At 30.9% G+C, this 71,898-nt stretch overlaps 7 protein-coding genes and 1 long non-coding RNA gene across 16 annotated transcripts; 6 read left to right on the forward strand and 2 right to left on the reverse strand.

Annotated features, from left to right (window-relative positions):
• The first annotated feature begins 3,290 nt into the window (after window positions 1–3,290).
• Window positions 3,291–15,641, forward strand: LOC117242652. Its single transcript, XM_033509499.1, has 5 exons — window positions 3,291–3,730; window positions 4,145–4,212; window positions 4,311–5,318; window positions 5,555–5,884; window positions 6,907–15,641. Exons 1-5 carry the CDS (start codon window positions 3,319–3,321, stop codon window positions 9,349–9,351), a joined length of 4,263 nt encoding a protein of 1,420 aa, XP_033365390.1. The 5' UTR covers window positions 3,291–3,318; the 3' UTR covers window positions 9,352–15,641.
• Window positions 15,642–17,678: 2,037 nt separating this feature from the next.
• Window positions 17,679–23,052, forward strand: LOC117242665 (protein tumorous imaginal discs, mitochondrial-like). Of its 4 annotated transcripts, none has more exons than XM_033509530.1 (6): window positions 17,679–17,746; window positions 18,199–18,436; window positions 19,577–20,055; window positions 21,039–21,302; window positions 21,402–21,846; window positions 22,533–23,052. In XM_033509530.1, exons 2-6 carry the CDS (start codon window positions 18,241–18,243, stop codon window positions 22,730–22,732), a joined length of 1,584 nt encoding a protein of 527 aa, XP_033365421.1. In that variant the 5' UTR covers window positions 17,679–17,746; window positions 18,199–18,240; the 3' UTR covers window positions 22,733–23,052. The 4 variants fall into 4 exon arrangements, with proteins under 4 accessions (XP_033365421.1, XP_033365424.1, XP_033365422.1 ...); XM_033509533.1 differs by lacking the exon at window positions 22,533–23,052 and adding an exon at window positions 22,280–22,388; XM_033509531.1 differs by having other exon boundaries at window positions 17,688–17,742.
• Window positions 23,053–23,529: 477 nt separating this feature from the next.
• Window positions 23,530–34,829, reverse strand: LOC117242667 (open rectifier potassium channel protein 1-like). 3 transcript variants are annotated; one of them, XM_033509537.1, is made up of 6 exons: window positions 33,895–34,829; window positions 31,129–31,419; window positions 28,400–28,639; window positions 26,338–26,670; window positions 25,600–25,830; window positions 23,530–24,502 (listed from the first exon to the last, which is right to left on the reverse strand). In XM_033509537.1, exons 1-6 carry the CDS (start codon window positions 33,911–33,913, stop codon window positions 24,246–24,248), a joined length of 1,371 nt encoding a protein of 456 aa, XP_033365428.1. In that variant the 5' UTR covers window positions 33,914–34,829; the 3' UTR covers window positions 23,530–24,245. The 3 variants fall into 3 exon arrangements, with proteins under 3 accessions (XP_033365428.1, XP_033365427.1, XP_033365429.1); XM_033509538.1 differs by having other exon boundaries at window positions 23,531–24,502; window positions 31,129–31,253; window positions 33,895–34,824; XM_033509536.1 differs by lacking the exon at window positions 33,895–34,829 and having other exon boundaries at window positions 31,129–31,928.
• Window positions 26,522–39,309, forward strand: LOC117242668 (beta-1,4-glucuronyltransferase 1-like). Of its 2 annotated transcripts, none has more exons than XM_033509539.1 (5): window positions 26,522–26,651; window positions 35,739–36,447; window positions 37,196–37,584; window positions 37,957–38,158; window positions 38,816–39,309. In XM_033509539.1, the coding sequence occupies exons 2-5, from the start codon at window positions 35,902–35,904 to the stop codon at window positions 39,026–39,028; spliced, it is 1,350 nt and encodes a 449-aa protein (XP_033365430.1). In that variant the 5' UTR covers window positions 26,522–26,651; window positions 35,739–35,901; the 3' UTR covers window positions 39,029–39,309. The 2 variants fall into 2 exon arrangements, with proteins under 2 accessions (XP_033365430.1, XP_033365431.1); XM_033509540.1 differs by having other exon boundaries at window positions 37,981–38,158.
• Window positions 39,310–39,860: 551 nt separating this feature from the next.
• Window positions 39,861–43,699, forward strand: LOC117242673 (ceramide synthase 6). 2 transcript variants are annotated; one of them, XM_033509553.1, is made up of 9 exons: window positions 39,861–40,013; window positions 40,328–40,458; window positions 40,526–40,729; window positions 41,030–41,147; window positions 42,337–42,449; window positions 42,612–42,942; window positions 43,030–43,148; window positions 43,211–43,355; window positions 43,442–43,699. In XM_033509553.1, the coding sequence occupies exons 3-9, from the start codon at window positions 40,551–40,553 to the stop codon at window positions 43,562–43,564; spliced, it is 1,128 nt and encodes a 375-aa protein (XP_033365444.1). In that variant the 5' UTR covers window positions 39,861–40,013; window positions 40,328–40,458; window positions 40,526–40,550; the 3' UTR covers window positions 43,565–43,699. The 2 variants fall into 2 exon arrangements, with proteins under 2 accessions (XP_033365444.1, XP_033365445.1); XM_033509554.1 differs by lacking the exon at window positions 39,861–40,013 and having other exon boundaries at window positions 40,220–40,458; window positions 40,540–40,729.
• A 1,375-nt stretch (window positions 43,700–45,074) lies between these two features.
• LOC117242662 (1,4-alpha-glucan-branching enzyme) lies at window positions 45,075–49,306 on the forward strand. Of its 2 annotated transcripts, none has more exons than XM_033509526.1 (10): window positions 45,075–45,351; window positions 45,492–45,661; window positions 46,449–46,690; window positions 46,807–47,016; window positions 47,116–47,423; window positions 47,511–47,711; window positions 47,815–48,167; window positions 48,248–48,432; window positions 48,499–48,787; window positions 48,851–49,306. In XM_033509526.1, exons 1-10 carry the CDS (start codon window positions 45,239–45,241, stop codon window positions 48,856–48,858), a joined length of 2,079 nt encoding a protein of 692 aa, XP_033365417.1. In that variant the 5' UTR covers window positions 45,075–45,238; the 3' UTR covers window positions 48,859–49,306. The 2 variants fall into 2 exon arrangements, with proteins under 2 accessions (XP_033365417.1, XP_033365418.1); XM_033509527.1 differs by having other exon boundaries at window positions 45,293–45,420.
• Window positions 49,307–49,469: 163 nt separating this feature from the next.
• On the reverse strand, window positions 49,470–51,104 carry LOC117242684 (mitochondrial import inner membrane translocase subunit Tim29). Its single transcript, XM_033509578.1, has 3 exons — window positions 50,950–51,104; window positions 50,070–50,171; window positions 49,470–49,892 (listed from the first exon to the last, which is right to left on the reverse strand). Exons 1-3 carry the CDS (start codon window positions 51,008–51,010, stop codon window positions 49,501–49,503), a joined length of 555 nt encoding a protein of 184 aa, XP_033365469.1. The 5' UTR covers window positions 51,011–51,104; the 3' UTR covers window positions 49,470–49,500.
• Window positions 51,105–54,467: 3,363 nt separating this feature from the next.
• LOC117242696 lies at window positions 54,468–57,192 on the forward strand. The gene is made up of 4 exons (XR_004495320.1): window positions 54,468–54,488; window positions 54,647–54,786; window positions 55,072–55,197; window positions 55,816–57,192. It is a non-coding gene; the product is annotated as an uncharacterized LOC117242696 (long non-coding RNA).
• Window positions 57,193–71,898: the final 14,706 nt, after the last annotated feature.

Genomic DNA, 71,898 nt, shown 5'->3' on the forward strand with positions numbered 1-71,898 from the left:
GTTCAGATTTTTTTTGATCTTTTTATTTTAGGAAAAGATACAAAATTTAGATATTATTACAAATATTTATTATAATTCATTTATATCTATATTAATTTAATTAATTATTAAAAAAAACAACTGAACTTAATAAATGTCTAAGCAAAATATGTTAGACGGATTTCATTTTACATTTTCTTTTTCTTCATATATTCATTCATAATTTTTAGCAAAAATATTCTTAAAGATATCTTTGATCTTATATAGTTTGATATTGATTGTGGTTTTCATAGTAGTCCATCTGTTATTTAGATAATTAGATAAATGACGTTTCCACTTTTTGAATTTCGTATATTTTTATGTACAATATATAAAATCGTTATGTGCAGAATGAGTTAATTAAATCATATATCAATAAGATGCTTAATTATAGCTCTTTACAAGAATTATTTATATATTTATATCATGTTTACAAATTTCCTGAAAATTTAGAAAAAAGAATATGTTTCTTCTCAAGCACTAAAATTATAAACTTAATAGCATGAAAAATTAATATGAAAACAGTAAAAATACAAATAACATATTACAAAAATACAAATAATAGATAATATATTTTATGTATAGCAATCAACGTGTTAAAACTGATAATGTAACATTTAAAAATCAGTCACGAAGATTCTATTCTCTTTTATTAAAGCAGAAAAGTCTGCATAATATATTGTGTACATTTTTTCATCTATACATATTTACTGAATTCAGATCATCCCATAACTATGAACCACAATAACTGTAATTGTAAAAGAATTTGCTAATTGTTTTGCACTTATAATATTAACCCTTACAACTCTGACTATTTTTACAACTTGTCTTTTGCTTTGTAAATAAGAAATTTTATGTGTTTATTGTTTCTAAATAATTGTACAACTTATGATGCATGATGTACAATATAAAATATATTTTTTATAGAAATAAATGGCATTGCTTACCACATTGATACCTACATGGATAGATTTACTCATTTTATAGACTGATAAAAATCATTAAAGTGAGTAAATCTATCTGTTCAGTTGACAATAAAAATATTGATAAATATATATGTATCATACAATTTAATTTCTATCACCTATAACGATTATTTGCATTAGAATTTAATTATACATAAAGATGGTATTACAAAATATAATTGCATGGTTGGGTCTCAATGTGATAAGAACAAAAACTTAGTCAAATAAAATATTACGATTTAAGTATTATATTCATTATTTATTGTTCCAAATGTATATGACTAAGTTAAATTCTATCTCATTGCTATCTAATTCTCTTTTTATTCAAATATTAAATGATAAATTCAGAAGTTTTTATAGGTGAGTAACAGAAAACTTTAGAAGTTGTTAGGGTTAATTTTAATATCATATGAAAAAAAATATAAAGAATAATATATTGAACATTGTTATTCATAATTCAAATATATTTTTTCTTTTGTTATTAGATTGAACATTATAGATATGATAGAAATGGACTTTGAAGTCAAGATTAGGATCAATTACAAAAGTAATTACATAATATATTGTACTTTATAGTTTTATATTAATATTTAATTAAGAAACGAGTAATGATGTAATAATAATAATAATGTATTTGTAATACAATGAACAGATTTCCAAGTAAATGAACTGTAATTGAGAAAAACATAAAATTATACTGTATTAAAACATTTTTTAAAGTTACAAAAAATTAAAATTCATCTTGCAAAAAATCAATGTATATAAATTTTTGTACATGATAATTATATAATTCATGCAAATCATTTTTACTGTATTATAGAAGCAATGCTTATCAAAAATTGAATAAAGTATGTTATATACTTAAAAGTCTATAGAATGAATATTAACCAAGATTTAAATTTGACAGTCCTCTATATTAATCTTGTTACTGTAAACAAGTAGGTAAGAACATTAAATACAAAGTTGAAAAATTACAAAATTAGTTTTGATTTACTCATAATTAGTTTACTTGTATTAAAATCCTCTGTGTTATACATACATATATAATTTTTGCAATCTTACAAATATTCTATATATTTATATATATATATGTTTTACTATTAAGTTGTTTGTTATCTTTTACATACATTATAAAATAAAATTATGTTTACATTTAAAATTATGTTTCTTAACGTTACGGATTGAATGTTTTTTTGTTAAAATAATTAAATCTAAATAGAGTAACTTATATAAATTTTAGTTTAATTAAAAACAATTAGTAATTGCTATATCCTTAATTACATTAAGCATACAACCATATACAAAGATAAAGAGAATATCATTAGATATTGATAATTAATTATATTTTTAGCAGCTATATTGCTATTTATGATTATATTAAATCAATATTCACTAACTTATAAAACTAGAGAGGATATATAAAACATATCAGCATCGCCATCGAACATGTAATTCTAAGGATAGCTGTCGATTAACAGGAAAATGGTGACTTACCTAAATATATACTTACCAGATGTACTTATTACTAGTGGCAACTAGTTTAATTTTAAATTTTAGTCTGAAGTAGAAATGGCAAGATATGTACACATCTTTTTCTTTATTCACATTTAGAGGAGTGAAATGTTTAATAGTAATTAATTAATTATTTTGATGAACGTTTATTTTACTGAAATATAAATGTATATAATATTTATAATCTTTTGCGACAAAAAAGTTTAGAAGAAAATATTTCTTATTCCAAGTTATTTCTTCCCAATATTTTTTATTTCAAAAGAAAATATTGTACAATTCGTTGTGTAATTATATTTTATTATAGTTTTTCTTCTTTTTTTTTATTTAAACTTCTATATCATATAATACAACATATTATCGACATTCCTACGTCTTATTTCAAAATTTATACCAATCTTTAGTGGAAATAATTATCGGTTTAGATTAAAAACAACAAAATTATAACTTGATAAAATTCAAATTATTTAAATATAAAAATGATTTTTAATTTGCCGGTAAGACCATATATTCATAACAAACGTGAATTATTTCAAAATGCAGGCAGTATTTTATATTCAGATGCTGATTATTATACAATGTAAGTGAGAATTATGGGCAATATATAGTTCTTTATAATCAAAAAATTACAGAGAAAATAAGATTGGGGATCGAAGATTCCAATGAATAAAAATGTTCATAGTACCTCTATATCTACTGGTCTTACCCCTACTCTTTATCCGATTTCAGACGAATAGAATAAGGTCTATTCAAAAGGCGGCTAAGAAGTATCCAATCAAATGTTGCGTAGTATCGTTATGTTCAGGACGTCGCTCACAGAACCAAGATGGCATCCGAAACTGGTGCAAGTATCGTGTCAAACGAACGATGTGATGTAAATAATACGATTCAGCAAGTATTTGACCCATTACAAGCGGAAACAAACAGTGTGAAAGTGTCAAGAACAACGTGGAATAGTGTTATCAAAGAGACAAACGAATTTTCGGACGATTTCGCTCTACATTCAATTAGGACGCCCACGATTTTCTCTACAGCGTCATCGTTTAATACAAACACGGAAGGGAACGAATTACGAAGAAACGTGAATTTCATGAGCTCTTCTGGTGATGTGGAGGAACGTATTAGTTTTAAAATTCCCATTAATACTGAATTACGTACGCCTTCCTTGGAATCGCACAGCATGTCCAATCAAAGGAATGATCTGGATACTGTTACCTGTATTTCTGAACAACCAGACGGTAATATCATATTTAACTTTATTTGATGTTATACAAATACATGAACTGATATATTGATTTTATTTAAAAAATTGATATACTAAAAAGGGTCGTGTGATGTAAAAATCGTGTTGATATTTATATCAGTGAAACTATTGTTTATAGTTATTTTAATAGGTTATTACGACAGTATAAAAAAAAGAGTAAATATTTATATATAACTGTAATTGATTTAATAATATTTATTAATAAGTATTAGATACTAAAGATACATTTTTGTTGTATGACATAAAATATATTTTTATTATACTTTATGAAAACAAAACGTTTATTTTTCTACATGAAAGATAAACATAAATGTGTTAAATTATTAATCAAATTAGAAGACTAAGTTTATATTATAAAATAAATATTATGCGTATGTGTGTATTATAGGGAATCCAGATCATTGCAACAATGAATTAGTGAAAACTTTAATTGAACCAGTTCAGCATGCTATTCATGTATGTGTATTTGTTTATATTTATGAAATTTGTACGGAAGTAATAAATAACAAAGCTTTTTGAGTTGTTATTAATCAGAATTTATAATTATTTATTAGGTTGACTTAGCATGTAGTAAAGATACAACAGTATCTGGTGGACTACACACATTGTCAACAAAATTAGAAGGATGCGTAAATTTTGAACATGGTAATACACCTCAGTTAGGGGAAAGCCCTCAAAGTAATGGTGAAGTGATCAGTAGCCCAAGAAGTCCAGACTATCCTCCAAGAGTTTCTGATAGCCCAAATAGTCCAAATACAACACTTCCTAGTAGTATGACATCGCCAGTTATGACCTCAACTGTTGTAATGGATACAGCAAAGTATGACTCGGAGAACAGAAGTAATTTAACTGCTAAAGTTTGTAAAAATCTTTCTTACTCATTTTGTGGACAATTGGAGAAAGTTGAAGAAGTTCCTGTTACGCAAATAAAATCAATCAAAAAAGAGAAAACAGATAATGAGATGGATACAATTCACAGGGATGTAAAATTAGAGCTTATTGAAGTAAAAACAGAATTGACAGATTCTCAAGAGCAATTAGGCATAATTAAATCAGATTGGACTGATGATAGCATAGCTACAACAATAGTTGGTCGAACAGATGTTGCATTGTCTCATGATAAATCAGTAAATTGTATTGGCACTACTTCTTCGAGTTCCCATTCTAAATCATACTCATCTTCAAGAGAGAAACGAAGTAAAGAACATAGTGAACGACGTTATTGCTCACGATGTTATAAACGTAGTAAAATAAAACGAGCAAATATTGGGGTACAATGTAAACGAGATCGTAGTATAGTTTCATTAAGCAGTAAACCAATGTCTCATCCATTTTCAAAATCTACAAATGAAAATCTCAGGTTAAATTTGCAAACAAAAAATTATAAAATGCTTCACAATACACCAGTTAAAAGTGAGTTATTAGAAGGCCTAAAGTACAAGAAATTCATTCACATAGAGACTTATCCTAATGGTGGTGCAACTGTTGTGCATATGTATCAAGATGAAATTGATACATTATCTCATGAACAACTAGAGGAATTAGCTCAAGAATATTTTAAAGTACGTAATATAAATATAAGTTAAAAAGTTATATTAATAATAATTGAAAGTTGCTAATATAAATTAATATAATTGTCTAAAATAATTGCATTTTAATATTACTTCAATAAAATAACATATGATTGGTTAATATGGTCTATTAAAATTGATTTTAAATGATGCAGAAAATATGAACTAATATAAGTTGTACGTTATATAATGTAACAAAATGTAAATAAAAGAATTCAATATTATAGGTAGTTTTTGGAGAGGATGAAAATGGTAATGCGTATCATGTTATGGGAATAGTGCACAATGCTGCAGCATATCTTCCTGATCTTTTGGATTACATGGCAGATAATTATCCTACATTGACTGTTAAAAATGGTGTATTAGGGAGAAGCAGTGATATAGAAACTACAACTATGGTACAGTACAAAGAACAAGTGTGTAAAGCTTATAGTAATGGTACTGTTAGATATGGACCTCTCCACCAAATAAGTCTTGTAGGAACTGTTCATGAAGAAGTTGGCGGATATTTCCCAGATCTTCTACAGAAATTAGAAGAGAATACATTTTTAAAATTGGTAAGTATTGGTTCCATATTTTAAACGAAATAAATAATTAGATTTATTAAAGAAATAGAATATATATTTTTTTATTGTTTACATATGTAGTTTTTGGAAAACATGGTTTCAAATATAAAATTACTAACTTTATTCTTATGTTATTCCATATAAAGTTATGTTGTATAACATTGATATTATAATTATTTTACAATAATCTGTACAGCAATTACGAGTATACTGATATATTTTTGATATATGATTATATTGGTAATCTGTGATCTGTATGAAGCTGTGATCTGTTATAGATAGTTATAGATAGTTATAAATAAGTCAATGATACAAAGATGAAAACATTTATTGATTATTTTAATTTTTCTTTAAAAGCATTGGTCATTATCCGTGAATTTATAAACTAGTAGAAAAAGCAATTTTTGATTCTTTACTAGATGTATGTAAAAATGTAAATGTATAAAATTTTAAATGTGTCTAATATCCCCAATATACATTAGTACATGCTCACAAATTTTTATTGATTTAATGATACATATTTTTATTAAATGTAGGCTATAGATACATAGCATGGGATATTTGATTCTGAAATATTAGTTTGTTTCTTTCTATATTGTACATTATAATATAAATTTAAAAATATCCTCAAAATTTTGACGTATCAACATAATGGAGTACCAATATACTTTATTTGTAGGGACACATTAAAATAATTATTTATTTCAGCTTATATTGGAGAAAGAATAAATCATATAAATATACATACAATTAAGCCAAGAGATAAAATTTTCATTTAAAAAAAGCTAGAAATCTGAAAAATTATAATATATAATAACTTACATTATAGATTAAATGTAGTAGGAACTATTTACAACAATTCTCAATGAAGCATTGATAGATATTACTCAATTATAGAATAGCCAAAAAAGAATATTTTGTTAGAAAAGAAAAGACAAGAAATGCATATTTCCACAAAAAATGAATTTATGTTTACATACATAACTTATTAAGTCTTTACCTTTTTATTTTAGACTATGCCTTGGGGTCCATTATCTATTGTAAAGATGGATACTCCTGAAGAATCAAATGATGGTCCAATTTTATGGATCAGACCAGGTGAACAGTTGGTTCCAACAGCCGATATAAATAAAAGTCCTTATAAACGGCGCAGAACGGGCATTAATGAGTTACGAAATCTACAGTATTTGCCACGCCTTAGTGAAGCTCGTGAATATATGTTTGAAGACCGCACCAAGGCACATGCTGATCATGTTGGTCATGGATTAGATAGGATGACAACAGCAGCAGTTGGTATATTGAAAGCTGTTCATGGTGGACAACCATCGGAATATAATAGAATTACGAAAGATGTTGTAGCTTTCTACGCTGGCGATTTTCCTGAACTAGTCGAAAAATTGCAATTAGATCTTCATGAACCACCAATATCACAATGTGTACAATGGGTTGAAGACGCCAAATTAAATCAATTACGTAGACAGGGTATTCGTTATGCTAGAATAAATTTGTATGATAATGATATTTACTTTTTACCGCGTAATATAATTCATCAGTTTAGAACGGTTTCCGCAGTTTCAAGTATAGCATGGCACGTTAGATTAAAACAGTATTATCAAGAATCACAACACAATTCAAGTGTTAGGCATGGACGTGTTGGACACGAGCACCGTATAAAGGAGAAGAAGCCACTGGAAACTGTGAATATAGGAGACGAACAAAAAGAAAATACAAATCGTCAACGTGTAGAACAAAAACATTCTGTTGATTCGCTGGAAGAGAAAAAAGCAAAGGAAAGAGCTGCTGAATATCAAGGGAATTTAAAGAAATCAGATCATCATGGAAAACGTAAAGAAGATCGTAAGAGCAGAGACCATACAAGACATTCTTCCATTTCAAGTAAGAGGAAAGATTCTATAGAGAATAATGATAATTGTTCCAATCTTTTTAATAATAAGCCTGCAAAAACTAGTACAATAGAACAAAAACAAAACAATGGAAAGAGAGATGATAAGAGATCTGAAAGGAGACACGAAGATCGTCGTCGATCTAATGAAAAATCCAGTCATCATTCACACAGTAGTGGCAGTAGCAGCAGTAGCAGCAGCAGTAGCAGTAGTCATTGTGGGGAGAAGAAAAAATATGATTGTAGTAGTCATAAGTTAGATCATAATCGAAGTCATCACAGTCGATCCAGCACTAATACTACATCGAATAAGGAAAGCATTTCAAATATCACAGAATCTAAATCGGCGAATAAATTCAATATTTCGGGATCTTCGTCGAAAGAAGGTAAGAGACGATTGTGCCCGCCAGATGTTTGTTTGGAACATGAAAATTCTGATTGTAACACCGTTATTCTCGAGCCAACTGTGTTAACGCAACGACAGTTAATAGCGACAACTTACGCAACAGAAGTTGTTGACAAAGCTTTAGAAATTGCGATATATAAATCAAAGACTGACGTAGAGGAAGTCTGTCAATCTTTACGGACTGGTGTTGCAGAAGCTTCCAAAGAAATTCTGGAAAAAATTCATAAGGAAAGTTTTGAAATCGCTGAACAGAAGTACAAAGATGATAAGACAAAAATAGAACTATATTGTCAGTTGTTGGAGATGGAAACTACATTGGCATTCACATCGAAAATGGAATGTGCAACTGAAAATGCAATAAAAGCGCTAATCGAAACGGCTGAAGATGAAGCAAAGGAAAGATCAAAAAATGAAAAAGTTTGTATATTAACTAGTGGTAACACGTGTGAAGAAAATTCATTACCAACGGCGAAAATAACAAATTCTTCCTCAATAATCTCTACGTCTCCATTAACAGAAACCGAAAGGCACAATAATAGGAACGTTAGCAGCGATGAAAATCCATCTAAATTAGCACCCGAGGCGCATGCAGCATACCCAGAATCTAGAAGAAAGCATAGAGATGATAAAAGTTCTAGAAATCAGCGGCATAAAGACAGAAGAGATCGAGATAGGCGTGACAGAGATCACAAGAGACATCATCATCGAAGTCCTTCGTGCAATAAATCGGAGAATAAAGCAGCAGAAACTACTAGCAAAGAAGATTCATTGAAAATTATCTCACTGCCCAAAGATTGTAACATTTCTAGTAAAAGTACCGACCGAACGGATAGTAAAGACGACGATAGGAAATTGGAAAAAAGGAGGGACGGGCACCACAGTCATGGAAGGGATGGACAGAAAAGATCATCCAGCAGTCGTTCATCGAAGGATGATGCAGCATCGAGTCGTTCTCATTCATCGAGTTCAAATCACAAAAGAAAGTCGAGTTCGTCCGAAGAACATAAGGAGCTAAAAAAAGCGTGTATAGAAAAAGACGTTGTCACAACAGCAACGACAGAGGAGAGTACTCTAGGCACAACATTAAGTCTGATAACAGTGACAACAGTGGCTCAGACAACAACGACAAATACCGTCGTATCGACGTGAAAAGGTGAAAATTATCTTAAGCTATAGTACAATCTGCTTACTAGACATAACAGTCCGCACGGTCGAGCTCATATGCCGATAATATTATGTGTGTGGATTCTAACTGATTTGGGTATAGTATATTTGTATTGTACGACCGGATTTACAGAAATATGAGACGCTTACCAAAATAAGAAGTATCATAAAAATATGTCAGACGTCATCAAAGTAGAAATAATTGCTACATTTTACGCGAAGACCAGTTAGAACTATTACTAATTGAAAATTTGCTACGTCATCATTTCCATGCAATTCTACACGCCTTAGCCCTAGCAAGAAAATTGAAACTGTAAAAGTAGTATTATCGTCTAAAAGCACTTTCCAAAATTGAATCGCAAAAATTATTTTACTATAAAATCCTTGAGCGTCTCATATACTGTTGAGAGTGAAAAGAAGATTAAATAAATATTTATAGAATAGGTGACCAATATGATATATGTACAAAAGAAATTTGTACAAATTTGTGATCAGAAATTCGATCGGTACGTTAGTGCCGTACATTGTACATAGATTAATACATTGCTCTATTCGAAGATTTGTGCAACAAATCTTATCTGAACTGTAAACATATGTACATATAAATGTATGTACGTATGCGCGTGTGAGGACTACGCGCATGTTTGTGTGTGGGTGTGTGTATGTGTATGATTTTGTGCATGTTATATGCACATACTGCATGTACAGTTGCTTGCGCTTATATGCGTGCATACATGTATATGTGTATGTGCGGGCGCGTACGTGCGTGTGTATATGTATATATGAATAGTTGGAAAAGAAGATAGAAATGTAAATTATTTATAGTTACATTGAACATTCTCCACAAGTTGAAGATATTGATTTACTTTAAAATTTTACTTTCCTTGTTTAAACAGATATACTAAAGAGTGAAACTTGATAACCGGTCTAAGGAAAGGATTGTTCTAACTTGTAAATTACTTAAAATTCATTTTAATGATAAAAAGAGAAACTATATCTTATGTAGTGGTTATTAAATGAAAAAAATATAACGTTCTACCAAAAGCTGTACATTAACAAAATTACACGCGTATTTTTATGTCTCTGTCACGATAAGTCTAATTATCGTAATATATTGCCGGCGAAACTATGTTAAGTGCTACTAGTTTGTGAAACTAGTTTTTTATATTTAAAGAATTTTTATTTATGCGACAAACTCGACGAAGATGAGCTTGGATAACATGCTCGATGTGTATGTATAAAGTAGTCTTACTGTGTCATATACATACAAATAATATTTAGTTTAATGATTAACAATTGATACAGGGAACTGTTGCAACAACAAATCATAATATACTTTCCGCACTCGGTTAAATGTATACAAAAAAGAACTTGCCTTTCTGGGTAAAGTGCCGGTAAATGACCGTGTAGATTTGTGCATACAGAACATTATTTAACAGTAGAAACTGTTGTAAGAAATCAATATTCGTATAAGTTAATATATTCTGTTCTACAAAAATTATAATTGGCCTATTTAACTTTATTTATGTCTAAAATTAAAAATTATTTATATAGATATTAACTTTTGGAAAATTTCAGTTTACACTTAGTACTGATAAAGCAGTAGAAAACAAAAGAACGTTCGTATGATATGTATATTGTTCTCGGATAAAGAAATTCTTTTCATTAAAATAATAAATTTTCTACAAAATAGCATTCTACTTTAACAAATTTTACAATCATTATTGCTACAAGTATAACGTATAAGTATAAATTCAATGATCATGTTTGCACATCCTTTTGTTTTATTTAATTTTGAATTTTCTCTAAGTTTCAAAGAAGTATTCTATTTAATCGTTGAATACTCGCAGAATTTTCGATCGCTACTTTCATTTGCAAACTTTATTTTCCAGTAAAACATAAAAAAAGAACAATATTATGCAATATATTTTACCAGTGTTTCTTTAAATAATTTTAAATGCATTGTCTGGAATTGGGTTGTAATACTTATGAAACAAAATCTATCGAATAAAAACTTAAAATTTCAAATACATCATATTTTATGAAATATCTAGAGTAGTTTGTGTATATGTTATCTTTAAGATACTTTACACTATAAAGAGTCTGCCGTTTATGATAAACATATTATTTTGTAATATTCCTTTATATTCTTTCTCGTTCTTTTATTTTTCACATATCAGTGTGTACAGTACTGATTATGTTATTATTTCAAAGCTACATATTGCGAATATTTTCTTTAATTTTAAGTTATTTGATATCATCTTACATGTATTGCAGTATGAATAATAATATTAGTAACATTTACACATCGGTTATTATTAAGAATATCACATTAAGTTATATATATATATATATTTATATAATATGCTAAATTCATACACGTAATATTAATGTACTAGTTTGTTTTCAAAAAATCTCAGATTTTAAGATCCTCAGACTCTAACATTAAAAATATTTTTTACATGCTTGTGTCATGTGGTGATTTCTTTGTTGTATTCTTATTTAAGTTTAATATCGAACGATTTCTATTGTTTTGCAAAGCACCTATGTCGAGTCACAATTATAATATATAACAATAAATTTTGATGTTACAAAACATCTAATAGTTCTCTAGTGTTGAATTACAGCAGCATTTAGTCATGTTTTTTATATTACGTTTTACAAACAGTATTTATTAATGCTTTAGAGATACATCAATAATGTTTTTCAAACCCTACTTACTGATGACTTCTTTAAATAATTTTATTAGAATAATATTATAGATAAGAAAGACGTAACAAACATAAAAGACACAAGTCAGAAGAAGTAAATAGTTCCATCGACTTTATAATATTTTGTTCTTTCCCAATTAGTCGTAAATGAAATTATTTTATTTACAGATATATAGAATAACTTGTGATTAACATTATATTTCTTCTCATTTCTTTTCATGCTTTAATTTATGTAAATGTATCTAAGTATCTATACCACTGACAGGCATATAAAAAGTAATTTATAGTAATTATTATCAAAAGAATGACTACAAAACATTCTATTGATTCCACACTAATTAAATTTCCATAAATAAAATTTATGGAAGAATTTTGAGAATCTGTATTCTATACAAGGTATTACAGAACATGTGGGGGCCACTTTGGGAGCTGATCGTACACCTAAAAGAAAAAGAAACCCGTGCGGACATACGAACTATCTGTCTTTCTTTATCAGTTAGAACGAACTTTATTTTGATTTTGTGTTATCTAATTACCTTTATAGAAGATGCTGAAAATCAGCACCTTGCATTTCAAGGCAAGCCAGTAGACGTCTTGTCATGGATTTGGATGCACTCTGAATGGTTCCTGATGCTTTTTCCAATTTGTTGAGAAGCTTAGTGCTGAACTCTAGTATTTCAACATTTTTAATAGAGTTTACTCTGGTTACAAAATTCGTTCCATCTTATAAACAAAGACAGACGGAGCATACATATATATGAATGTTTTTCATTGTTTTCACATGTATAATCGGTTCTTGAAGTGGGTCCTGCACGTTCTGTACCACTCTGTATATTATCAACATAATAATTGGACCGAAAAGAAACTGAAAACAAATTATTGTTCGTTTGCTATGCTTTATGTTATTACACGTACTAAAGGAAAACTTGTTAAAGGCGTACTTAATCTATAGTCGTCTTTCAAATTGGACCAAATTGAAATAACAACAAAATATTTACTTCACTCTGTCATAAATTATTAGATATTTGTAAATAATCGCAAAAGTCTTCTCACTTGTATGTATTATAGCGATTTCGTTGCACTGAAAGTACTTTATTGTATCGACGACTACATTTTTGCATTTATAAGAACGAAATATTTACAAATATAGAAAGTGCACATTATCGAGATAATTATAATTTAGATTAATTTAAACTTTGGTGCAGAGTAACTACAAAAGGATGAGGATGCGATGTTTGTTTAAGAGGTACGTTACATTTCATTATTGAATTATTTTTAAAATACAGGTTCTTGTATTAACATGATTTATCAATAACAGTTAAATTTAAATACTTTCATATATAGTTTTAGATAATGTATAATCATGTATATACTACTATATGATATACATATATATAAATAATAATTATTTTCACAAAAAGCACTTTAAAGTTTATATCTATTAGTTTATATTTTATAAACACTCGTTAATAATCAAGTCTTATTTCGTTTCGGGCAAAGATTTTCATGTTTCGTGAAATATATAACAAGATTTATACGTATAGCGTCGAATTGATGCATGTACTTACAATAACGATATACATGTATGTATTTGGTTTTGCAAAAGCGAGAAGACTTTTACGATTGTGTCCAAATGAAGAAGCTTCGTATAAAATGAAACGACACAGGTGCTAAACATAAAATATTGTCGACTTTGAGGTGCCTTTAGTCTATTCGTCATAAATCACTATGATTAACCAATTTATAGACGTTACGATTATTTTCACTAGGTACAGGATAAATATAGGATACACAGCTCTGATCCCATTTAATTGCACTTAATTTTGTTTCTGAATTGACTTTATTTTGAGAACGAGTGGATGGAGAAGGTAACCGGAAATACATACGTATAAATGATTCTCTTTATGTCGATATATGTACAGCAATCATCATCGATGTAAATACACGTAAGAGAGAAACACGATATCCAAGTTTGTTTTATACGGAAGGAGTTGCTTGTAAGATCAAGCTATCCATAGTATATTTATCGATAAATTTGTATTACATTACAATAATACAGATACAATGTTGAAAAAGTACGAAGTAAAATAAATGTTGATACTTAACAGAGAGAAATATAGTTTATTTTAATATTTAAATATTATTAAAAATTAGTTCGATAAAACACTGAATTGAGATGCGATAGGATGTTAGTTATTTCTTTTAAGAAGAAAATAATAGAAATCGAATACACTGAGGTATTATAGCCTACATTGTTCAATCTCTTATTTTATCTAAGATGTAATGTACTGATTGTGAGATTATTAGGGTGTCGTCAGACAATCGATAATATCGTCAACATTAGAAGGTTCTCAAGGAAAATGCGGTTTGTTAATAAATATTGACAATATTGTATTGGCAATATAATATATATATATATATATATATATATATATATATATATATACTGATCCTTTTAGTCGAGAACCTTGAAATATTGACAGTATGCATACATATACGTATACATATTGATAGACTAACGGCACCCTTATGGGATTATCAAGTATAGTCAAAAAGTTTAATCGAGTGTTATTTCAATTATAATTCAATATTTATAAGTTTCTAATCATTCTTCTTTCAAATATTTCTTCCTTAACGTTATTACTTCTCTTCTGAATACAATATTGAATAAGTTGATACTCTATTATCTATATTCGCTATTTATCTGGAACAAAAGATTTCATGATGTACACGTAATTATACAGCGTATAGTGTATGTATATGTAGGTAAATATGTAGGTTCTATTTCATTGCCCTCTTAATACATACGTGTACGATATACATTGTATAAACATAATTATCTAGGATGGTATCATTATTTTTGATCAATTTCATTTACCTATAATTTCCAAAATGTACATTTGAAATTGAAATTTGCTATTTTCATTTGTCTGATCTACCTATCTGTTACAAAGGCATTATTAATTCCCTTTTAACCGTAAGTTATTACGGGAAACCAATTGGTCGTTAAAATCAATGAATATTAAAATCTGTAGTCATTTCTTTTCATAAACGTGTTTCAGTTTCTTGGATGCATGATTTCTACTACATTATATACTAGGAAATTCTTTAATTGTTAAAAGATATACTAAGACACGATGGCTCGTTCTCGCGAAACGAACACACATACATACATATATCTCTTATTATACAAATTATAAAGATGCACATAATGGCAGCTAAAAGGATTGATCGAAAGGTCTGAGAATATACGGAATTGAATTAATCTGTATATGTGTAAATATCTAATGACTTTTACGTGACATAAATACATGTATGGTTAAAGAACGATATAAGAGTTAAAGATACACACTTGCAAAGAAATCGGTACAGGGGATATACACAATAGTTAACTAAACACGCTATTATACACAATATAATTATATTATGTTAATCATGTAAAAACTGTACAAAATTATGAATATAGTAGTATGTAGTTTTACATATTATACTTATCATATATGTAGAATTCATTTCACATCGAGTTTTTAAGGAAGAAAAATAAATTACTTTTGGTCAACCATACTGCGATTTATTATTTGAAAAATACGGTATGCCTTGTTCAGCTGGAAACGCTCAAATATCTCGAAAAATATGAATGATACGAAACAATGTTTCAGACAGAAGCCCCGCAGCTTAGGTTGACCTCCTCTTGCTCGTGTAAGGAGGTTTGCTCGTGTGCAGGGTCATTTTGGACGATTTTTAATTGTTAATAACTAAAAAATAAAGCTGAAAACGCAATTTTTAATTCTTGATTTTCGTCTCATAAATATCCTGACACCTGTAGCCGACCACCCTGTATAGTAATAATATAATAATAATTTCTGTCTTTCAATTAATGAACTAATGAAAAAAAGTTAACCTTTTTTTTCTTAGTTTCTACGATTTTATGTTAGGAAAACATGATATCATAGGAGATGGCACAATTTCAGTGTGAAATTCTTGGCCCGTCCAAAATATTTTTCGACCGACTTTGCGAGTTTGTATCAGGAGAACATAACAGCACGAAAGGTGGCACAATTTCGGTTCTTGAAAATGATCTCATATTCCAGGTATCACCAAAATTTCAAGAAAGGACGTCATATTGCTATACCTGCCAAAATTTCAAGAAATGTCCTCAAATTCTCAGAATTTTTGAGTGTTTACATACATTGGCTTTTTTATTTACATTTTCGAAATTTTTTAATTTTTTGACGTTTCCCTTATTTTAACTTGTGAAAATAATAAGAGAGCAAAATGAAGCGGGATGAACGAAGTTAAGGATCAATGATAAGACATTCGAATTCGCTTTAAAAAATCTGTTTATTCATTGAATTTAAAAAATTATACAATAATCTTGACAATTACTATTAATTCAATAGTGACTAACGTACCTAACTATCTGCATTACGTAGAACATATTAAGAAATACAGCTTAATTCTGGTTTTAATCACGTATAATTTATACTTATTTTTACAATATAATTATTGTGCAAGCATGTCTTTATACTTATAAATTAATAGTTGCGTTTCATGTCATATTTCAGGAATTAATAATTTATAGCACTTGTTATAATATAAATACAATTGTAAATCCAAAACATAGTTACAAAACACGGAATGTAACGAAGTATAACTAATTACAATTATTTAGAATTAACTACAACTACTTTTATCGACGTGATAAAAGTTCTGTGCTTTCTGTTGTAGTTTCCTGATGTTACAGCAAAAGTAAACCTGCAACACACAAAAGAAATATTAATTTCATTTATCTTACAGTATAAAAAATTAAATGTAAGAATACGATAATCATTTTTGGATAATATTAATTAAAAATAAATTCATTTGACGCTATAAAGACTGCTGAAAGTATTTAACAGATTCACCTATACCAGTTAATCAAGGTACTCCTCGATCGCATGCAATTTAATGAAAAATAAAAGATATCGACTGGTAGCTATAGGTTTCAATTTGGTTTAAATGTCGCGTACTTTAGTTTATCCAAGATATTAAGGATCGTAGTTGACGAAAAGATTCGAATAAAATCTCGAATAAAATAAAAATTCGAATAATCTAAATTATTGCAAGACAATTTTCAATTTGAAACGCGTGGAAACGTATGTAAACGAGAGAATGCGGGCGGGAAGCGAGCGAACACTTGTCTGAATTAATTTTTACAGTAAACTTTAATTTAACGTTAATTGGTAAAAGCATTCTATGTAAAAATGTTACGTATAAGCAATTAAATTTAAAAAAATATGATATATGTTTTAGATCTTTAAAAATGTTTTATGTACATACACAATTGCGAAGAGTTCTACCAGACAGCCACGCTGCAACCCGCTTACCGACTAAGCATATATGTATACATAGATTTATCGACATAATACAGTAGTATTGCAAGTTGTAGACACAAGATTGCGCTGCGTTACAAATCCTAACAAGTGGATCAAGGCGCTTACTATGAACAAATTGATCAATATCGTTCGGTTATTAAGCCTCCCCGCAGGAGAAGTTATCAGACCTGTGAATAATACATATATACGACTGTGCTTCATAGGTCTGTACGAAATGACATTCGTGTAGTCGCAACGTTCGTGTGTGGATTGGTGCATGCGCTGGTGTACGAACCGGTGTTCGTTTGGTTGTGGGTAATAACAGACGTCGTACCAACACTCGTGTGATCCCAGCTTTAAAAATGTGTTATTCTAGCTCAATATTTACACTGGAGCCTCGACTTCGTACCGAACCTTTTAATATTACAATTAATGCTGCTATTATTTGATATTAAACGTATAGTTCGGATACTTTTGCGACCTATGATTTGCCATTAGATCTAATAAAATCTTTCTAACTCGAATTTGTGTTAGATTTTTTAGATGTTGATTTTAATAGAATTATCCTTACTTGTTGTTCATTTATAATAAATACAGCAATTTTAAAAATGCAAACTTAATTTAAGATAAAAGATATAAATAAGGATTAATTTACAACAAATATTTCGTTAATATATAATATTTTAATAACAAATAATAAGGAACCAAAAATAATTTATCTCTCATGTTGTTAAATTTCTTAAATTTGGTATTAATATAACTTCCAGAAAACATGCTATAGTCTCAATGTGTCACGTGATAATGCAGCCATGCGTCTTTTATGCAACATGGCGGCCGGCAAAGGACTTGCAATCGTTCTCCGACCAAAAACTATTAATTTATTCAGCAACAGTAAATTAAATAAATTTCCATGCGGTATTGTGCAAAGATGTAGCACGTGTCACCGATCTGTTACAACAATAGCATTGAGTGTCGGTAGTTGGAGCTCAAAAAAATCAGGAAAATGTAATTATACGTCTGATCACGAATATTACGCAGATTACATCACACTTTATTCATAATACGTATTTTATTTCGAATTTGTTGACATATTAGATATATCTTGGTATTTTGAAAAAATTTTCTATTTTTAATTATATATAATATCATGAATGCCTTGTCTTCTTACTTACAATTTTAATGAGTAAACTTTCAAAGTAAAATATAACCTGAAACTTCACAACACATGCTTTTCGTTTTAACTCCTAACAATTGTTTATAGTAGTATCTCAGATAGACTTTTATTCTTTAAATTTTGTTCTAACATATTAATATAAATATCTGTTAATTTTATGCTAACGTGTCAAAGTTATTAACTATGTTAACAAAATTTTAAAGTAAATAAATTATCTTATATAGGGTGTATAGAAAAGCTGGAGTAAATCTTTAAAAGCATATAGTACTCGTCAAAACAAACAAAAATATCTTAATAATTATTGGTCCAAAAACCATTAATTTTGGAGTTATAAAATGTTTTTGTCAATAAGACATTAACTCAACAGCATATATTCAATATATCTTCCATTTATTTCAACACACACTATGGCATGTTTTATCATATCATGCACAGTTTGATATTTGACATTTCACGATTCATTGTATCAACTCATTTAATACAGGACCTGATTTACTATATATTGTACTTCTATACATTAAATATCTTATAACTCCAACACTAATGGATTTTGAACCAATCTTTATTAAGATCTTTTTAATTAATTTGAGTACATTACACGTTCCTAAACTTTTTGCCCAACTTTTTTATATACCCTGTTTATTATAAATCATATTCTACTTGTAATCCTTTGCATTCTTTAACCTTTCTACCTTTGATTCTAAGACTGATAGAATTCTAAGACAATTCTATTACTTGCTTATTATATGATTTATTTTATTAATTATATAAATTTACTAAAAATATATTTTATAATTTTTAATTAGTTCATTAATATTTTATTTAGAGAAATAATTTCAATGAAAAATAGGTATACATGCATTAACAATATGTTTGTGTGTGTATCTTTTTCACTATTATTATTATTATTGTTATTATATTTAGAAAAATTTTTTCTAACATAAAATATTATTTATTAAATATAATTGCAGATATGATAGAAAATTTGTCCAAAGTTCAAAGAGGAATACATACAACAAGCAAACTATTAAAACGTAATTATTATGAAATATTGGGTGTATCTAAGAACGCTGCTGCAAAGGATATTAAAAAGGCTTACTATCAGCTTGCTAAAAAGTATCACCCTGATACAAATAAAGGAGATCCAGATGCAAGTAGAAAGTTTCAGGAAGTTTCAGAAGCATATGAAGTACTAAGCGATGATCAGAAAAGAAAAGAGTATGACACGTGGGGAGCCACATCAGAACAAATGGGGATGGGACAGGGCCATGGTGGTGGTGGTGGTGGTGGCCATGCTGGAGATTTTACTGAAGGTTGGCAATTCAGATCATCCATCAACCCGGAGGAATTATTTAGAAAGATATTTGGAGAAGGTGGATTTCAAAGTAATATCTTTAATGATTTTGAAGATTATCAAGAATCAAAGTATGGTTTTGGAGCAGCTCAAGAGGTACTTTTATATGTAGAGTAAAGCTACCGTATTTGGACTAATAGAGACACAAAACCGTTTAGATAATGGAATTTTTGGATAATAGATCAATCACTTTCCTAATATGAAATTTTATTTATTCAAATACAGACTGAGATTAATTTCTTAGTTTCTTTAACTATTTGTAGATCCTATATCTTTCTGACTGCTAAATCACATAATTTTTTCAACATAAATAACTGCATAGAGTTACATTCTTCCTATATGTCAAGTCGTTAAAGCCCCTTTTCAAACATTACAAATGTTTCAGCATGAGAAGGCATCTCTTCATCACCACTTTTGTTTCTATGATCATTTGTGTAAAATCATCATTATTATCGTGTTTATTGCGATGAAATCATTTCATTACATTAGTATATTTAAGATTTTTCTTTGAATAATTTTTAATATCATGTTTTTGATTTTTAATGTTTGTGACTGTGGCTTTTTCAACAACATGTATTTTTGCTAGATCTGTTGCACTTACACCACTTTCGAGTTATTTAATTATGTCGTATTTTGTTTCGATAGTTAGAATGTTATTAGCTGCATACTAAATTCTTGTAATCAGAATTCACTCGACTGAATAAAAAAAAGAATTCATTATATATGAACTAGTGACTAATAAAATATGTACATATTTGAAACAAAAAGAGGTATCCGTTACTGGAAAATATTACATTTGGATATTAGGGTATTCGGATTATGGGTGTTCTACTGTATATATGTATATATATACAGAGTGTCTCAGAATTATAAGTTTAATTTTTTAATGTTGCTGAAGTAAAATAAGCAATGAATATCTCACAACAAATGAACCGGATTCATTGCATATATCACCTTTTTTGATTCAGAATGACCAGAGTGGTCAAATATCCTGATAAAGTTGTTTCTTTGTGGGATACTATTATGTTATACATTTTGGTATATTAATTATTTGCAAGTTTTATTTCTCTGATTTTTAGGTTGTTATGAATTTAACATTTTCTCAAGCTGCCAGAGGAGTGAATAAAGAGGTTCAGTTAAATGTAGTAGATAAGTGTCCAAAATGTTCAGGGTCGCGATGTGAACCAGGAACGAAAGCAGTTAAGTGCCACTATTGTAACGGAACTGGAATGGAAACGATTAGTACTGGCCCGTTTGTAATGAGATCTACTTGTCGTTATTGTCATGGTAGCAGAATGTTCATTAAATATCCATGCACGGAATGTCAAGCAAAAGGACAAACGGTACAAATACATTTTTGTGTTAATTAAAATTAAATAAATTTTTTTTTAAATAAATATTTCTGTATGTCATAATTGTTTTACAATAAAATATTTTAATAGGTGCAACGCAAGAAAATAACAGTCCCTGTACCAGCTGGTGTTGAAGATGGTCAAACTATTCGGATGGCTATTGGTGATAAAGAAATATTTATAACATTCCGTGTGGAAAAATCGAAATACTTTCGAAGAGATGGTGCAGACATACATACGGATGCTGAAATTTCATTATCACAAGCAGTACTGGGTGGTACAATAAGAATAGAAGGCGTTTATGAAGATCATACTATACAAATTCGGCCTGGCACTTCGTCCCATACTAAAATTCGACTTAATAGTAAAGGAATGAAAAAAGTAAATGGCACAGGACATGGAGACCATTATGTACACATTAAAATTGTTGTACCTACAAAATTAACTGATAAACAATTGGCATTACTCCAAGCTTATGCTGAACTTGAAGATGATACACCTGGAACTATATATAGCATAACATATAAAACAGATGGTAAGGATAAACATGATGAATCATGATACTGAGAACAGTACATTACAAAAGTAGAGAAAAGTTAACAAAATTTTTGTCTTCTTTTTTCTTCTTTATATAATAAATTAAACTTAGTAACAATTTTGAAGTTATGAATATTCCGAATAGAATTTTTTCAATAATTTTTGTTCCTCGTAAAATCAAGTATAAGATTAGATTTGTGTGTCGCTTGAGTTTCCTCATGTGTACCTGGCCTTGCTAATTCAATAAATGATGTAAAAATTTATATATGCGTTTCATTAGCGTTTCATATTAATAAAATATGTTTTTGAAGAAAGAATGTTAACAGACTGCATAACAAATAACGTAATAGTCAAACAAGTTTTATATATATCCGTAATTTCTTTACTGTACAAGATCTTTTATCTTGAGAGTTTACATACTTTTTTGGCAGGTCCAAAGGTAAAAACTCAAGCGAGACAGAATACACAAAGTGAACCAAATGATGAAAATGATGGTCTCCTTAATAAAATCAAGAAAGCAATATTTGGGTAAAACTTGGGTGAGTGAATCTTTAGTAGGAAACGCAAAAATTATTTTTTTCTGTATAATTTATCTGTATGATTAATAAGTTCATGATAAAGCGTGATCTTTTAATATAGATTATGCTGAAAAATTCTACTTTATTACATTTGTTTTATCCACAGGAACTAAACAAAGTTATGCTGGTCCTTTGGATTTGTTGGAATCCATACGAATAGCATTAGGTGACAAGGATATTTCTCATAGAAAATCTGGGTCTTCTAACTGCGAAGGTCGAGAAGATAAATCTGAAGATAATGGAATGAAAAGCAGTAGCTCGGTAAATGAAGATGTTGACACAATGAGAAGACGAAAAGTATCTTAAATTCAATGACTAAAAAATTATTTGCAGTATCACTAGAAGCAATTAAACAAGAGATATAAAAGTAAAAGTTATTATCATGTAAAAGATTCTGATGCATCGATGTTATAAATATTACTTAAATTACAAACAAATTGACTGTAATCCACTTTTTCAAACGCAATTATATATTGGGGACATTGTTTATTTGATTAACATAGTTTGTTAATGTACTTGTGCAAATGTATTCATACAAAGATTAATAGTTACCGAAGTATCAGAATTAATAGATAATTATAGTTATATTACTTGTGTAATAAACTATACAAACTGTCATATTTCTACTTATGTTTTATCGCTATATCCTTCATTCCATACCATACTATCCAAAACAAATTTATATGTTTAACATTTTATTATTAATTTTAATATCTTGAATTTCATTTCACTACGTTTGGTATAAATTAATCTAGCGCAAATGAAACAAAACTATAAAGTATAAATTTAATTTATTAGTTTAACTACATTGATTACAAATGCAGAAGTATGTGTAAAATATAAACAATATATAATAATAGATCATAGATAGTGTCCATATTATGACTTTAAATCAGTATTTTACTTTAAATAATTTCTTCAGTAATCAAATGTTTAAGGTTCAAGTAATACAGATATATATACATATACATGATTTTTTAATTTGACAAATGTAGTATAGTCACATTAGAAAGTTACACGATAAATATGATTTTGTAAATATCAATATTGAATTTTTTGAATGTAAGTACAACAGAATGGAAGAAAATTTATTGATTGAAAAAGATAGATAGATATTCTTGTTAATCATTTTTAATGAAATGGTTTCTAACACATTTTATGTTTTCATATCAAAATTTTCATTATTCTTGTCATAGATTAATATTTACTGTATGTACAATGATATCTTTATGCATGTGAAAATAGAGTGTGTTAATACTCGTAGTAATTAAAGATTCTTACTAATTGATGCAGAATGTGTTTTATTACACCTGCTGCCTACGAAGAACGTTAATTTATTGAATATTCCTAACTAGGGATATTAAATATTTACATAATTTAAAAGTATTTATATAAATATTATATAAAATATTCATGAAATAATTTTATCGATTCTGGAGTTTATGACGTATGTAGTATTGTATATATGTATGTATATATTCAATTATTTTATTCATTTTATGCCGATATCGTGTTTCGTATTATCTTACGAATGCTAATAAATTATGATGTCATAGCTGAAGAATATTGTTATTTATAATATATACTTTATAATTAAAACATATGGTGTAAATGTGGAACATAGAATTCTATTGTGTTTTATATATTTATAATTTCTTATAAAATTTTATTCTGAAAATTATCGATCTTGAAATTACATTTTACTGATATGTATAGTTTAATGCAATTCAGTGAAATATGCATTACAACGAAACAGCTTTATGACAAATTATCTTTAAGATAGTTATATATTCGAAATATAAAACGTTTCTTGAAAATACTAAGCTTCGATTAATAAACCATATTTGAGACCAATATTGGTCAAGTTCTGAGTAGTTGATACACCCAAAACCGCAACCGCAATAGCAGCAATAGTGACTGCACCTTCCAAGTAAAGACCGTATAATACTCGCACATAGCCAACTATTGTTGAAAGACCACCGGCAGCAGTAAAATCTAAAGGAAATAGAACACTTGCTGCAATTGGCCTGGATCTAGCTACTCCAAAACACAAGACTCCCAGCAGATAGTAAGTGGCTGTAATTGAAAATAATGTATAGTTTTTAATTTAACATTAAATAAAATTAATAATTAAATTAACATTAATATTCGAACACAGTACTATCTCTGCGATAATAACGAGTTATTCTGAGTGGTAATTTTTATCGACCTTAATTTTATTTCACCCTGTACATGACATTATTTACTTAAAGTCATATTCTAAATCAATTGGCAAAGTTTTGCTTTTTTAACACGAAACATGCCTTTTATAAGGGCATATTTTTATCCTAATAAAAAAATAATACTTGAATCAGATTTTATGACTCCAAAGACCCCTAAAACAAGTCTCATTGAAATTATCGATGACATATTTACTGACACTAAATTTTATCAGCATTAGACTTGCCCAACATCGCAGTTGACCGACACCAGACTATATCAGCAACAGCTTCAACTTAATTATTATGTTTGGCAGTATGACTGTCAGTATCAGCACAGATAAATAAGAGCGGATTTTTATTTATCCATATCAGTTTATTGCTGCAGATAAAATCGGTGACCGATCGCCTTACAGCGGCCGGGTTAAAAATGCTAACCCAAACTTAACACAAACCACTTGATATTGATTTGTATTGAAATTACATTCAAACTTATCGTAAATTAATTGAAATTTACAAACGAAAACTTATTTAATTGCTAAGCAGATTGTGTTCGATATTTGGTTTGGATTAGTTCCTTAATCCGTACACCGTAAGGTGGCAGGCTATCAATCATCTATAGCATAAAATCTATCTAAGTAAAAGTCCTCTCTTATTCCCTTTTACTTTTGTGCTAATATTGCCAGTCAATCGAAGCTGTCGTCAGCAAAAGCTGTGGTCTATGAAATCTGGAGTCGGTCAAATTTGGTGTCAGTGAATAGTCATCGACGAAATCTGTGTCAATGCTTTCAATGGGATCCCCTAAAACTGTCCTGTTTGTAATTAATCGCGTAAAGTTAGCAGACATATAAATTTACTCCAGGTTTTTACTTTTTCAGATCACTAATCGCGATAACGTTATATTAACCAATCTCATAGAAAAATTATATGAATATTATAAGTGTATATACACGGGTATTATGATTTTATAATTACCTACACAAACGAAGGGCACTACCTTAACCCATTTTGGTACTGGCGGTGTATAACTTAGCTCTGTTTGCTCGTATCCTTCAAGTATCCTCGATATAGCATATCTTTGTAATCGTACTGCTAACAGAAGACCAAGATTCATAACTAAAAGAAAATGTGCAGGTATACCAATTGCTGCAAAAATAACAGTTACTGTTCGACCAGCTGTCGTTCGTGGAACCGGGGCACCAAAACCTAAGGGAAATAAAAGCATATTATAAACTGGCAAAAGTAAAAAAATATATGTGCCTATACGTAACTATGTTGCTTAAGCATCTAAAAACAGTATAGAATAAATAAAAGTAAGCGCCCAATCATATTTTTCGAAAGATTCGTTATCAGACTGCGTATTTTTATGAACTGTGCAAAATTATACAAAATATACATAGCACGAAAGACATGTAAACTATTCAATGTATAATGCTTTCCATAATATTTGTCAGGTAAAACAATTTTGTACCGAGGTTTAATTTCATCAATTATATTCTCAAAAATATAAATTTTCATAAAAATTCGCAGTCTATTCATTATGTTTCCTAAGTTTGCTAATGTTACATTTTACACTAATTATTTAAAGAAACGATACAATGTGCATATTAAAATCTTGCACTTGAAGCTAATACCGTTTGTATTTCTTCTTTTTTACATTTATCGCAATAATTAAGAAGCATTTATTTGCTACAGAAACAACATTTTAATTACCAAGAGTGGTGAGAAGTGAAAGCGCAAATAAGATACAACCCGGAAACGTCCAAAGTTGTCCACTATTTCCACTTTCGCCATATCCAGAACTAACTGCCATCAATAGCAACTTCTCGTGTTTTTCTACATATTGGTGCACTTTGTTACTCCAAAGCGGTTCTACGTCTTCTTCTTTTTCTGTACGCAACTGTCTCAATTCCGTCGCTAAGCCAACCGCTAAATCTTTCTGCATATCCTTCAATTTTACAACTTGCTCACGTTCCCGAGGGCCCTCAATGACGCAAAAAGCCACTGCACCAGCAATTGCCCAAATGGTAAGTAACCACGTCAATCCTATAATACGTAAACCACGTTTGTTAACTAAAAATAGTAAAAGCGAATTACACATTAAAATTGTTTGTCGATATGAGAATCATTTTTTTCAATAAATCACTGTACGTCCCGCTGCTTAGGTTCACCTCCTTTCGTTCGTATCAGGAGGTTTACTCGCGTGCAGGGATATTTTGGTCTATTTTTAATTATCAATAAAGACAAAGCCGAAAACGCAATTTTTTATTTCGGCGTCAAGAATCACCCCTTAAACTATGAAACATCTGTTGTTGGACACTCTGGACGGTGGCATATGAAAATATTCAAACACTCCTAAAAGCTTTGATTTGAAAAGCTTCGCTTCGAGAGCTCATTGTACATCTAAGGACAATGGAAAAAATCCATATATATATATATCTTCTATCTGTATTAGTTTATGCGATATAACGAATTTTCTGTTTTTATTTTGTGTTATCTAGTTATTAGAGGTGCACGGACACTCGATATTTCGAGTTCGGATGGAGTCGAGAATTCTACTCGAGATTGTGTCGTGATCCCTAAAGTTTGTAACGTTTGCGTACTCCCGATATTTCGTATTATTTCTTATGGTCAAATGTGGAAATCATTCTAAATCTAAAGATAGAAAATCCGATTGTAAAATTAAAAAAAAGCAGACCAGATCCAAGCCTCGGGTACCTGTATACTCCTACTAATTACCTTCACAGAAAAGGACCACGTTGTATTTAGAGGCAATCCTGTAAACGTCTTGTCATGCATCCGATTGCATTCTGAATGATTCCTGAATTTGCCGAAAAGCTTGTTCCATTCTGAACCTTAATATATTAACATCATCAATAGAGTTTTCACTGTTTGCAAAATTCCTTATATCTCATAGACAAAGATAGAGCATACGTTTATATGAACTTCTTTCATTGTTTTTAGATTTACAACCAACTCCTCAAGCGAGTCTCACACGTTCTGGTACACCCTGTATACTATGTGAAATATTTGAAAATCTCATTAGCACTGTAGCGAGACTCGACCTCGATTATTACTCCTACCTCGAGTCTGAAAATTGGATCTGAAAATGTAATAGAGGTTACAAGATATTTATTGGAAGCATACGTTTCGCAAAGATCAACAAAGTATTTCAACAGTCAATTGTGCGTTATATTCATAGAATACGGTATGTAGCGAGAACATCTTTAGCATTTGTACGAGTAGAACTTCGACTTTTAGTTTCTGCAATTGCTCTTGTTTGAAAACTCCTCTATAATTGCTCTTTCTATAATAGAAGTTCACCACTTTTCCCCAGTACTTATTATTCTTTGTTCACATAATAGAAGCTCTTCAAACAAGTGAATTCAACCAGTAAGAGTTCAGTTAATCGACTAAATTACTAACTTAACTGAAGTTTCGTTCCAATAGTTGGATTTCAGGTAAGTAGAGTTCTACTGTAACTGAATGTTTAAGACTACTAGTCGTGCTGTATACTAATTTCGCTCTAAATGTATGTTTGGTGATAAATGTCTTGTAACTTCTATATCCATTTTCGGATTGATTTCAAATTTTAGTATTATAAGCTTAGTTTTGTGGGGACAAAAACAATATTCATAAAAATATTGTGTGGTAAGTGTTCGAATACTTTCATGAGCCACTATATGTATACTTTATGGAAAGTATCTTCGATACACTATTTTTTATTAGCAATCATAAATTATGAGCGAAAGAAGAGATATCAATGTATTTTTACCAAACAACGAGAGTGATAATCTTCCTAGAAATCTAATATGTTTCCATATTTTCGAAAATCCTTTTACATTTGACGAAGCTACATCTTCTTCTTCGACGATATCTTTAACGGATGGTAAAACCCTGAGTCGCAATGGTAGTCCAACTGTTGTTTGAATAGCAATTGATTTCGTCGGTTTTTCGGAATTTGCGGTCGTTTTGTATCGCGGAGAGATGTCTTCCGAAACTGTTGTAGGTGTATCTAAGAATAATAGACTAAATTATTACTATACTTCCAAAGTATATAATTTTAATGCAACCTTTAAAAGTGATTTTCTTGCTTTATAATGTATCACGTAGATGATCAAAAATGATGATAAGAAGGAAATATATTTTCATTATTCAAGATCATTATAGTTAAATATAACATTGTCTCTAATAACGACGAGCCTCGCAAATCTTTAAGAATACAAGGTCTGGCACAATAACATGTACAGGTGGGCGTGAGGTGATTTCTTATGAAAAAATAAGAAGAAAATTTGACTAGCGTATAGTTGAACTTGGCTGATCACCGAGTGTGAGGAAATAATCAACAGGAAATTATCCTATACACGAAAATAAGTCGATAAGTGGAAACAATTTTTCACAAGATTCTTTGTTTCCGAGAAAAATAAATTTGAAAATATATCATGCGCGTGTACCAGGCCTGTTCTTAACTAAGCATATCGTTGCTTGGCATTGATAGTGGCATAACTCAACAAATTTTAAACTACATTATGTTTCTATTTTTATCGTGTAAAACAGTAAATATTTTCCATCGGTTTTGCGTCATAAGGAAAAATTATTACTTATGCTGTTATCAACCTGGCCTTAGTTTTACAACACTGGCTCATCTTCAGTCGTTTTGCGACAAGTAGAAGTTATACTGCTTTCGCGAATAGTCGCATAGCTTGTATCAAGTCAGCCTTATAATATCGTTGAAACGACTCGCGAAGATTTCTTTGTAAATTTGAAAAAAACTCTTCTCTAAAATATATATTTTTCGGGTTGTGCCACTATCAATGTTGTGCTAAGCAGCGACACTCAAACTTTAATTTCTTGGAAATGAAACCTTAAATGGAAAGTATTTTTACTTATTTTTGCACGTATAATAATCTCCTGTTGACTATTTACTCTTACCCAGTCGCTAATTAGTCACGATCAAGCGTCTTAGATAAATTTTCAAACTCGATTTTCTCAGAAATTAAGCTTCGAACGAAAAAATGTTATTCGATATTTTCTCTTTATTTTTTATAAGGAATTATCATATGCCCGCTTGTCTATAGCCTATACATACATGTTATTCGATTCGATCCTATATATGTACATAGATATGTTCCTGTAATGCATGAAATGTTATTACTTCGTTGAATTTATTGTGTATATTGTCAATATATTTCTTTAATTTGAATTACAATTATATAGTACAGTACAGTATATACGCATCTTGAGACTCATCTAAATTTTCTTAGGCTTAATTTCCAATTCTAAACTCTATAGTGCGTTCCGCTGTCCTACATTCGGTTTTTCCTTACGTATTGATTTAGTTCTTCTTAACGCGTTATTATTAATGAAACCAGAAATAGCATATACATCCAACCGGTGATACAGTCATCAAACTTATACTCCTGTACAATTCTGCAAATTATATAGTATTATTTAAAAGTATTGTATAGTATATATGAATATGTATACATATAAACGAGCTTGAAGGCAGAGAGATAAAGATAAAGATTTTGTCACAAAATAATTAAAGAAGCTTAGAAATATTTTAAAACTATCGCCAAAATAGATTGTTTTATTTTAATTTTACTTTCTCTTGCATTTATTATTTTATTCAGTATCGTTGCAAATTTATGGTTTGTGTGTTTTATATATTCATATAAACATTTGTATATGTCTTATGTAAAAAAATGTAAAATTTTAAGCTATCATAAAGAATGATTATACCTTAGGAATTATTATTATTATTATCTATCGTCGTTTAAATTCGGTTTGTCTCTAATAAATGACACTATTAAATATAAGTATAATTAGCTTCCATCTATTATTAAATAATCAATTAACGAGTAACTAAGTGTAGAGGTAGTAATAGTAGTAAACCTAAACGTACACATATCAAAAGAGCAAATGAATATTTCACAACATAATATAAAACTACGTGATTAGAACTAGATTTACTATTTCTCGTTTCATATACGCACATATATTGTAACTGGTTCGTAATTTAAATATCTTTTTGTGTTTTAACATACTTACATTGACATATCTTTGTCAAATTAAGTTAATATATCGACTTTTATAAGTTATTATATGAGGTGTATTTAAAACTGAAACTAAGAAGAAAACATAAAAAAATGTGAAGATCACAGGACCGTGAAGAGTTAAATTGTTATATAATTTATACAAGATACACGTCTCTACGTCTAAACATTCTGAAGAATTCATTTTGAAAATAGTATAGTTCCAATAACGTTTACTTGAATATGCAGGAATTGGAGAAAATAAAATATATGTATATATGCATGCATAATATCAATATGACGTGTAAGAGGTGTTTCCATTATTTTGTCCAACCCCTGTACACGATATGCTCGTATGATCAAATAATCTTGACAAACACTGTTAAAATTTAATCGATGATACAGAAATGTAAATATCTTTAATACGTTATCATACGATGTCAAAACACTTGACAAAAATTAGCCATACCTATTGCAAACACTACATCGTTGTCGTCTTCATTCTGGTTGTGCCTCTGCTGTTCGGTCATCGTTATGTGAAACTCGGTAACGCGACGTCCGATCTCGTCCTTCGATTTCGGATGTATTACGTTCCTATGGGCAGAATGTCGTATTTTGTGGATCTTGATCGCCCTGTGCATTTTCTTCCCGGCATGTTGTTTACGAGCGCATGTAACAGCAGACAGCGAAACAGGTGTCAACTTCGCAACGTCTATAACATCACTAACGGGCGTCGCAACACCCCCAAGGATTGGCGGTGCTGGGAAAAGGGGCACGTCCATTGACAAAGGTCAAGGTTCCTTTGCTTATGAAGTGCAATGCTATCATCGATAGCGATTTCTTTCTTTAACCTAGTCCTTTGTTGGTTCTACATCAATGTATCAAGGTAACGGAGGCATGTGTAACTTTTTTCTTTACACATATAACTAGTGCACTGGTGATGCAATCGTTTCCATTTCATAACTATTTATCCATGACCTTTCAGTATGCACAAATTTAATTTATAAAGAATATTTACCGAGGAACAAAGAAGTTTTGGGTTGAAACTGGTTCGTAAGAAATGTTTGTACAAGAGGAAACTGTTTGGTAGTAGCATTTTATATTTAATGGATTTAAATTCGAGCATCTTTTGATACTTTTGATATTTTCAAGTTTTATTTTTTATTTATTTCTAGTTGTATTTAAAAGAGATAATGATAGGAATGTTTGTTCCATTTCATGGCCATCGTTATATGTATTGCCTTTGTAAAATTTACGTATGAGTTACAGCTTATTTTATGTTTTTATTTCATATAATGTTATTATTATTTGTTTTTAACATCTTATTAATGCATGTAATATTAGAAAATTTTTTAATTCATTTATGATTTACAATTGCAACAACATCTGAAATAATGAAAACAAATTTCTGCGTTAGTTCAAAATATGAATAGTAACCATTTTGATTCTACTTATTTTCTTTATATATTTTATCTATATATTCTATTTATCTCCTCTAGTCGATCACTTACGAAAATTTAATTATTTAATCATGCTAGATAAAGTTACTTGAGGCGGTGCTAGGTCTAGATTACTGCACACCTAAGTATATAATACCAGGCAAAGCTCAGAGAGAAAGAGAAGGTTGGGGTTAGAGCAGGGGCAACAGCTTTGAGGTATGAAGAGAGTATAAGAAGAGGTGTAGGTGGATTATTAGGTAAAGAATGCGTAAAAGAAAAAGAAAGGGAAGTTAGAAGAACAAAAAGTATCAGAGCAAGAGAAGAATGGTTTTAGAGAAGTGATTGCAGCCAGCTAGGTGTAGAAAATCTAAGACAGCAGAAGATTGATATAATTAAGGTTCTGACAGAAAGGGACGAAGAGTTGCAAGGTCAAGATGCAATATAATAGAATTTGGAATGCCAAATATAATAGTAGGTACAAATATGTACATAAGAGTAGTGGGCAAAGCGAAATATCTGGAGAATGAAGGAAAAGGAGGCAGCCAGAGGCCTGTAGACTGGCAAATCGTTACTGGTCAGGAGAGAAAAAGAGAAAATGTATTTTATGTAGGTTAAAGATAGGCACTATAGATAGTGCTATAACAATTGCTAAAATATTGCTAAGTTTCCAGCGTACTAAGAGAGGAAGAGATAGGAGAATAGGGTTGTCATTTATAAAATTACCGGATTTTCAGAGGTCAATTTCACCCCCTTAAAGTGAATTTGAACAGGAGAACAAATTTGCTTAATACATTTCTGTGTTTTCTCCTCATATCCCCAAAGTTTCTTAATTTTTAGAATTTGCAGGTTGCGAATCTTCCGTTGTCGAATGAAAAAATCTCTCCACTACTTCGATAGCCTACTTCTTTACTACCCTATACTACCACTAGCCTCCCTCTTTCATCTTCAATTCAGTGGTTGGAATATTTGTTACTCTTTCCATTCCTGATATGTCACTATGACATACTTTTGTGCATAGTACGGAAACTAGAACCAACCACCCTATATATGTATAATCTTGACAATATATTTCAAGGGCATCAAAATCAGCAAGAAGGTAATCATTCGGCAACTTGGCCAAGTTTATTGATATTTATACTATAATCTTTTTCGGAAGAGCAAGATAACAAAACCTAATTTCTGTGTCACCCTGTATGATCGTAATAAAAGCTTATATAAGGTATTAATAGTAAGTATAATATAATGAAAAGTTTAGGATTTATTAAATTAATTTTCGATATTTAACTATCCGTTACAAACGATTTATTTCAGCATATTTTCTATCTGTAATTGTTGATATTATTTTTTCACATACATATTTCGTTGAGTAATCATGCGAAACAAATTTACAAAAATAAGAGTTATATTATTTATATGTTCTTTTACTTTTTAACTCTCACATAATGTATAGAATTGTTAACAAATGTATAGAATTATTTGTTCAATCTCTGTTTAAAGAATACTAAGTTCAAACCACTCGAATCTACTATAGGTCAGTCGTAGTATATCTACGATGCTCGATGCTTAAAAATTATAAACAATACTTATGTTTCTATTTTCCTAGATATCGAATGCATGCTCCTTTTCCTTCGCGTTTGTGATGTAAATGTAATCTCAAAGTAAACGTTTAAAAAGAGGAGCCGTGTGATAACAGGAAAACAAAGCTGATAAAGCTGCACTTAAAGGTCATATAATATTTGTGTGCGTATGTATCATACCGGTGATTATGTCTTCTTTAAATTTACTCATGTACTTACTATATACACGTACGACCATTGAATGAAAGTCCACGCATCAATATGTAGGCACGACCACACATAACAAACGCGGTTGGTACATCATAAATGAAAGGGAATGGAAGGAATATAAAGTTGAACTTGAAAATTACGATGTTTAGGAATCAAGACGAGGCGATCCGTATACTCCTCCGAACAATTTACAGACTACTGGCTTCGAATAGCATTTCGTAGATTTGGCGCATTGCATGCTACGGTGAAGGATGTAGTAACGTAAATGGTTCCCTATCGATACACTAAAATTAGAACACAACCTTGGAATAAATCACGAAGATATTAGCCAAATTTCATCGCACTTCTCGTTTTCTCCAGTAAGATACATCACGGTAGGTCATTATCGGATGTTGACCTAATGATATATGAATAATTTACAGTAGATACAGCGATTCATAACGCTTGTACAAAATTTTGATGTGTACGTTATACAAAACATTTTAATATTTCATTAGCACTCCCATAAAACACAACTATCGTGATTATATTGATAAAATTTGGAGCGGTATTTGAAACGATAAAATTTAGCGGAGACATTTAGACAGATTTAGGCCACGAGTCACTAGCGACAGAACTGTCGCTTTAATAGTTCTACAGGGTGAGTCACATGAATACCTGTTTTAATTTTTGAGATAAAGAGAAATGTCTGAAACAAAAATTGTTTGGTTCCAAAAGGGCCATCATATGGCTGTCAAAACGTTTTATCCGGTGAATGCGCTTAGAATATTTGAAGTTCGCCGTCATATGTTTAAGTGCAACTACATATTTTTGAACACCTGCCATTGTAACCACTCTCAAGGCGATTTCAACGACTACAGTCATTCAAGAACACAAAAGTACCTGTGTGAAAAATGAAAATTCATAAAGTATGCTTCTGAAACAGAACATTTTGTAATATGAAGGCAAACAGTTGTGGATTACTAAAATGGCTACTAACTTTGACACAAGGTCAGATAGGACACATATTGATACGAATTTTTTCCATTGTTTTTTCCTATTCACTTTTGAAGTATGTCCCATATATTACCCCGTATATTAATGATACACCCCGTATATTAAAATCGGTTTCCCACGTCTTATTGGCGATCAACGGCATGCAGCGAGTGAATATTTTTGTTTAGGTACGAGGCTGGTAAAACTGTGTTTTATTTTCTCATTGGATCGTTAGTGGCAACGTAAAGTAAACTACATTCCTAATACGATAATTCCAAAGGTAAACGTGAACGATTATCACCTAGCCAACCATCTATATCATACTTTAAAAGGAATTTCCACCTAGATAAGGTTTCAATTTGTGCACAATGAAATATCAGATATTTAATTCAGGATAAATTGTTAAATCTGTATTTGTGGGTAGGTCTACAGCCAACGGCATGGTCGTCTACATAGAGTTTTACTGGAAAGTTGCTCATTTTTAATGAGCCGCAAAAAGATGTTTCATCGCGATAATACCATAGCACAAACGCAATAATAACTTTAAATAGCTTACATATAATCCTATTAGCTATATTCTACGATATTACGAAGTACAATATAAATACATAGGTAGATACATCTCATAATATACGTATGTACACGTGCATGTACACAAACGTTTTTTCTATTGTACAACATCACACGTGTGTATATAAATTAATATAATAATTTTATTGCAATACCTATACCCATACAAATACATATAATGCAATACCCATAAAGAATGAAATGGTACAGTCCAGTCGTCGTTTTAGCTGCCATTTATTTTATAGTGGTTACTAAAAATTTGAGCCGAGTTTTTCTATGAATTTAAGCTGAAGTTTTTGTTTTCGTAGGTTTAAATTCTGGCGAATTGTATCGAAGGTAGGCACGCCTGCGCTGTATCGATCCAAAATTGACGGCCTCGTCTTGCCTGAACGGCAACAGCAGTGCCCAAGTACATCTCAGTTCAATGAATTTACCGCGTTTAGAACATGGAAAATCGTCTCTTTAACAACAATGCGTTGCTCTGGTCGAAAGTTCCTAATTTGGTTGAGTTTAATGTTCTTCTTTCTCCTGATTGGTCGTCTCTTGATCGATCGTGGATTCGATTTACCGATACTGGTGATCGGTACTAGCGATATCTTAATACCAAAGACTTATTCAAGTTTTCAGCAAGATGTACAGACTGGAGCACTTGCTTTCGTAGCCGGCATGTACATGGCAGGTCTGCAACCTAGGAACAGAAGTTTCTGCAGATGGTATCATGGCCTGCCGAATATGCTCTCGTATCCGGCATCCAAAGTCACCTGGAGTCCCGAAATCGGTGAGAAGAGCCCCTACAGAATTCTACCGTTTGTATTGCGCGGAACCGAGGAGAGGAACAAGCTGCCTCAGGTGACCCTCTGCACGCACGCCACTGCAGATCAAGTCTATGGAATCGTGGAATTAGCTCGGAGATGGGAGGGTCCATTAAGCCTGGCCGTTTTCACGCCTGGCCTCGACGCTGGTATCGCCGTTGCTCTCCTCGATCGGGCCTGTCGATGCGAACCTGAAATGTACAAGGTTTCCCTATGCACTCGCTCTCAAAACGGGTCGCTAGTAGTATGATTAAACTTCAGGCATTATATGCATACCGCATGTCTAAATCTATTCTCCATCGCGACTATCTCAATTTTCGTTCAATTTTAATTTAGTCATCGCCAACTACTTTTCTTGCGATACGAAAGCAACCGTATCTTAAAAAATGCAATCTGGGACAAAGATACGTGAATAGATAAAGAAAGTAGGTATCATCGAACTAGTGCCAGTATTACTTAGATTTTATTTGTTATATATCCTTATGGTATATAGATTATTTAGTTAGTTTAGTTAATTTGAAATTAACATTTACACTTTTGTGTAAACAAACTGTCTTTAAGGAAAATTCATTGATACCTATCTACACTGCCTGTCCATTTATTTCTGTCCCCTACTCTACGTAATTAACAGCACGCTATAATTTTCTACTGTCACGGTCTCAGAAATACTGCTAATCATGTTTTATAAAAATTATACTCTTTAAAGTGAAATGCAAGATTTTAAATTTCCTCTACCTTAAAAATTGTATGAAAAGAATAAAGTAAATTACATTGTTTCTAAATAATCTCTATAAAACACGTGAGTAAACATAAGTACATATAAGTGGTTTTTTTAATTACTAAAATACATCGCATCGTATCTATATAAGATTATATGGGTTAAATATAGAGATGAATACACACGTAAGTACACGGAAGTACTAACTACAGTTTTAACGTATGCCCTTTCACAGGTTTCTGTTCATTTGGTATTTCCGGCGAGTCGCCCACCAGCTTTAGGACATATTACTCGAATTCATGGTGACTGTGCGGCATCCGATCTTCAAAGAGGAGATAGAGGGACAGAAAGGAAACGAAGAAGCATGATTTATCCTATTAACGTAGCCAGAAATGTAGCCAGAATTCAAGCAAACACGACTCGTGTTCTAGTAACTGATATCGAATTATTACCTAGCCAAAGATTAGCATCCGGTTTTATGGAAATTGTCCGGGAAAAAACACCAAAAGGCAGAATCGTGTTCGTGGTACCAGTATTTGAGATAGAATCAAATGAAGTGCCACCATTGACAAAAAAGGAATTGCTTTCAGCAACGAAGGCTGGTCTAGCCGTTTATTTTCACAGGTTTGTAAAAATAATTCCAACTGTGCGAAAATGATTTTACAAAATTCATATCGGAGGGTTGTTTTAACTTTATATGTATTAACATGTGTTACGTTATATACACTGGCAACAAGAAAAAAAGAAAAAAGTATTTGTACACTACTGCGTTTGTTATAGTTAACTAGGTCCAATTATAATAAATTTTGTATCACTTAATGATATATATTTTCATATGATTGTCATCAAAGTTTGATATTATGTAAATGAAACGTAGAATTTAATAAAAGAACGTTTCATTAGGATATAAAAGTGTGTACAAATATTTCTTTCAGCCAGCGTATAACCATAAATGAGAAAATACAAAAGATTTTACAGAGAATTCCTGGTTTATAGATTTCTCTGTTCACACTGTCAAAGGTTCCCTGGACTTAGTAGATGGTTAATTAGACCTGATCCGGGTAAAGTGAAACCTCTTATTATTACGAAAAGGGAATATCCACATCATAGATGGGAGCCTGTATTCATAGGAACGCAAAATGATCCCTTTTATGCTGAAGAAATGTCTTGGGAAGGCAGACAAGATAAAATGAGTCAGGTATTGCGCGTATTCGACAGATTTACAGAAATAAAATACTAATAGAATTATACTTGTCCTATAAAATTTTATGCACATATGTATTAATAAAAATTAGTATAACATTCTATTTTAGAAGATCTACCATAATGAAAGGATATATTAAAATTAAATTTATTAAATTTAATTAATTAAATTTATAATGAATTTATAATTAATTTATATAAATTTATAACAATTTTACATGCATATAAATTTTAGTATTTACAGGTTATTTATAATAAAAATATACATAGTAACTACAGATTAACGATTAATCATAAAAAAATCGTTTTAAATTTCAATTAATCTCGTTAACTGTACTGTACATACTAGGATAGATACTAATTATTAAGAAAAAGATGAGCAATATAACACAATGTAAGGATACAATATAGTGTAAGAAACTAGGAATAAGAATGCAACAACCTGCTTGTAATAGGCTGTTGGCCTTAAGTGCAAATAAATTGTTATTGTTGTTATTGTTGTTGTTGTTATTATTACTACTATTATTGTTATTATGAGTAATTTCATAATGGTAGATTTTTAAAACAGAATATCATATGAATAATAAATTTTGTAAATAATAATAAATTGTGTAAGAAACGTGTTATATTAATTTTTAACATTTTCTTATAGATGTTCGAGATGTGTCTTTTACACTATCGACTAATTATACTTGATGGTGCCTTTTTAGTCCATACACCAGGTATTAAACGAAAAACAATAAAGATTGACAAAGCAAAACGAGAATTTTTAAAGCCTCACGAAAGAAAGAACGCTCGTATCTATCAACGTATAATTAGACGTTTATTGAAACAATATCCTGTTAATCGCAAATGCGCACAATAATATTTTTCGATAAAGGAAATCAGTATTCAGAGTAATCGCTTTTACTGTAGGAATAAAATAAACTTTGAAAGATACACGGAGTAGCTATATAAATGCTGTTTGTTTTCTAATAGTGTTATCTATATAAATGATACGTTGTATCTATACTACCATCCATTATAAAAGAGTGTTTTTATATTTATAAACCAGTAGAAATTAACTGAAAATATGTGCCTATTTAAAATACAAAACATAAAAAGTCTCGTAGCAGTAACTCCCTGAATAATGAATATATCACAATAGTTTATTATTACTTAGTAATAGTATAATATATTATTATTTTCATTTTTTTGTTCAACTGGACATTGAGGAACTTTGTTATTATACATAAAAAATATAAAGATACGTGTAAAGAATATAAATATATTCTCCCAGCTAAAGCGTTACTGCATTTGTTTGATAAAACAAATATAAAAGTTAAGGTTTTGTATAAAAAAATGTATTTACCTACGCATGTTTCGTACGTTTCAAAATTTTAAATTATCGAACGGAATTTTTTCTTAAATGTAAGTATTTACTTTAAATATTATACTTATCTACGAAATTAAGTAACCATGTTAGTTTATTTAATATTTTATATTTTATTATAGTTAGTTTATTTAATATTTAATATTTTTCAATTTTTTGCAATTATAAATAATTTATGCATAATTTTATTGAAACGACAATTAATATATAATAATGTATATTTAATACAAGAACTTGTAATTGTATTGTGTATGAACTTGTAATGTATCTAATTGTAAGTTTAAGTTTAAGGTATTAGTTTTCCTCAATACGGCACTGTGATAATGCGAAACTAACAATGAGTACAGATTAATTTTTAATGTTTGTTTTAAGTATTAAAATACATAATTTGATACAAATAGATTATAAAATTTCGTAAACAATACTTCGTATGCCAATCGTGATATGTACATATGTATATATGTAAGACCATAACAAGGTAAGGCATAAACAATTCATAAAAATATATATTATAATCTTAGTAATTTTTTTATTTTTTGTGACAAACTTTGATATTTCTTAAGAAAAATTAAAATCTTATATTCATTACTACTACTTTTCTGCTGGGATTAAAAACGAGGTTATCCATAAAATGTTTGTTATCAGAATGATTACACACACGTTTAATGTACATTTAGTATTCATAAATGATATTTGTGCAATGAAAATAGATATTAATTCGAATAATCGATTTTGAGTAAGAATTTTGTGGAAAAAAGATAATGATAAGTTATCTGTTTATTTGAAAATAAGAACAGAAATATGAGTCAAAAGGAAAACTAAGTTACGCGTGTATTGGAGATTGAAGCTACAGGCTCAATCTTCGAGCGGTGGCGTACAAGCACAGGAAGGTAGTTGAAGTTTGCTTTATTAAAGCAGATTAAGTATGTATTCCTTTAATTATTTCGGTTTTATAACATTTAGTGAATATTTATTGGAATTAAAATATAGATCATCAATTGCAGGAATTCTAATAATGGATATATTAAGGAATGTATCGTCGGCTTTTTGGTCAACTGATGTTTGGTTACCGCCTAATATAACGTGGGAAGATATCAAACCAAATTCAGATAATAAATATGCAGACTATCAACATTTAATTTATCCTCTGCCTATGGCATTTGTTCTTTTGATAATTAGATACGCCCTAGAAAGGTAATCACTTTATTCTTTTGTAATAATATATCAAATTTGTAATTGAACTGAGGTTATAGCGTATTTAAGTAAATATTTATATTTTATATCTTTTGAAATTCTTTATTATTGGAATTTCATTTTTTAAGTATTTCATTAAACTTTCAATGTAAGCTAAATTATAGTACACACATAATCTTTGACATGTTATAATAATGTGTATTACATAGAAAAAGATCACATGATACTATGCAAGGACATTCTAAACTCTTACATCAACTCAATTAATTGAAATTACATGCTTTATTAATCTTTTTGTAGGTACTGTTTTGCACCCATTGGTAAGTCCCTTGGTATAAAAAATACAAGAACAAAAAAAGCTACACCAAATGAAATACTAGAAAAAGCCTATCGTAGCAGAAAAATTAAACATAAACAGGTAAGCATGCATTAAATTAACTGGTTTCTTGATGTCATTAATAAAATTTCAATAAATAAAAATGAATCGTATTGTATTTGTTTATTGTATTGAGGCTTATGCCTATTATAATCTTTCTATATATGTGCATGCTTGATACAGTTTGTTTCTACCTTGGTTTTTTTCCTTAAAGCGAAATCTTAATTCACTATCTGTTTAAATATATTTATATCTTAATTTAATGTACAGATTACTACAAAACTTCTATGTGTCAGTCTTTGATATTTTGTTCTTGTTTTGATTGTTCTTCTTTGGTCTTTCTATTCATCTAAGCAGAAACCTTCTAACTTCGTGCTTCTCTTTATGAAGTTTGCTAATTCCCATATTTGCTTTTTTTGTTCCCATTGTTATTATTTATTATTCTTACTTCTCAACGTGATTTGTCTGATTTCTGTATACATTGTCATCTTCCTATAGTGTTTTGGATGTATTTTCTATTATTGTTTGTTGTATGTTGCTTTCCTCTGTTTCCTATAATGTGTCGTTATTTCCATGTCCAAATTGCTATAGTTTATGCCATAACTGGGTGATCTGCTTCCCCTTTTTGTCTGATACCTCTTTCTCCATTATCTTCAGTTTCTCACAGCATTTTCTCTGAAATCTATGTTCATCTGTGCTACCATGTCCCAGCAACTTTTCATTACCCCTAATTCAAAGTGTAATCTTTCTGTTTCTATTCTTGTCATGTAGTATGCATTATGTAATAATGTTGCTTTTATTACTGTGTCAAATATCTTTTGTGCTGGTTCTTATCCAAATAAAAATTTAATTGTAAACATGTTATTTCAATCTATTTTATTTGCATATTTTATTATAGAAATATTGATAACTATTTGAATAGTAAAATATAATTAATGAATATTTTGTTATTATCCATTTTACTCAGTTAATATATAAAGAGAAAAATAGTTTAGAAATATTTAATAAAAAGTTATGGTAAATAGCAATTATAGTAAATCAATGTTGATCTTCAATACTACAATACACCATGATATTAAACAACAATTATATTGGGAGCATAAAAAATTTGTTCAGTTCTAAATTGTGTGTTCAATATTAATTTCTTCAAACAGATTCATGTAATCTAAATCAAAGCAACTGAGAAATTAAATGTTATGGAGTTTTTTGTAATATGTGGATATATTTTAAGATCCTGGCACTGGCTAAACAATTAGATTGGTCTGAACGACAAGTAGAAAGATGGTTGCGATTAAGACGTACTCAGGATAAGCCATCAACACTTACAAAATTTTGTGAGAACAGGTTAGATTTTTAGAGTGAAATATAAAAAACGAAATATACTTCTCCATTTTTCGTTTATATAAAAGTTAATAATATGATAAAGTAAATTTTGCATTGAAATTCATACTATGTCTATATATATTTATCTTTAAATATTTAGTATAATCTATTCTTTTGTTACAGCTGGCGCTGCTTATATTACATATACTCATTTCTCTACGGACTAATTATTTTATGGGACAAGCCATGGTTGTGGGACATAAATCACTGTTATTATAATTATCCATATCATCCAGTTTCAAATGATATATGGTGGTACTATATGATATCAATGGCGTTTTACTGGTCTCTAAGTTTTTCTCAATTTTTTGATGTAAAAAGAAAAGATTTTTGGCAAATGTTCATTCATCATATAGCTACTATTGTATTAATGTGCTTTTCATGGGTTGGAAACCTAACCAGAATTGGTTCATTGGTGTTATTAGTGCATGATTGTGCAGATATTTTTCTAGAAGTAAGTATGCCTTATTTGAACTGCTGGTATGTAATATTGATATGACAAATTTGATATGTACATGGAAAATACATATATTTTTTTTAGGCTGCAAAAATGGCTAAATATGCTAACTACCAGAAATTATGTGATTGTATATTCGTCATTTTTACAGTCCTATGGATTGTCACACGTATTGGTGTTTATCCATTTTGGATAATTTATAGGTATGTTCTGATAATTTTAATTTCTAATATATTTCATTAATATATTACATTAAATGTTGCAGCACATCGATAAAGGCACCTAAAATAGTACCTATGTTCCCAGCATATTATATTTTCAATTCTTTGCTAATTTTATTGTTATTCCTTCACATGATCTGGACATATTTAATTCTTAAAATCGCATACAACGCTTTCTATGCCGGCCAAGTAAGTTTTACGCTTTTTGATACTATATAAATTAAATGTAATTGTGAAATGTTTCAGAATTTTAATTTATACTTGTAATTTTTCAGATGGAAGGTGATATTCGTAGTAGCAGCAGTGAAGATATTTCAGATAACTCCATTGATAGTACACCACTAAATAATTCCACAAATTATGTTACCAAGCAAAATTCCAGACAGAAGGTTCACTAACAAATAACTTTTTAGAAAAAAGGTTATTGCAACAGTAATAAGGCAAGAATTCAAATATTTAGCCGGGCGCCAATTAATTTCAGCGAATTTAATAAACCCTTGCATTTATCGTAGTATGATAATTAAAAACCTTAACTTCGATAAAGTTATTAAAAAGGTTATTGACCTTTAAAACATTCGCCTTCTTTAGTTATTATTTTTTTAAATAATTTAGCACTACAAAGAAGTCATTTAATTGTTTCATGAAACAATCACTCATTATTTTAATGTTTTTACGTGTGAAAGAGTGAATATTAAGAACTACGAATTATTCTTTTTATTATTACTCATACCATTTATTTATATACATTTTATTTAATAATTTAAGAAATCGTGTTTTTCTTCCTTTTTAAGTAAATTCTGATTACTTAGTCAAACAAATGATGGACCAAAGTTTAAAAACGTTCAATATTTGTAATTTCTAAATCTTCTTAAAGTTTAGTACTTCATTATGTTTAATAACGCTTATTTATTCTTATATGTTTTACAAATGATGTCCTAAATTTTTTAATTAAGGAAATTAATAATAATGTATTAAATAAGTTTAATCCACTTTTTCTTTAATTAACCTCCTTTATTATAGTTCTCTGAGGATATTTAATTAATTTAATTATTGTAATATTAGTGTTTCTTATATAAAAATAAATGTATTGTTCATTTTACTCTCCAAAATGTACATTGATATCTAGACTATAAAAGTTATCAAAGCACTATGAATAAAAATCTAGAAAGTATATAATATGCACTAATTTATTTACATATATGACAAGCAAGAGGAGAAATTTGTAAATAAATATTGATTGTAATATTCATCTTTAATGTATAATCTGTTTTGTTCTACATGTTTTAATTACTTTATCAGTATTGTGATTTGTATAATATAATTTACAAATATAGATGTAAATGTTAATAGTATACAATAATAATGATTACAATAATGATGAAAATTATCATATATATAAATTATGTATTATTATTTGTTGTTATTCTTCATAAATATTATAATTACATAGACTGCGGATAGACTGCACACAATATGAAAAATATATAGGTATAAAGTATCCAAAGTATATAGTACTTACATATAGTCCCTTCGGAAAGTAAGTTAACAATTTTAGATTTAAATTTTTGGCGGGAGCGTTAATTTACTTTGCGGGGTGTATATTAACCTATAACACTTGGCAAATAAGACAATTTTCCACTGCGATTTTACTGTTTTAATTATGTTCTCAAAAATATGAATTTACATACAAATTTGCAGTCGAATTATATTAAATACTTAGAAAATTTAAAGTAAGAAGAAATGATTTGGATCATTTCTAATATCATACATTATGCACTGTATAAAGAATGATAAAAATTTGAAATTAGCGCCAATTATAGTAAATTATTCGCCATATTTGATAGACATCGTTAAGTAGTAAAGCTTCCACTCTTAAAAGTCGTTTCATTGCAAGTACATTATCGTGTTTTCGTATAATCGTATTTTTTTTTGGCCGGTAGAGATTCGATCGATAGAATTGTACTGAGGGTCACCTTGAAGTGTTACTTGAATTTGAGTGAAGCATAAGGTCTCGATATACTTTAAGTTGATCGCTATTTATTTTCTAATAAATTTATTTAAAAAAGATAAATATGGGAGGAAAATGGTCAAGTATGGATCCTTCTGAAGTCGAAGTTCCAGAAATAAATGCTTTATTGGAAAGAGATCCATACCTAAAACCTTATGAAAATGAGATTCGCAAAAGGTATTATGTACATTTTTAAACATATGTAAATGTCTGTTTTGGACATGTATAGTTTTAGATACAATTAAGGTAATTCAGGATAAAATAATATCTAAATGACATCAAAAAGTGTTTATATGTACAATAATTTTTTTTACCAGATATGCTTTATTTAAAGACTATGTAGAAAAAGTGGAAACCGGCGATGGCACTTTGGATAAATTTTCAGAAGGTTATAAAACTTTTGGAATTCATATAAAAGAAGACAATAGTGTTATTGCAAAAGAATGGGCACCGGGTGCACAAGAATTATTTTTAATGGGAGATTTTAGTAAGTAGATTAAAACTATAAATTATGTAAAACTAATATAAAATTGCAAAAAGACAAATGTAACAGAAACAGCTTATTCAATTGTCCAATATAGAATATAATTAACACATTGAATATTATATAGGCCGCCAACAGTCCACTGATTGTAGTTATTTTGTATAAAAGGAAATTTGATTATGAAATGCTTTAGAATATAATCAATCGATGCATAATTATCATATATGATACAATTATAATACTGAAGCCTAGATGAAAAGTCATGTCAAAGTAATTGAACATTTAACATGTTAATTATTAAATACCACTGTATTCAATTGTGTCATTGTATTTATTTTAGAAGATATAGCATGATATATTTGTTTATGTATAACCCAGTGAATTAATGCATTTTTTATTTATTTATAATACTAACATAATTCTAATTAAAAAATGAGATTGGGAAGCAAATGTTTGTTAATATATTAATTTTTATAAAAATCAGAGAAAGTTTTGTACTATATGTATTATATATACATATTTCAAAATTGAATGTATGGTTCATTTAGAGGTCATTGGTCTTAAAATCTTAAAATATGTTTGCAAATTTTCTGTTTACAGATTTTCAGATATGGTTTATATCTATTATAAGTTCTAATATTTTTGTTTGGTATTAAATAATGTGAGAATTAGTTTGTCTTCTTTGGCAATTCACAATATAATACATAAATTCTTACGTAATAATATATAGCATAAGAGATGAAACAAAAGTATTTTAAAGATTATAATATTTTTATATTTTTATTTCCAGATGGTTGGAATAAGACAGCTAATTCATACAAAAAATTGGATTATGGTAAATGGGAATTACATTTACCTCCTAATGCTGATGGTAGTTGCCCTATAAAACATCTTTCAGAAGTCAAAATAATTGTAAAAGATCATAACAATGAATTATTGGAACGATTAAGCCCTTGGGCTACATATGTTACACAAAATCGAGCAGAAAGTGTTACATATAAACAACGTATATGGCACCCATCATCTGAAAATGTATATATATGTACATAAATATGTATATAATTACTTTATACAACTAGAAGTTTACATTATTTTCAATTAATTTCATAGTATATATTAAGACCTCAAAGTGACATATTTTTATTCAGGTTTATAAATTTAAATATTCCAAACCAAAAAAGCCAGAAAGTCTCAGAATATATGAATGTCATGTTGGTATTGCCACTGAAGAATTGAAAGTTGGCACATATTTAGAATTTGCGGAAAAAATAATTCCTCGCATTGTAAAACAAGGCTATAATGCTATTCAACTGATGGCTATTATGGAGCATGCCTATTATGCAAGTTTTGGATATCAGGTGTGTACCTATCATGGATAATCTTAAAAGGTTTGTTTATAAAACTAATGTAAGTGAATGTTAAATTTCATAACAATATATTTAATTAAATTTAATAAGGTGACTTCATTTTATGCTGCTTCATCTCGTTATGGTACACCAGAAGAATTAAAGCAGTTAATAGATACAGCACATCAACATGGTTTATATGTTTTATTGGATATGGTGCAGTCACACGCATCAAAAAATACATTGGATGGATTAAATATGTTTGATGGTACCGACTCTTGTTTCTTCCATGCTGGTAATCGTGGTCAACATCCGCTTTGGGACAGTAGACTTTTTAATTATGGAGAATACGAAGTGTTGCGATTTTTACTTTCCAACTTACGTTGGTACATTGAGGAATATAATTTTGACGGATTTAGGTATTTGTTTATACCTTAAATTAACTAAAATGTCATTTTATCATATAATATTTACATTGTAAATACTTATAATATTAAATTTTATAGATTTGATGGAGTTACATCAATGTTATATCATTCAAGAGGATTTGGACAAGGTTTTAGTGGCCACTATGACGAATATTATGGTCTTAATGTTGATGTTGAAGGTGTAGTATATTTAATGCTTGCAAATCATATGCTGCATTGTTTGTATCCAGAAATTGTTACAATAGCTGAAGATGTTAGTGGAATGCCTGGGGTTTGCAGGTATAAAATGTTTTAAGATTGCAATGTTAAATAAGTTTTTCTTTTAGCATAAATTTTTCGTAAGTTAATTACTAATTTTTTCTTTTTTCTATAAATATTAAAGGCCAATTCCTGAAGGCGGTATAGGATTTGATTATAGATTAGCTATGGCGATTCCTGATAAATGGATTAAACTTTTAAAAGAGGTGAGAGATGAAGATTGGAGTATTGGAGATATTTGTTGGGCACTAAGTAATCGAAGATGGATGGAAAAAACAGTGGCTTATTCAGAATCTCATGATCAAGCTCTTGTAGGTGATAAAACAATTGCATTTTGGCTTATGGACAAAGAAATGTACACACATATGAGTATAACGAGTCCACCTAACCCAATCATAAGTCGTGGAATTGCTCTTCATAATCTTATCACATTAATTACACACGGATTGGGAGGTGAAGGTTACTTAAATTTTATGGGTTAGTTTTAAAAACATATTTTTGTAATTGTAACTTCTAATAATTTAGAGTTATATATTTCTTAATATATAAACTGTTAGGTAATGAATTTGGACATCCGGAATGGTTGGATTTTCCACGAGCTGGTAATGCAGATAGTTACCATTATGCTAGGAGACAGTGGAATTTAGTAGATGATGAGTTACTAAAATACAAATTTATGAATAATTGGGATCGTGCTATAAATACTCTTGAAGAAAAATATGGATGGTTGCATGCAGGCCCTGTAAGGTTTAAATAAAAATATTTATGTATATTAACTCCAGTGATAAAATTTATATGCTTTTTATAGGCATATGTAAGTTGGAAACATGAAGAGGACAAAGTAATTGTTTTCGATCGAGCAGAACTTGTATTTGTGTTTAATTTTCATCCAATCAAATCATTTCCTGATTATACTATTGGAGTAAAAAATGCAGGAACTTATAAGGTTCTATTATGTAGTGATGATAAAGATTTTGGTGGGGAAAACCGTGTTGATACTAATGTACAACATTTTACCAAACCAGAACCATTTTCTAATTATTCAAATAATATGATGATTTACATTCCTTGTCGTACAGCTATTATTTATGTTCGAGGTAAGTCATTATAATATTAGTTATAGTAATGATAATTTACATATATCAATTTCTTAATTTCAGAAACTTAAGAGCTTTACAGAGGCATAGCCAGAAGAAGAATTGATTTTAGTGTTATATATAAATAAAAGTTACTATTTTTCCTACCAAAGTTTAGATCAATATGTAGTGTTAAGTAAGAGAAAACAAAATAACATATATTTAAAGCTTTGCAAAGAGTTCAGGAGGTGCAATTAATACAAAACAATTAAAAAAAGAAAAGTACAAACCAAAATACTCATGCCATTTTTTAAAGGAATAATTTTATTAAACAAAGGTTTACATATATATTTGACACATATACATACACATTGAAGTATGCATATTTACATTTGAAAATAATGTAGTCAAAAGACGCAAATTAAATAAGTTTACACTAATAATTATGTACAATATGTTAAAAGATGTTTTATATTTTGATATCAAATTTTAGTATTTATAAATATTTTTAATAAAGGATTGTGTTTTTCAATTTGTGTATTAATCATTAATATATAGAATTGTTTTCTGGTTTTAAGAGAGCAAGATAAAAATAAATTACTTAAATTTATGTTATTAAATGCAGAAACAAATAATAGTAAGATGCTATATTGTTGTACTGTTGGATTGTTTGTTATTGTAAATTCGTATTTTTATTTTTTCATAAAATAAATAACTTTTTTTCATTTTTATGTTTATTTATATTTTACATCACTAAATTGTGCTTCATTTACATCGTAATCTTTCATTTTATTCTCTAAGATCCACCATTTATCTAAAAATCCAATATCTACCACTCTTTGATAAAAGGTTAGATATTGTGTTTTTAAATAAGGACAAGCAACTTTGTACAAGGAACACATTTTGTCATAGTTATCTAACCAGATTAAACTAACTATACCTAAATCCAGCCGCCGCACAATTCCTTCATTATAAGATTGGCTTAACCATTGTAGATATTGTTCAGACTTTGGATTACGTATAGCTTCTCCCACTTGCATTACTTTTATAGTATTTTCTAATAAATGTTCTTTGAAGGAACGCTCATCTGGATTATGCCTGCGTAGATATATATAGGATCCTAAAACTAATTAAATAAAGTTTTTAATATAAACATATATTAAAAATTTTTATCCTTTATATTTATTTTATACTTTAATCTTTTACTAGTCTCTAGAACAAAAATATACACTAATAACTTTTTGTGCTTAGCCAATATTGTTAAAATTATTATTGTTCGTTAATGAAACATAAATGTACGCACGAGAAAAATAAATAGATGCTTTAATAGGATGTTCTTTTAAACTTTTAGCAATATCCAATGCTGTTTCTTTATAATCCATATAAATACTCGTCCAATAGTTTTCTGCAAATAAAGGTTTATTTCAATTAAAGCAATCTTGTTTTCCTGAAATTTCTTTCTCATAAACAATTACTCGTGGTAATATTCAGACACAGTACTACTTTCAGCATTTGTTTCTTTTAAAAATCATGTTGTTTATTCTATGAAAATATGTACCAGTTACTATATCTTCAAAATATATTCACAATTCTTTCTAAACAATAACATTTAATTATACAATAGACTTTTGACAAAAAAGAGGTTGTCCTCTTTGTTTCTTAAATTCAATGCAGTCTTGGTCTTTATGTCTTCTAATATCTGCTGCAATTAATACTAATAATTGTGCAACTTCTGCATAACTTTTATTCATTTCTCTATAATAAGTTACAAGTTATCTTTTATCACTTACTATTCTTTCCTTTTCATGACATGTTAAGTCTTCTGATATATTAAAAAATATTGATATTAATTTTTCCTGACGTTCATTATACAAAACAATTATACAAAATAAATCTATTTTGCATTCAAATTGTTTCCAAGAATTACCAGATTGCAGAATGTAAATAAATGTCAGAATGTTAGTATGATGTGAAAGTAAGACAATTTTTCATTAAAGACCTACTGTACTATTCAATATTATTTTTAGTAAGAAATGGTTTATGTATTTTCAAGCTACTATAAATGGTACATATTCTTGTAGAATAAGCAACAAGACATTAGATCATCCTCTCTAATACGAAGTAACAAATAAAGAGATAATATCCGAATATTAATGTAATTGTAGCATAAAAGAGCTACTCACTCCATCGTTGGAGAAGCGCTGCTCTCATTGCTGCTGACATTTTGAAAATTTTCTTTCTCATTACATTAGTAATATCAGATAATATAAATTGTTCGTCTTAAACTTGTAGCATGCTTGTAACATACTATTATGCTTGTAACATACTATTCTAGTTATTCTAGTTACTTACGTCACTTTACGCCTGAAGTTATCTGTTTATTATCTCTCTAGATTTTGTAGTAAGAAATGTTACTTCTTTTATAAATGAAGAAAAATTGATAATTAGGATTTATTATGAAGAAGAAGATTTAAAATGTTGTATTTAACATTTTGGAACGACTTTACATTAAATTTTGTTTATTTTAAAATCAAGTGCCGAATTAAATTTTGTTTGAACCAATCGGAATTAATAATTAGTACAAAGATTACGCCAAAAAGGAAATTTATACCTAAGTGAATGAAATAATTATGATTCGTATTTATTAAACTTGTAATATCAATGTTGAAATGAATATAGAATCATTCATAATATTTTTTCAGTTATAACCAGGTACGATGTTTATGTTGTATTAAAATTGGGGTTATCCACGTGGTTAAAATAGAAATTGAGAAATCTAGAGAACTAATATCTTTATCTTTCAATTTTTTGAAAATTCCGTGTTTGTACAAAGAATTCATTATATACGATTATTTACATTCAAAATAATAGTAACATTCTCATGCATTCAAATAAAATGAAGTAAATTTTAAACATTACGTAAATATAAAGGTAGTGATGGATAAAATTGAAACTATTGGTTTGAAATAATTAAGGAAACTTTATTGATCTTTGTCATTATCTTATAATTGATAATATTGTTTTAAATTTATTAAATCATTTATATTTCTAAATTTTAATGTATTAATGGGCTGGCAACTAAGCGATTGCGGATTTTGTCATTACCACGTAATGTCATTAAATTCATAAATATAATTAAACGTAATGCTAATTACGTGCACCAATTAATTACGACGATTTACGTAATTCTAATTTTTATCCAACGCCTCGTTTGATGTAGCTGTTACAAAGTTCAACTGTAACGATTATATATACATATAACGTGACAAAAGATTTTTAAAACAAACATGAGACAACTGCCAAATATGAAGCGTGAGGCAACTAATGTTAGATAAATTCTTCTCGTCAAAATTTTGAGAATCATTTTCTTGCAATATACATATGTACGGTGTTATCTATGTATTTGTTGCATTATATAAGAGAAGATGACTTAAATATCGTATCTTGAAAATACGTAAACAATTTCTTCTTAACAATGACATTTAACAGTACAGTAGATTTTTAACGAAAAACTTATCTAACTTTTACGTCACGCTAATATTCTGACACCTGTTTACATTATGCAATCTAGAAATTCTTAGAAATCATTTGAACCGCGAAACAGATTTATTTTCTGCAATTCTTTTGTATAATCGACGCCATAAGAAACTAACATTAATATTTTTTTAATACATCAAGAGATTTAACATATCACGGAAAGGAATGCATACTAGTCGATAATAGACAACTTGTATCTCATCATAGAGAAAAGATTGAAAGTTATCCTGAAATTGTGCAATTATTAGTATTAAATGCAGCAGATATTATTAGAAGGCATAAAGGAATAGACTGCATCGAATTTAAGAAACAAAGGTGACAACTTTTCTTTTTGTTAAGAATTTATTGTATAATTAACCATTATCGTTTAGGAAAGGAACTAATTACGTATTTTCGAGCCACGATAAATGGTATATATTGTCGTAGAATAAATAACACGATGTTTAAAGATTCCTTAATCGACTTAAACGTTATTTTTAGGCCCAATGTCCGCGAAGAGTCGCTTCATAGATGTACTAGACGCGTTGATGCTAAGAGCAAGTACTAAGTACGCTTCCATGCAGTGTTTATTGTGAAGTAATGTGCACCTGTCCATGAAACAGCAGCAAACGGTGTTCGTCGTTACATGTTTTCATCACGATGGCTGTCGCTAACATTGTCAGTAGCGAGGCGTACGTTACAGCTATAAACGAATGCAGCGATACAGGGTGAAAAAGGTTTTACTCGTCGCTCGATGTTTTAATAACGAATAACCAACAGACCACGGATTTCTGATTTAAATTCACATTTTCACGAATACGATAAAATACAGGATCTAGATAGAGATTTGTTTTATCCATTAAGTACTACAAGAAGTACTGTACATTGAATATCTTATATATTTTTACGTATTATGTGCATCCCATGCATTTTTGTATCTTCAAATTTCTCACAATTGCATAAAAAATCCGTAGTCTAATAACGAGGTAAAATGTACCTTGCTGTACGTTTCGTAGACTGAATATCGTCATGTTTAATAGACTATGCTTAGGCTTTTATGGAACAAAGCTTCGTGGACAGTGGATCTTGCAGTGCCCTCCTTAGAGCGCCAGACCACCAAGTATATTGTCAATATTTCAAGATTCTCAATTAAAAGGATCAATATGGATTGTCAATATTTATTGACAAACCTTATTTTCACTGAGAACTTTGATATATTGGCGATATTATTGATTGTCCGAGGGCACTCTTAGGAAGAAATTTTCATATCTAGGATATTTTCAAGCTACGACAAATGGTTCGTATTCTCGTAGAATAAACAACACGATACAAATCATGTTTTCTTACGCAAAATAATAAGTACAGCGACAGTACTATGTCCAAACATCATTGCGAGTAACTGTACATTGCCGAATGCGCGACTACGATATTCCATAATTTGACTGATAAAATTGGTAAGTGATTCCATTGGTAACGCCTTCTTCTTTTTCTTTTTACTTTCGCTCGTTTCTCGCCCTTTGAAGCCTGATACCTTTGCTTGTGTTATAGTATACGTATACGTCTGCCTCGACTGAATACATGCGCGTGTTACTCGGCAAGCAGGAGAACCCGTCGACGGGTTACTCACCGCGGGCGACGCTCCATCGATCGCGTCGCTTTGCGAGGGGTGGAATCGTGGCCAGAGACATTGCCGAAGCGAGAGAGAAATTAATATCAGAGTAGGAGAGAAGAGGCCAGCCAGGAGAGAGGGAGAAAGGGTGAGCGGAAGGGGAGACGAGGAGAAACGACGAGAGACGAGGAACAGTAGGGAAGCCGGGACTCCCCTATGTCGACGTTCAACTCTGCAATGTCGGCTCTTCGAGGGTGTATTTTATGGTGAAATAGGGGAAATGAGGAGCGACGAAGACAGGTTATACGTAAAAAGGAACGGAGCGTTGTAGACATAAAGAACGGAAAGGAGAGGCGTAGGGAAGGGGAGAGACAAGATAGAAAAAAATAGATAGGGGGTAACAGAGAGCGATGTGGTGGGAGAGAAACCAGAGATTATAAAAGCTATGAGAGAGGAGGATGAGCGCTGGTCGAGGATATAAGATATCCATGAGAGGATTGAAAAAGGAAAGAAGTGTAAGATGGTGGGAGGAAGGAAATTGTAATATCAAACGAGAGAATTTAAAAAGTTATTTTATATGTATTTCATCGATGGATGGTATGTAATTAATTGGACAATTGTATCTATCAGAAATACATATAAGAAATATAAGAATAAGAATATAAATATTTATTTATTTGTTATGTATTTTTTATTAATTTCAAACTCTTTACTTTACATGTTATATATGTTAATACATGTATATGCATTTGCAGAACCAATATTTTCGAGTTCAGATGTATCATGTACAGGCTGTTCCAAATCTCAACCGGTGAACCTTGTCAAAATGTTTGGGAGGTCATTTTGAGTAAAAGATCTTATATATTCCATGGGTCGATTCGTCTTCCTTTTCAAGGTATAAAGGGGAAAGTAGTATAAAATACGAGTAATCAGATGCATTCAAGCTATTCGATGATAATCATTTATTTCAAATTATTTTCTACACTGATTCATACTGGTTTACACAAATTGTTCAAAATCATCTTGTTTCCATGTACGAAGAAGTTAAGTAGCTCGAATGTGTCTGATTACTCTTTCTTTATACTTTCCTTTCTCATATCGAGTTTTACAAAATCAAAGTTAAAATATCTTTTTTTAACTAATCACATTTTGACCCAAGTACGTTAATACTTTCTCGCAGAGAATTAACAAATTGCATCGAACGATGTGTGGAAAGATATATAGTTCCATTTAAAAAAAGAAAACGAAGTTCACCTTGAAATCTCAGAGGCACGTCAACTAAGATAAGATTCGTGACATTACAAAAGTAAGTTTTATTTGAAACACTTTTTCGAATAATGTGCATTGCGAGATATTTGTGTGAGACGCTAAAAATGAAACACCCTGTATATGATCTCAGATATAGATTTTGGTTAGCAACAAAGGAGTTATCGATTGTTCGAATTTTTAGTAGATACTTTTATTAGGGAATATGCTTTACTGGATATATAACATACACAGACGCATAATTTCATATAAAAGTAAACATGTACAGCGGCATTTTATTCGTTGTATGTATAAGTATAGATTAATAAAAATCACCTCTTTAGAAAGTTTTCATTTTCCTTTTTTAAAGAAAGAAAGTTAAGAGTAGTTGTTATCAAGTTTATAAACTAGCAATAACAATTGAATCGTAAAGAAAGGAGAAATCATTTTCCTACTGAAAGATATTTCTACAGAAAGTTGTTCGTGGATAAACTTTAAACGATAATTTTGCGGAAACATTGTAGAGTTTGAAATACTTTTATTGCGCAATGAAATGTTATCGTAGTTTCGTATATTTTACAAAATTTCGCATATTATATGAGAAACACGAGTAAAGTAAACAATAGCGGAATACTAATAATAATACGGAAAATTATAGTACAAGATTATTTTTGCACAGGTCGAAAATGAAGAATTTCACACGTGATGTAAGAAGTATGAAATATTTTGAACAACATCGACGTAGAAGGTAACGCAGCCCAAGTCCATATCTACATATAATTAAGATCGCAAGAACCTGTAATAGAAATTGGGAATAGGAAAATAATCTGCACGTTAACCACATTTTTTTTTAGTAAAAATTTAATTTATATAATAATCGATATTATAAAACTAGTAGTGGTATAAGCGAGAAGATGACGAGTTTATCAAATTGCAGAGGTATGAAAGGGTCGATTAAACAATCGCGCAAAATCTTTCACAATTTAGTGGTTCAATATGCCGATCCTAAAGCATTATCATACGTTAATTAAAAGTTTTAAGCCTAGCTAACCGAACGTGTATAACAGTAGATTAAATCGATGCTTTATTATCAATTATCTCTCAGAGCAAATCACAAATCAAAATCACACTCGAGCGCTCTTTTCATACGAGCTTAACTTCTTGACGTACGATTTAATTGAGATTAACTTGTCATTATATACTTCGCGTACAATATTATTACCATTTCTTTCAAGATTCACTTCCAACATCTATTATCCAAATGTTCTACTATACGAACTTTTTGCTTGCGCTCATTACCATTATATTTTATCCTTTCTATACTTACATATTATTTTCCTACTACTTTAGTACAAAGCTACTGTTATACACGTTAATATTTTGTGTATAATGATACGAACGTCGAAACGAAAGGGAAGATACTTCAAAAGCTAAAGAAAGCTGTGGAAGCGTTATCTCTTATCGTCTATCTATACCATTATTTGCGTGTAATCTTGTGAACTTTCTTTTCACCGGTCTAGATTAAATTATATCATGTAGCAGAAAAAAACAATTTCTTATTGTATATTGTACTAAATTGTGGGAACAAAGGCTCTTTAGAAAAAAAATGCACTATAAGATTCAAAAGCAACAGTGACTGGACCTATGCATTTCTTTCCTTATATGAAATGTGAAACCAAAAAGATTTATTTTTATATTTTGCCATCGTGTCTTTGTGCATTTTAACCACTTTCTAGATATATGAATGAATATGTACAAATTTTATATTAAAGCTTTTTTACCTATTAAATCCTATTTTATGGTTGTGAAAATGTACTTAATTCGATGGATTGTATATATCCTGATTAACAAATATCTTTCCCAATAAAACTATATATTGATTTGTGAAGAGAATTGGTCGCTTAATCCTCAGAAAATCTTCAATTTTATGAATCTGCAATAGTCTTCAATAATTAATCTTCGATCGTTAATCGTCATAATCTTCCGCATATTGGGAAAATTTTATATGAAAAATTGATAAATTATGCATAGACTTAAATTATTCGTAAATGAAAGAACAAAAAGACAAATACGCATACGTATGGATATGTATATGTTATAATAACCCATTAAAAATGTACATAATATTATAACATATTCATTGTATTAATTCATTCTATACTTACGTTTTAATTTAATTCCTTCTCTTCTATTTTCGTCTCTTTCTCCTTTTAATATCTAATACTTTTTCATTTTTCGTTTCAGTATTTAATTAAAAACTTAATTTTATGGATAATTTTGTCTTCCTGATACTCGCAATGTATTTGCTTAGACTTCTTTATATTTTAATTCCATAAATTGAAAATGTATGTACTCCTAATACATCGCACGAGTTACGTATCTTATTGTTACAACCATACTTACAATCAGTATCTTGCAATAGTCACAATACCTGCAATAGAGAAATCGTGTAAAAAAAATATAAAATTATGTTTAAAAAAATAGAGATGTAACAAAATAAATGCAGTGCTGTTAAAAAAGAAAGATAATAACAGGTGTCAAATCTTTAAAATGCTCACCTTCTTTACTTTTTATCAATAATTCTTTCACTTATTATATATTATACATAACTAAATATTTAGTCGAGATTTAATTCTCTATGGAAAAATAAACAAGCACATTTACCTCGTCGATATGTTTTGAGTTTCTCCTAATAAATGGTAATAAGTAATAAATATAATAAAAAATTGTTTAAAATAAAAATTCCTCGATTTATTACCAATTAATGTTTTGTTTGTATATTTATTTAATGTATAATATTATAACTGGGTCCGCATAATGTTTTCGCTGTCCAAATGGATTCACGAATGGAAAATGTTTAAGAGACGCTGGAACAAGGCATGAAACGATACGATATTCTAAGCTTGAAATGATCCAATGAAAAAGAACAGGTTGGTGTTTTTGAAGCAAACAAAATACTTTATTGTTAGATATTATAGTACAGTACGTGTAGCCCGTGACACATTAAAACAGACCATTTAGTTACATTTTAAATAAATAGCCTCCTTACTCCATAACCAACCTTGATATGACCCAATTAGTCTTTCTTTCTTTCGTTCGCATTCTTTCATTCTTCTATTCTTATACATGCTTGCACACATACGCATACATATTCATCATTCGTTCATCCGTTCTTTCTGCTTTTATCCCCATTTCATTCTGTTGATCTGCCATCTTTCTTCTTTCTGTAACATTGTTTAAAAGCCAATTGTTAACAATATCAATTTCACATGCAACAGGGTAGAGGGAGAGTGAGACGACTTTTTATTAGAAAAAATAATTTTCGCTCAGCGTGTACTCTTTTTTTCTTCCCGTTTTTATTTTTTTAAAACTTCTCTCTCTCTCTCTCTCTCTTTCTCCTTCTCCTTTGCTCTCTATTTGCTCGCTATCTTTTATCTTTCCATCACTTTCTTTATCAACATTCCTTTTTCATATTGTTATTTAATATTCGCAGTAGCGTTTTTCGTTCCGTCGCTATTCTCGCAAGTAGGACGAAAGCATTACCGAATAGATTTTTCAAGAGAACACGTCTGATGAAACGATTCGTCTTCAAGGGTTATTCCCCGAAATTCACGTTTCCATTCGTTCTCTTGTGACGCACCGTTTCGAATTTTTATTGCCTCTTCTATTCGATATTGTGTCGTCTTGCTGTCGTCCGCAAAGCTGCAGTATGATTCCTGCGCAGATTAAACGGGTATTCATTTTAATCTGGGTCCAAAGAACGTTTTCGCATTTCCTTAAGAATGTAGTATACTCAAAATATATGTAAATGCGTGTGAAATTTTGTGGTGGAATTAAAAACATTACAAAACAACTTTTAAACCACGATCATCCCACGCCTCGGACGAAGTAAATACACGTCACTCAGGATCTTCCCTTTCATAATATATGTATATCTCAAGATCAAAGTTATTGGAGTTGAGATCCCCTTTTCTACATAAATATCCAGTTTCCCTTTAAAACAAAAATGAAAGTTGAAACATTTCATTTACGTTTCGCTCTTACATTTTGCTATTTTCCAATTTTTATTAACGATTCTGGCACAAGAGACGAAAACAATTCCACGAATTGAAAGTTACTGGAATAAGAACGTTGGAATCATGGTAAGTATAAAAAATGAACCTATCAACGTGATCTTTTTTTTAACCTTTTTATTCTTCATAAAGAAACTATTACCGATAGCAAGATTATTATAAAGAATTTGCGAGTCTTATCGAACTAAACAAATTAGCAAAATTACAGACTAGAATTTCCCATAATCGAAACAAAAAGCGTAAAAATCCACTTTTGATCCGATTTTAAACGATTACCCTTAAAAGTATCAGTAGAAACGAAAGGAAGTCTTTACAATTGGTTTCCTCGTTCGTATCCAAAATTCGTCATGCCAAATTTCTATTCACAAGCGAATTCACGGTGAAATATAAATAGTTGCAGCTGAAGTTGCCGGTCAGGAATCAGAAAATCATTAAATCGCCAAATCGTTGATCTGTTTCGAATAGATTTCAATTGTAACGTTTACTTTTACAGTTATCCTATGTTATTTTATCGTCGTTAAACAGAATATAACCTGTAAACTGGAATCTGAAATAAGAAAATATATTTCTTAATTAAAAAAATTACTGAATAGTAATTTTAACTTTTGATTTCATTAATTTCCCAATATCAAAGTTAATTGTAGTTCAAACAAACGTTTAGCGTTTTCATGATTTTTGACAGTCTTTCATTGGAATATTTCGCGACGGCACAAAAAGGTTGCACAACTTACGTACATGTATATAAACATATACATATTATATATATATATGCACGTACGCGTGATATCTATTTTTTTATGCGTGTACATACGTATAATAGCTACAAATATAGTCACAGGCCAACATTTCGTAGTACAACACAGCACAATCATTGTCGTATCATTATTTTTTCATGTCCGATAGGTTTCACATTATATTACGGTATCAAGTTTAAATAATATAATCGTAATAATATATAATATATATAATATATATAATATTAAAATTGACCGAATATATTCTATTGACTAGGCACACTTAGTTTATAACAAGAAAAAAATTGTTTCCCTTTCGTTCGCTCTCTCTCTCTCTCTCTTTCTCTCCCTCTTTCTTTCCACACTTGCATCCTTTCCTTCTCTCTCTCTCTCTCTCTCTCTTTCACTCTTCCATTCATTCCTATTCTTTCCTCTTACATTTCGTTTGTCCTTCGTACATATGCAACCCATTCTATAGGCTTGCAATTTAATGCCAATTTAGTGCATATTCTGTTCTCCCTTTCTTCGAGTTTTTTCCTCGTTCCATCGAGTGTTATTAATTAACAGACCGCGAATTTTTATGCAAATTCATATTTTTATAGACACAAATAAAAGGAACGGAATCTAAGCAGAGACCTATTTCACCTACTGAATATTATAACGAATACTATATTTTGAATATTTGTGTTTTATATGAATTCTGGGTACTTTTGTATCTTCAAATGCATAAAAATCCGCAATCTACTAATTGATAATATTAATTAATATCTATCGATATTACCAACAGCATTTAACATGCGGACAAGATAGCAAACAATTCATTCAATAGTCGTTAAACTTCATCATTAACTCCAATACTTTTCCTCCTCCTTTTCGTCTTAATTCACTCTTTCCATCTCCCTTCTTTTCTTATCCTTGCCCCTTTCGGACTCTTTCTCGCCATTTCTCATTCTTGTGCAGCTCCTGCATATTGCTCACATACTCACACGTACATACATATTTAATAGTAAATATTATCGTTCCTTACCATAGTATGAAAAAATAGAAACTTCTGACAATAAAAACCAAACAAACGTGAATTTGCGTTCAAAGGGGTAAACGTTTCGTGGATGCGCGAATGTAAAGTGCATAGGTCACTGGAAAATTTTCACTCGTCTACGATGTAGAAGAAAAGTTTTGTATTTTTCACTTACCCATATTTACCCAAATCTTATTCGTTTGTTCTGAGAATTTTGTAAAAGTCGATTCGTTTTAACGGCTGAAATCGCGCATCCGTCCATACCACTTTGACTCTCTCTTAATCGTTTACAATATCGTCGTTATTATTATATTACTCGTAACTTGCTCATCTCTTTGCGTTTCCGCAACCTTACACTATCTATCTCTTTCCCCTCCTCTGATTTCTTAGGCCTCCAGTCCACAAAACGTCGCTGCATAGGCTAAAGGCCTCTATACACGTTGAAACATGTTGCGACGCATGCACCGACACTGGCGACATCTAGGTATCATGAAATTTGCACCAGTTTCAGTTTACCATCGCGTTACCGATTTTCCAGAATTTATGGTGTGATGGTAACGTTGAAACAAGCGAGTCAAAATGCCTGATTGTTTTTCAACGTCCGGTATTATTATCGATAATAGGAGGTATGTTAATTATAAAAAAACGTTGGGATAAAGACAATAACGCCATCCAGCAATAAACAGTACACTTACGCGCTAGTGAACTCGTTAGATAGTTACTTTTAAGCGGTCAGCCAATAAAATATTCTTGTAAGAAACGCAACAGAAATAAAGCGATCAAAGATTACAGATGTACAAGTTCGATTAATCACTGTTCCATCAGTTTTGCCAGCAAAAGATAAAGAATTAAAGACTAAAAAGAAATGGGTAGAAAGATGGTTAATCGAGAGAAACAGATTCTGAGTCCACGTTATTAAAAGCATTAGCAACGTATGAATCGAGCGACTATAGAAATTATTTGCTTACGGACAGCTCTGCTTTTCAACGTCTATTGGAGATTCTACTGTAAACTACATTCGGTATCGGTGCCATCCTCTACGCGTTGGAACCTGCCTCTCCATCAGGCCTTGCTCACCAACTAAGACGGGATACCGAACTACATACATTGTAACCTAATATCATGAAACCTAAGCGTCGATGCCAGACGAATCCCTCAATTGAGGGAATACACGACGTCGCGTTACTTCCCACTGCCACTCTACAGTACGTCGTTTGTGCCACATGAAATGAGTTTCATCTGGGACGTTGTCTATAGTATGGCTCATAACGTCACGAGTCCACTAACAGCGGGAACTTTTCCCTTAATTCTCTCAATCTGGTAACGCTGGATGCGTGCATCGCAACATGTTTCAACGTATACAGGCGCTTTAACAGTAAGTACGCTTTCATGTGTATGGAAAATGTACCTTGCTGACAGAGCTACCAGACGGTTTTTTTAATCGTACCTGCCATTGCCACCTGTCACTGTTTACGTGATTTTTCGGTCAATACGCGACCTAACCTTTACGATTGTATCGAGAGTGGCAATGGGAGTAGGGGTAATCTGCCTGCTTGTTGTTCGCTTCGTAGACTAAACAAGGCGTAGACGTATCGTCGCGTCCAATAAACTACGGTTAGGTTTCTACGAAGCGACGCTTCGTGGACAGTGGGCCTTGGTTTTCGCCTTTCTCTATGTGTTCTATCTTCATCCCCTTTGCCCGTCTCAATCCCCTATTCCCGTTTATAGTCATAATTCAAATTTGATTCCTTGAAGTAGTCACGATCAACTTATACTCTACTCCTGCATTTGTTTTTGATACTATTGAATATACGTTACATATATTTTCATATATGTATTACATGTACGTGTATACGTGTATATATGTGCACGCGCACGCGTGTGTATGCGCACAATGTAATATATATACAAAAACACCTACGCACATCTGCACGCACACACACATATGCATATGTGTGCACGCACGAAAATGTATGCGTGTACTCGCGTGTTCTTCATATGTATATAGGTATATAAGTATCGTGTAAATACTTTATATAGTTTCATGTATGTATTAATGTTGTATATATGATTTTTCAGTGTAGCCTGCTCCCGCGTACGACAGCGGACAAAAGCAAGTTTAAATACAAGTGGTAGAAAAAAAATAGGATAATTTTACAAAAGAGAACTGGATTCGACGAAAGAAACGAATAAATATATAAGACGCGACTGTCAGCAAACAGTGTAGTGGAAAATATCTAACACAAAGGCTCCTAATACGTGCATACAGCAACATACTTCAACTTTCTTCTGTCCGCTACTGTAAGTTTCGCTTGTTTTTGATTATTTCCCGTTACTCGATCGATACATGGAATGCTCATAATCGATTAACAAACTAGGTAGTCTCAAAGAAACGACGAGATCACGAGAAATGTTTATAACGTATGTGTAAGTATCGTGTACCTGGTGTGTACGTGTGTGCTCGCAATTAGATTACTTGTTCCTGTGTATACAAAATAGGTTTATTCGCTTGATGGCGATCGTGTAGCGATGTGTGTGCATTTTTGGCCGATAATTTACGCTAAGAGACTTAACAACGTCAGATATACACGATACAAAAAGAATTGTCTGTGCTGTTGATTACCATGTCGCGGGATATCTTCGTCCCAATTAATACGGTTGTATACTATTTTCGATTGACAATGAATTGGTTTCAGTGCGCCCAGCAACAGCTGTGCATCTTTCTGTTCGTTAATCGGCAAAGTTTCACTTGCAATGGCTTTCTTCGTGCAACGTCAATCGTAACAAGTGCATCGCAGTTCTCGAAAACTATTCAAAACAATTCTGCGGTCCGCCTAAAGCTGCGAGATTGAGATTTTGAGGATGGACGTAGAACCTGTTTCTCCATTTTTCTTCTTCATTTCGCTTTAACGTGCCATTAAAAAATGGTACCCCGTAGAGGATGGTTCTCAGAGTTACTTTTTAACATCTTTTTCGAGTAGAAAACAATAAGCTTCTCGATAACGATCAACAGTAATTTTTTTTTTTTTCAGATTACGAAGCACAACGTTTTTGCGAGAACAGCGAATCCATATAGAAAAATAGAAAATCTTTTTACAAAACAAATGGCATCAAAATAATTACGTTTGATTATTCCTTTCAGTTTTTTTCAATATTATTATTCGTTTTATGTTATTATTGCTACATATTGTTCGATAAGTTTCTAAATATGTATATGTTTTTAGGGTCGATAAAATAAAAACCTCAAAGTTTAATATTAACAAATAAGACGGTCTTCTGTCGGTGTATGGTATATAAACGTAAAAAGTTCATCGTAACGATATTACGCACGCTCACGGGTTTTACGAATCATATTAGTAGGCCTAGGTGTGTTAATTGTGCAAGATTTTTTACGTTTATCTTCTTACGGTGTTTTATTATCAATGCTCCATAAAGGCGTTTTACAGTTTATTCTTGTAAGTGAAAAGCATAAAACAAGATAGTTGTGACTCGTGTCTTCAGCCATCTTTAAATCTTATTCTTTTTATTCGTTCGAAAGTATCATTGACTCGTGTAAATATCTTTTCATAGACTGTGAATTACGTTATTTGTTAAAAAGTTAGCGTTAGCGTTTTAGTTTAGTAGTTACTTTTCAATTAAATTTCGTGTATCACTCTTACGGATGGAAAAAGAATCATACAGGATTTCACCAAACCGTAAAAGACGTCGATGTATTCACTGAGAACCATAGTACTATAATAAGATTGGTTACGATATGTAGAAACAAATGGGATAAAGTCAATCGCGTCGGACGTCGTAAACAAAGCTCAACGCCCAAAAACTTTAATACGAGCCGAATAAATTCGATTTTAATCGAAGTTTGTGCAAACATAGTACAAGATATTTAATACGTGCCGTGTACGGAGATATCAATTAATAACTCGGCATTAAATACCCTATGCTCTAATCATACGCGTACGTTACAGTTAATTTTATTCAAACGTGATATCTTTAATTTTTACCACTCGCTTACTTTTCACAATCTTCTTTTTTTTTTTTTACATTTTTTTTCTCCTTTTTCGTTTTTCTTCTTAATAATACACGCGTTCGCGTCGAACGCTCGACAAATTAGGATCGATAAGAAAAATAGACTAGATACACATGGAGAAACGAGCAACGTAATTTCAACGTTAAAAAAATAACACGAGTCGCTTTCTGTCGTGTTTTTCCCTACAGCGTTACGTAATTCTTCTTTTTTTTTTTTTGTCTCAAGCATACACGTTTATCTTAAAATCCATACACTCATCCTCGCCTGTCTTCTTGTCGGCAAGCCCTTCCTCGTCTTTTTATTTCTTTGTCTCTTTCTAGTCTTTCACAAGCACGAAAGAGCGCTTGGTCGATTGCAGTTTACAATTCAACGTACAAATATAATTAGAAAAATATAATTGGTAGAAGAATATAGAGATAGAATAGAGTTAGAATCAATTGGCTTTTTTTTCTCTTTTCTTTTTTTTTCTTTTTTTTGTTATCGATTAAATGTTAATATTTGCTTCCCTCCCCCCATATTCGCTGGAGCATCAAAGTCTTGCTTTAAAAAAATTACATAACTATTTGATAAGTATGCGTAAATGGTAACATCTATGGCATTCACGCGTCTCCCAACTCTCACGCTAACACAGTTTTCACATTTTCTCTCTTTCTCTCTCTCTCTCTCTCTCTCTCTCCCTTTCTCTCTCTTTCTTCCCTTATTTTTCACACTACAGCTTTATCTTCTTCTTGTTGCCCACGATAAAATACGATTAGAAAGGTATCTCACTTGTCGCTATTCATTTTATTGATCAATGGAATTTCAAGGTTCTTAGTTTCGCGTCTCGATTAAAAATCGTTTTTCACGTGTAGTTGCACACCGAAGGGAACAGTATGTATTAAAATGTCGTAAAAATATATGTATGTGCCCTCTGATCCATTTCAGAACTGTATTCCACTTGCCTATCAAAATTAACGTACGGAAGAGTTAAAAGGGTACGCGTTGATAAAATTTCTTTGTTACCTTCTCATCGTGTTGCTCGAACATTGTTCCGGTCGACATCGGTTGCCTCGACGGTGTGTATCGAGTTGAATTTGAACTTTTCTTCGAGTGAAACGGTGATATTATCTTTATCTTAAAATCAAAATTTCGTTTTACCATCATTGTACATTGTACGGTGGAAGTTGCAACTGGAATTATTATACCTCATGTCCTTCTTTTGTTTCGTCAGGTTGGCGCAAAAACCTTTAAACGTGTGTCACGTCATATTTTGCAAGATCAAGTATTCAATCTTAATGCGAACGATCGACGATAAAATCAAATCGTTATTCGTCTTGAAAAGAAATTTTACATACGTGTCGAAAGTGGAACGATTTCAAATTCACTGACTTTGATATTACTCGAACATTCGACAAGTTTCTTTGTGTCTTCTCTCACTTTATTAGGTCTATGACGGGCATTTTCTAATCTAATCAGCTTGAACGCTAACTTTTCTAATTAGTGTCAGAGGATTAAACAAAAAAAAAAGTTTTCTGCCTGCTGATTTGTGACGCGATTTAAAAATTGTCCATCTACGACGTTACATCGCGTGTAAAATTAACAGTGTCATTTGGAAAATTGATCGGTTTGTAACTGATAATAATCGAAGCACGAATACACTCTGTTTTTCGTAACTTTTGATAAGTATACGGAAAAGGACACGTACCTCGTCGGTTTCAACGACCTTGAAATATGTTGCCAAGGTCAACAATCCGAACAACTTTTTCTTCTTACCACTGCTCGGCCCTAATTTCCGAGATACTCGTAAAACACTTCAATCAAATTTACTTTCCACCACATTTCATTCTGACATGTAGGTGGCCACATTCTTACGCTACGTAGTCCGATCTGGTCAATTTGGACAATTTCGTATAAAATATGGAAGGAAAGAACACATATGGACACATACTTTTACGTATAATTGGAAAACTAAAATCTTTCTTTTCTATTTACACAATATTGGAAATGCCGGTCGCCTGTCTCGTCATTGAATCGAGTTTAGATTGGACTATTTAAAAATGCGACCACCGACTCCAGAATGAATAAAAAGCGTAATTATGCCGGCTACATTGCTGAATTTTTATTTCGTCGGTATTTTACCAATATGTTATTTTTTACCAATATAATATAATAAACTATAATATGTAATAGTAACAAGGAATATAATAAAAGTTACTCAGAATGTCGTTCCCTATAGCAAATTTGAAGGTGGTCGAAATTGGCGAGGCGTGCCCTTTTCTGTATAATTATCCAATCTTTTTCGACGTCATTCTCATTGTCAATTGCGAAAGAAATATTTCAAACCTAGTATACACTCGCTTTCTATATTTTCACGAATTTAACGACGGAGATTAATCTTCAATTTGCTGTGAAATTCAACCGCTTAACAGGCTATAATATCCTCACCGCGTTACGAATGCGCGATTCTTTTTTTAACTACTAGAGTAACAGATATGAATATTAACAGTTATTTTTACGAGGCGACAATTATTTCAACATGATTGTTCATACGTATATCAATATTGCTCATTCCCATTTTAGCAACAAACAGGGAAGATGATATTGCAATATAACAACGAAAATTATTGAAGCTCTCACGCGACACGTGCATAATAAAAATATATAATAAGCGATGCTGTTCATTGTGTTAATATACACTTACGAAAAATGTTAATACGTTAAATCGATTTTGTTTCAACAGTAAACGCCGGCTTTTGTACTGTGTCAATGGTTTCTTCTTTATACTGTATTCATTGAACATATTTGTACTATATACACGGATACAAAATTTCTTGTAACTAAAAGTTATCCGTTTCTCGTTTGCTTACAACGATCCACGGAATTATTCGAACACTTGCGAAAAATTTTTATGAACATATCGTGCGTATTATACGAAACTATTTTAAATATCGTTCTGTCGATTCGTTCATTACGATAATAAAATTTGTAATCAATCCGAAATTGTGTACATAGATGGGAGACATTTATCGCAAGCACACAGTGGAAAATTAGTACACAGCATGTATAGCAGTCTTAAACGTATAATTATCGCTGAATTTGGTCTCACTAAATATTATGATGTATTAATATCGCGAATAATTGACTGTTCGAGTATTTTGCTGATCTTTGGAATCAAGTTATGTTTCCAATAAATGTCTCGTAACTTTCGTGTACACTTTCAGGTACGTCTCAAACTTTACCAATATGATCTCTAGACCACGGATTTCTATGCGTTTATGGAAAATTAGAAAATGCAAATATACCCAAAGCGTATAAAAAAAATATATAAAATATCCAAAGTATAGCGCTGTCTATCATACTTGTTACGTTATATTCTCAAAAATATGAATTTGCATAAAAGTCCGCAGTCTCATAGTCAGGATAATGAAACTTCAAAATGTTTTGTGTAACACACGCATAACAAGTTTCTAGCAGTGTTCGAATACTCCGTAAGCCGCTGCATATGATCTGCTCGTATATCATTGTATTTTAGATCAGCGCTGTCCATGAATGATTTCCTGATGGTTTTCTTCCCCTCCGTGTTACAAACAACAGACCTTGCTATTCCCCAATTCTAAAATACGTCGATCGATCCAATCTGACACGACTTTCTTTCTTTTTCCATTTTACTGCTGCTAAAACAGTAGATGATACATGGGAGAGGGAGAAGTGCGGTTTCGTTCGCGAATGAGGTCCACTGTGCACGAGGCGTACTCTCGTATGCTGTTCATAGGCGCGCATTAGGCCTGGTGCAGACGAGCGGTACGGGGCAGTGTCACCGACAACCGCTGCGTCGGAGAATAGCATAGATTTATACGAAGCAGTTTACACGAGAATGCAAAACACGGCGGCAAATTAACGCAAAACGCGGCGGCGAATTAACGCAAATCGCTCGACTGCACCAGGCTAAAAGTTGGACGCGTAAACGTGGCGGGAAATTAGCTCGTCCGCAGGGGGCCTTAAGCTGGGTCTACGTTGGTCCAAGAGCAGTCCAGTGCGATGCAAACCGGATTGGGATTGAAATAACGTAAACGGTGTTCTCGGTCTAGTTCGATGTTGTCATTCGAGCAAGTAACCCAGCCGAATGACTGCATCGAGAACGCAACATTCCAGAGTTAAGCGGCTCGATATCCAGTGCTGGCCGAAGCTCTGATCGTTATAGCCTGTCATTCTCAAGGGTTTAAAAAGACTGGGATTACGTAGACATTCGGCGATTCCCAGTGAAACCGCTGGAATGTAATCGGTCGATTCAGCGAACTAACGTAAACTAAACTTTCGGTTGTACGCGCGCTAGTGACAATTCGTCGCCGGACAGGTTTGCCGCCCTCGCTCGCGCCCATCAAAGTTCAATCTCTTCTTCTTGTAGTAAGAAAACAGTTGCGCTGCAGTCGCGTCGTCAAATGCGAACATGTCCGTACAGACGGATGCCCTTTTCGTGGACGACAAGTGCTCGCATGGGTCTCATGCCGAATTTATACCGTTTCACTTTGCAGTAGCAGTGTAAATTCCGCCTTAGGCGCAATGACGATAACAATACGCTTCCGTGCAGTGGCCACTGTAAAGTGCATATGTCCACGAAACAGCAGCGAACCGCTTTTGTCGCCACGTGTTTTCGTCACGACGACTGGCGTTGATATTGCAAGATATACGCTGCAGTTATAAACGAATATAGCGGTATAGAATGGAAGCGTTTTCCTCATCGCTCAGACAAAATGTATCTTATTGAGCTTCGTAGACTGGACTGAGGTGCCCTTAGATTATCAACCTATATTGTCAATATTTCGAGATTCTCAACTGAAAGGATCAATATATACTGTCAATACAATATTGTCAATATTTATCGACAAACTGCATTTTCGTTGAGAAGCTTCAAATATTGACGATATCATTGAATATCCGAGAGCACCTTTACGCTTCTATGAAGCGACGCTTCGCGAACAGCGGACCTAAGACTTGGATAGCATATCGATTAGTTTTAAAGTCTAAAATTCACTTACAATTGACCTGCTGATTTGCCAAGTCGGTTAACACCAGCAAACAGAAAGTAGAGACAATTGGTAAAATTATGTAGGGTAAGCATCGATCGACTACTTTGGCACTAAAATTTCAAAAGTTTCAAAAATTTCAAAAAATGGAGTTAACCGTTTTGGCTCGTGGATGTCTCGGAATAAAGTGTTTCACTTTAGAGTCGTTGAAATTGCTCAAATTTCTGTGATCATTCTAAGCGTCATTTTCCATATCATCGTCTTTTCCCTTACGTTACGCGTTACGTACTATTTCCGGCTAGTTTTCAACAAAGTCTTCGAATGTGAATATTTGAATTTGTTATTCGGAACAACGATAGTTCCAGTTGTCTTTTGCATATCAAATAGAAATACGCAATCTTTTCTTGCAAATGAATTTCTTGATCAAATATTTTCGTTTTATGTATACTTTGTGTAAGCTTGGTCGTAATTATGTTTTATGTAGTATTAATAAAGCGCGAATAAAGTATAAACAATGAATTGATTTTCAATAGAGAATACTTGTTAAAAAATATATATTTTTCAAACGCGAGTGTTATTATTTCTTCAATGTTAACAACGTTTTCGTATACAATTTGATTAAATTTTTTCGATCTACTAAAATTCATACGAGAGATGGGACGAGTTATTTGCTTTTCTTGTGCGCAAGTATGCAGTTGTTTAAAAAAATTAAATACCATAAAAAAATAGTACACAAATATAATTATTTATGTCTCAGCCTGTTTATGTAACAAATATAATTATTTATGGAATACTTCAGTCACTAATGAACGAAATTTTTTCATTACAATAATCGGCGATCCTGGCGACAATATTGGACAAATTACTTTCGTATTTTCGATTAAGTAGATTTACATTTGCAAGGTTCTCGTGATATGAAAGCGATCGCTTAATCGTTTAGCAAATGTTTTGTTTGAAAGCTGCAAGAAAATAAGGGTAACGAAAGACTGTGTCGACTTGTTTTCTACGAAAAATAATCTCTGCCTTTGTTTTATATGGCGACGTGTCGCAAACTCCGTCAACGCGAGGATTAATACGAGAAATTTCACCGAGGATGAGTTTAAAGAAAATCACAGCGAGTAGCGTTTTAGACCACGATAGTTTTCTTGTAATTGGTCCATAAACGTTAGTTATGTATCTTTATCCTTCTCGCGGAAACGAAGGAAGATCCAACTTCGTTTATGAACCAGATAGATGTCTTGTTCTATTTCAGAATAGTCAGAAACAATGCGCAAGATATCTGAATATCTGAAACGAAAATATTAGACACAATTGAAACAAATACATAGTAGTAGCATTGATATAATGTTAAATTTGCTCTATTAGGCAATGGACAAAATTTGGCGACATTTTTCAGAGATAAATCCATATCGAATTTGTCGTAGTATTTTTCAAAACTAGCGTAACGATGGTAGTTATCCATTTATTTGGTGTACAAAGTTAATGTCAATGAAATTTAAGCCGAATTCACACTGTTCCAGTTTACAGGAACGTGGATATTTGACTTTAGCTTCTAACACTACCGTTGTCTGATCTTTACGCAAAGATATCGTTTGGTGACGAAAATTTCATTTCGTCAAACTGTCACTGTAGATATTCGCTATAGAGCAGTCGATCGAGTCTACTTGAGACTTGTGAGAATTCTATCAGCTGTTAGTGGCAGAAAACGTAGGACAGATAGGTGTACTTCTTCTATTAGGTCATCCCATAAGTTCGTGCCGACTTTTGTGTATACATTTCATGTGTCGATTTATAAACATACGGCGATAAGGGACCAATGCACTTGAGCTTAGCTGATCGAGAACAGGCTAGAGCAGATTTTCGTGGGTATAAGATCGTAATATAGCGAACACAATGACTTCTAACAG

The sequence above is a fragment of the Bombus vosnesenskii genome, unplaced genomic scaffold (assembly GCF_011952255.1).
Source record: "Bombus vosnesenskii isolate JDL3184/JDL3185 unplaced genomic scaffold, Bvos_JDL3184-5_v1.1 scf7180000016275, whole genome shotgun sequence".
In the NCBI taxonomy this organism is placed as follows: Eukaryota; Metazoa; Arthropoda; class Insecta; order Hymenoptera; family Apidae; genus Bombus; species Bombus vosnesenskii.

Coding starts and splice junctions, on each gene's coding strand:
- LOC117242662 (XM_033509526.1), top strand. CDS start 45,239: ATGGGAGGAAAATGGTCAAGTATGGATCCTTCTGAAGTCGAAGTTCCA. Junction 47,712..47,814: donor GGAATGCCTGGGGTTTGCAG/GTATAAAATGTT, acceptor TAAATATTAAAG/GCCAATTCCTGAAGGCGGTA. Junction 48,433..48,498: donor GATGGTTGCATGCAGGCCCT/GTAAGGTTTAAA, acceptor TGCTTTTTATAG/GCATATGTAAGTTGGAAACA.
- LOC117242668 (XM_033509539.1), top strand. CDS start 35,902: ATGCGTTGCTCTGGTCGAAAGTTCCTAATTTGGTTGAGTTTAATGTTC. Junction 36,448..37,195: donor GCGAACCTGAAATGTACAAG/GTTTCCCTATGC, acceptor GCCCTTTCACAG/GTTTCTGTTCATTTGGTATT. Junction 37,585..37,956: donor CTAGCCGTTTATTTTCACAG/GTTTGTAAAAAT, acceptor CCTGGTTTATAG/ATTTCTCTGTTCACACTGTC.
- LOC117242665 (XM_033509530.1), top strand. CDS start 18,241: ATGCGTCTTTTATGCAACATGGCGGCCGGCAAAGGACTTGCAATCGTT. Junction 21,303..21,401: donor GTCAAGCAAAAGGACAAACG/GTACAAATACAT, acceptor ATATTTTAATAG/GTGCAACGCAAGAAAATAAC. Junction 21,847..22,532: donor CATAACATATAAAACAGATG/GTAAGGATAAAC, acceptor TTTTATCCACAG/GAACTAAACAAAGTTATGCT.
- LOC117242667 (XM_033509536.1), bottom strand. CDS start 31,441: ATGGACGTGCCCCTTTTCCCAGCACCGCCAATCCTTGGGGGTGTTGCG. Junction 26,671..28,399: donor ATTATCACTCTCGTTGTTTG/GTAAAAATACAT, acceptor TACGTATTATAG/GATTGACGTGGTTACTTACC. Junction 25,831..26,337: donor TTCACTTCTCACCACTCTTG/GTAATTAAAATG, acceptor TATTTCCCTTAG/GTTTTGGTGCCCCGGTTCCA.
- LOC117242684 (XM_033509578.1), bottom strand. CDS start 51,010: ATGAGAAAGAAAATTTTCAAAATGTCAGCAGCAATGAGAGCAGCGCTT. Junction 50,172..50,949: donor AGCGCTTCTCCAACGATGGA/GTGAGTAGCTCT, acceptor CTTTATTTGCAG/AAAACTATTGGACGAGTATT. Junction 49,893..50,069: donor AGCATCTATTTATTTTTCTC/GTGCGTACATTT, acceptor TTATTTAATTAG/TTTTAGGATCCTATATATAT.
- LOC117242652 (XM_033509499.1), top strand. CDS start 3,319: ATGGCATCCGAAACTGGTGCAAGTATCGTGTCAAACGAACGATGTGAT. Junction 4,213..4,310: donor CAGTTCAGCATGCTATTCAT/GTATGTGTATTT, acceptor ATTATTTATTAG/GTTGACTTAGCATGTAGTAA. Junction 5,885..6,906: donor AGAATACATTTTTAAAATTG/GTAAGTATTGGT, acceptor TTTTTATTTTAG/ACTATGCCTTGGGGTCCATT.
- LOC117242673 (XM_033509553.1), top strand. CDS start 40,551: ATGGATATATTAAGGAATGTATCGTCGGCTTTTTGGTCAACTGATGTT. Junction 42,450..42,611: donor ACAAAATTTTGTGAGAACAG/GTTAGATTTTTA, acceptor CTTTTGTTACAG/CTGGCGCTGCTTATATTACA. Junction 43,356..43,441: donor ACGCTTTCTATGCCGGCCAA/GTAAGTTTTACG, acceptor GTAATTTTTCAG/ATGGAAGGTGATATTCGTAG.